Genomic DNA, 72,089 nt, shown 5'->3' with positions numbered 1-72,089 from the left:
AGCACAGTCTCAATTTTAGTGCTTGTGATTGGTCTGTTTATATTTTCTATTTCTTCCTGGTTCAGTCTCAGAAGGTTGTGCTTTTCTAAGAATTTGTCCATTTCTTCCAGGTTGTCCATTTTATTGGCATAGAGTTGCTTGTAATAATTCTCATAATCCTTTGTATATTTGTAGTGTCAGTTGTTACTTCTCCTTTTTCATTTCCGATTCTATTGATTTCAGTCTTCTCCCTTTTTTTCGTGACGAGTCTGGCTAATGGTTTATCAATTTTGCTTACCTTTGCAAAGAAACAGCTTCTAATTTTATTGAGTTTGCTATTGTTTCCTTCATTTCTTTTTCATTTATTTCCGATCTGATCCTTATAATTTCTTTCCTTCTGCTAACTTTGGGGTTGTTTTGTTCTTCTTTCTCTAATTGCTTTAGGTGTAATGTTAGGTTGTTTATTTGAGATGTTTCTTGTTTCTTGAGGTAGGGTTGTATTGCTATAAACTTCCCTCCTAGAACTGCTTTTGCTGCATCCCATAGGTTTTGGGTCATCATGTTTTCATTGTCATTTGTTTCTAAGTATTTTTCTATTTCCCCTTTGATTTCTTCAGTGATCTCTTTGTTATTTAGTAGTGTATCATTTAGCCTCCAAATATTTGTATTTTGTACAGATTTTTTCTTGTAATTGATATCTAGTGTCATAGTGTTGTGGTTGGAAAAGATACTTGATACGATTTCAATTTTCTTAAATTTAACAAGGCTTGATTTGTGACCCAAGATATGATCATTGGGGAATGTTCCATGAGCACTTGAGAAGAAAGTGTATTCTGTTGTTTTTGGATGGAATGTCCTATAAATATCAATTAAGTCCATCGTGTTTAAAGTATCATTTAAAGCTTGTGTTTCCATATTTATTTTCATTTTGGCTGATCTGTCCATTGGTGAAAGTGGGGTGTTAAGGTCCCCTACTATGACTGTGTTACTGTCGATTTCCCCTTTTATGGCTGTTAGCATTTGCCTTATATATTGAGGTGCTCCTATGTTGGGTGCATACATATTTACAATTGTTATATCTTCTTCTTGTATTGATCCCTTGATCATTATGTAGTGTCCTTCTTTGTCTCTTCTAATAGTCTTTATTTTAAAGTCGATTTTGTCTGATATGAGAATTGCTACTCCAGCTTTCTTTTGATTTCCATTTGCATGGAATATCTTTTTCCATTCCCTCACTTTCAGTCTGTATCTTTCCCTAGGTCTTAAGTGGGTTTCTTGTAGACAGCATATATATGGGTCTTGTTGCTGTATCCATTCAGCCAGTCTCTGTCTTTTGGTTGGAGCATTTAATCCATTTGCATTTAAGGTAGTTATCCATATGTACATTCTTTTTTTTTTTTTTGCGGTACGTGGGCCTCTCACTGTTGTGGCCTCTCCCATTATGGAGCACAGGCTCCGACGTGCAGGCTCAGTGGCCATGGCTCACGGGCCCAGCTGCTCCGCAGCATGTGGGATCTTCCCAGACCGGGGCACAAACCCGTGTCCCCTGCATCGGCAGGCAGACTCTCAACCACTGCGCCACCAGGGAAGCCCCATATGTTCGTTCTTATTACCATTTTCTAAATTGCTTTCAGTTCGTTATTGTTGGCCTTCTCCTCTTGTGATTCCTGCCTAGATAAGTTCCTTTAGCATTTGTTGTAACTCTGGTTTGGTGGTGCTGAATTCTCTTAGCTTTGGCTTGTCCGTAAAGATTTTGATTTCTCTGTCGAATCTGAATGAGATCCTTGCTGATTAGAGTAATCTTGGTTGTAGGTTTTTCCCTTTCATCACTTTAAATATGTCCCGCCACTCCTTTCTGGCTTGCAGAGTTTCTGCTGAAAGATCAGCTGTTAACCTTATGGTGATTCCCTTGTATGTTATTTGTTGTTTTTCCCTTGCTGCTTTTAATAATTTTTCTTTATATTTAATTTTTGATAGTTTGATTAATGTGTGTCTTGACGTGTTTCACAATGGATTTATTCTGAATGGGACTCTCTGCCCTTCCTGGATTTGATTGACTATTTCCTTTTCCATATTAGGGAAGTTTTCAACTATAATCTTTTCAAATATTTTCTCAGTCCCTTTCTTTTTCTATTCTTCTTCTGGGACACCTATAATTCGAATGTTGGTGCATTCAATGATGTCCCCAAGGTCTCTGAGACCGTTCTCAATTCTTTTCATTCTTTTATCTTTATTCTGCTCTGCAGTTGTTATTTCCACTTTTTTATCTTCCAGGTTACTTATCCGTTTTTCTGCCTCAGTTATTCTACTATTGTTTCTGTCTAGAGAATTTTTAATTTCATTTATTGTGTTGTTCATCATTGTTTGTTTACTCTTTAATTCTTCTAGGTCCTTGTGAAATGCTTCTTGTATTTTCTCCATTCTACTTCCAAGATTTTGGATCATCTTTACTATCATTACTCTGAATTGTTTTTCAGGTAGATTGCCTATTTCCTCTTCGTTTCATCTGGTGGGTTTTTACCTTGCTCCTTCATCTGCTGTGTGTTTCTCTGTCTTCTCGTTATGCTTAACTTACTGTGTTTAGGGTCTCAATTTTGCAGGCTGCAGGTTAGTAGTTCCCGTTGTTTTTGGTGTCTGTCCCCAGTGGCTAAGGTTGGTTCAGTGCATTGTGTAGGCTTCCTGGTGGAGGGGACTGGTGCCTGTGTTTTGGTGGATGACTCTGGATCTTTTCTTTCTGGTGGGCAGGACCGCATCTGGCGGTATGTTTTGGGGTGTCTGTGACCTTATTATGATTTTAAGCAGCCTCGCTGCTAATGGGTGGGTTTGTGTTCCTGTCTTGCTTGTTGTTTGGCATAGGGTGTCCAGCACTGTACCTTGCTGGTCGTTGAGTGGAGCTGGGTCTTAGCATTGAGATGCAGATCTCTGGGAGAGCATTTGCCATTTGATATTACGTGGAGCTGGGAGTCTCTGGTGGACCAATGTCCTGAACTCTGCTCTCTCACCTCAGAGGCACAGGCCTGACACCCAGCTGGAGCACCAAGACCCTGTCAGCCACATGGCTCAAAAGAAACAAATATCGTATATTAATGCATATATGTGGAACCTAGAAAAATGTTACAGATGAACCGGTTTGCAGGGCAGAAATTGAGACACAGATGTAGAGAACAAACGTATGGACACCAAAGGGGGAAAGCTGCGGGGGGGGGGTGTTGTGATGAATTGGGCAATTGGGAATGACATGTATACACTGATGTGTATAAAATTGATGACTAATAATAACCTGGTGTATAAAAAAATCCAATATACACACACACACAAAAAAAAAAGAAACAGAAGGGAGGAAAAAAATAAAAAAATAAATGAATAAATAAACTTATTCAAATAAAAAGAAATTATTAAAATTTTTTAAAAATTGAAAAGTAATTTAAAAAAGAAAGAAAGAAGAGAGCAACTAAACCAAAAAACAAATCCACCAATGATAACAAGCACTAAAAAACTATACTAAAAAAGAAAAAAGAAATCATGGACAGACAGAACCCTAGGACAAATGGTAAAAGCAAAGCTATACAGACAAAATCACACAAAGTGCATCGCCTCAATTTGGGGATCATTCGTTGTCTGTTCAGGTATTCCAGAGATGCAGGGTATATCAAGTTGATTGTGGAGATTTAATCTGCTGCTCCTGAGGCTCTGGGAGAAATTTCCCTTTCTCTTCCTTGTTCGCAGAGCTCCTGGGATTCAGTTTTGGATTTGGCCCTGCGTCTGCCTGTAGGTAGCCTGAGGGCGTCTGTTCTTTGCTCAGACAGGACGGGGTTGAAGTAGCAGCTGATTAGGGGGCTCTGGCTCACTCAGGCCGGGGGCAGGGAGGGGTACGGAATACGGGGCCAGCCTGCGGTGGCAGAGGCCAACATGATTTTGCAACAGCCTGAGGCGTGCCATGTGTTCTCCCAGGGAAATTGTCCCTGGATCATAGGACCCTGGCAGTGGCGGGCTGCACAGGCTCCCCAGAGGGGAGGTATGTATAGTGACCTGTTCTTGCACACAGGCCTCTTGGTGGCTGCAGAAGCAGGCTTAGCATTTCATGCCTGTCTCTGGTGTCTGTGCTGATAGCTGAGGCTCACACCCATCTCTGGAGCTCATTTAGGCAGTGCTCTGAATCCCTTCTCCTCACGCACCCCAAAACAATGGTCTCTTGCCTCTTAGGCAATTCCAGACTTTTTCCCGGACTCCCTCCCAGCTAGCTGTGGTGCACTAGCCCCTTTCAGGCTGTGTTCACGCAGCCAACCCCACTCCTCTCCCTGGGCTCTGACTTCCAAAGCCGGAGCCTCAGCTCCCAGCCCCCATCCAACCTGGCAGGTGAGCAGACAAGCCTCTCAGGCTGGTGAGTGCTGGTCAGCACCAATACTCTGTGTGGGGATCTCTCCACATTGCCCTTTGCACCTCTGTGGCTGTGCTCTCCTCCATGGCTCCAAAGCTTCCCCGCCACAACCGCCCATCTCCACCAGTGAAGGGGCTTCCTAGTGTGTGGAAACTTTTCCTTCTTCACAGCTCCCTCCCAGAGGTGCAGGTCCCATCCCTATTCTTTTGTCTCTGTTTTTTCTTTTGCCCTACCCAGGTACATGGGGAGTTTTTTGCCTTTTGGGAAGTCTGAGGTCTTCTGCCAGCATTCATTAGGGGTTCTGTAGGAATTGTTCCATATGTAGATGTATTTCTGATGTATTTGTGGGGAGGAAGGTGATCTCCACATCTTACTCCTCTGTCATTTTGAAGGTCTCTCTGTATCTATTATTTTTCGGCTTCTTTTCCCTTAGAGGTTATTAGAAAATATTGAGCATAGTTCCTGGTGCTATACAGTAGGACCTTGTTGTTCATCTCTTTTATATATGGTAATTTGTATCTGTTAATACCAAACTCCTAATTTTTCCCTCCTCCCATCCCCTTTAATAAACATAAGTTCATTTTCCATGTCTGTGGGTCTATTTCTATTTTGTATATATGTTCATTTGTATCACTTTTTTTAGATTCCACATATAAATGATATCATTGGATATTTGTCTATGTCTGGCTTACTTCACTTAGTATGATAATCTCTAAGTCCATCCGTGTTGCTGCAAATGGCATTTTTTTCATTCTTTTTTATGGCTGAGTAATATTCCATTGTATAAATATACCACACCTTCTTTATCCATTCATCTGTCGATGGACACATAGGTTGCTCCCATGCCCTGGCTATTGTAAATAGTGATGCAGTGAACATTGAGGTACATGTATCTTTTCAAATTATAGTGTTCTCTGGATATATGCCCAGGAGTGGAATAGCAGGATCATACAGTAGCTCTATTTTTTGTTTTTTAAGGAACGTCCACACTGTTCTCCACATCTACCACATCTTCTTTATCCATTCATCTGTTGATGGACATTTAGGTTGCTTCCATATCTTGGCAATTATGAATAAATAATGCTGCTATGAACATTGGGGTGCATGTATCTTTTCAAACTAGTGCTTTTGTTGCTTTCAGATATATATCCAGGAGTGGAATTGTTGGGTCATATGGTAGTTCTATTTTTAGTTTTTTGAGAAATCTCCATATTGTTTTCCACAATGGCTGTACCAATTTACATTCCCACTAACAGAGTACAAAGGTTCCCTTTCCTCCACATTTTTGTTCTTTTTGATGATAGCCATTCTGACAGGTGTGAGGTGATAGCTCACTGTGGTTTTGATTTGCATTTCCCTGGTACTTAGCGATGGTGAGCGTCTTTTCATGTGCTTGTTGGCCATCTTCAATTCCTCTTTGGAAAAATGTCTATTCAGGTCTTCTGCCCATTTTTAATCAGGTTGTTTGTTTTTGATGTTGAGTTGTATGAGCTGTTTATATGTGTTGGATATTAACCCCTTATAGGTCATATAATTTACAAATATTTTCTCCCATTCAGTAGATTGTCTTTTTGTTTTGTCAATAGTTTCCTTTGCTGTGGAAAAGCTTTTAAGTTTAATTAGGTCACATTTGTTTATTTGTGCTTTTTTTCCCTTTGCTTTAGGAGACAGATCAAAAAAAATATTGCTGATTTATGCCAAAGAGTGTTCCATATATGTCTTCTTCTAGGAGTTTTATGGTTTCAGGTCCTACATTTAGGTTTTTAATCCATTTTTAGTTTATTTTTGTATATAGTGTTAGAGAATGTTCTAATTTCCTTCTTTCACATGTAGCTCTCCAGTTTTCCCAGCACCACTTATTGAAGAGACCGTCTTTTCTCCAGTGTATGTTCTTGCCTCCTTTGTCATAGATTAGTTGACCACACGTATGTGGGTTTATTTCTTGGTTCTCTATTGAGTTCCATTGATCAATGTGTTTGTTTATGTGTCAGTAGCATACTGTTTTGATTACCATAGCTTTGTAGTACAGTCTGATGTCCAGAGGCATGATTCCTCCAGCTCTGTTCTTCTTTCTGAAGATTATTTTGGCTATTCGGGGTCTTTTGTGTTTCCATACAAATTTTAAAATTATTCATTCTAGTTCTGTGAAAAATGCTCTTGGTATTTGATAGGAATTGCATTGAATCTGTTGATTGCCTTGGGTAGTATGGCCATTTTAACAATATAATTCTTCCAACCTATGAACATGATATATCTTTTCATCTGTTTGTGTCATCTTCAGTTTCTTTCATCAGTGTCTTATAGTTTTCAGAGTACAGGTCTCTTACCTCTTTAGGTAGGTTTATTCCTAGGTATTTTATTCTTTTCAATATGATGGCAAAAGAGATTGTTTCCTCAGTTTCTCTGATAATTTGTTCTTAGTGTAGAGAAATGCAACAGATTTTTTAACCACATTAAATGTTAGTGAGGATGTGGAACAACTAGAACTCTCCTATGGTGCTGGTGGGAATGTAACTGGTGTAATCACTTTGGAAGTTTCACACAAAGGTAAAACACATCTACCATCTGTTCCAGCCATTTCATTCCTAGGTATTTACCTAAAAGAAATAAAAGCACTACAAATAACTCAATTTCATTTCTTTTTATGGCTGAGTAATATTCCATTGTGTATATCTGCCACACCTTCTTTATCCATTCACCAGTTGATGGACACTTAGGTTGCTTCCATGTCCTGGCCATTGTAAATAGTGCTGCAATCAATGTTGTGGTACATGTCTCTTTTTGAATTATAGTTTTCTCAGGGAATATGCCCAGTAGTGGGATTGCTGGGTCATATGTTAGTTCTGTTTTTAGTTTTTTAAGGAACCTCCATACTGCTCTCCATAGTGGCTGTATCAATTTACATTCCCACCAACAGTGCAAGAGGGTTCCCTTTTCTCCACACTCTCTCCAGCTTTTATTGTTTGTAGATTTTTTATTTATTTATTTATTTATTTTTAATTTTATTTATTTATTTTTGCTGTGTTGGGTCTTCATTTCTGTGCGAGGGCTTTCTCTAGTTGTGGCAAGTGGGGGCCACTCTTCATCGCGGTGCGTGGGCTTCTCACCATCACGGCCTCTCGTTGCGGAGCACAGGCTCCAGACGCGCAGGCTCAGCAGCTGTGGCTCACGGGCCTAGTTGCTCCGTGGCATGTGGGATCCTCCCAGACCAGGGCCTGAACCCATGTCCCCTGCATTAGCAGGCAGACTCTCAACCGCTGCGCCACCAGGGAAGCCCCGGTTTGTAGATTTTTTGATGATGGCCATTCTGACTGGTGTGAGGTGATATCTCATTGTAGTTTTGATTTGCATTTCTCTAATGATTAGTGATGTTAAGCACCATTTCATGTGTTTGTTGGCAATCTGTATATCTTCTTTGGAGAAATGTCTACTTAGGTCTTCTGCCCATTTTTGGATTAGGTTGTTTGTTTTTATGATATTGAGCTGCATGAGCTCCTTGTATATTTTGGAGATTAATCCTTTGTCAGTTGCTTCGTTTGTAAATATTTTCTCCCATTCTGCGGGTTGTCGTTTCGTTTTGTTTATGGTTTCCTTTGCTGTGCAAAAGCTTTTATGTTTCATTAGGTCCCATTTGTTTATTTCTGTTTTTATTTCCATTTCTCTAGGAGGTGGGTCAAAAAGAACCTAGAGTCTGTCATGCAGAGTGAAGTAAGTCTGAAAGGAAAAAACAAATACCATTAGCTAACACATATATATGGAATCTAAAAAAAAATGGTTCTGAAGAACCTAGGGGCAGGACAGGAATAAAGACACAGATGTAGAGAATGGACGTGAGGACATGGGGAGGGGGAAGGGTAAGCTGGGACAAAGTGAGAGTGGCATGGACATATATACACTACCAAACGTAAAATAAATAGCTAGTGGGAAGCAGCTTCATAGCACAGGGAGATCAGCTCAGTGCTTTGTGACCACCTAGAGGGGTGGGATGGGGAGGGTGGGAGGGAGAGGCAACAGGGAGGCAGTATGGTGATATATGTAAACATATAGCTGATCACTTTGTTATACAGCAGAAACTAACACAACAATGTAAAACAATTATACTCCTATAAAAAGTAAAAGGGGTAGGGTGGACTGACTAAACTGAGATATTCAATAGCTATTGTAAAATATATGTGTTATTTTCCTTGTAGCAAAGTTTTCATACTTAAACATATATATATATATATTATTTTACAGCTAAATTTGGACTTAAGACATATGATTAGTGATTTTAAAATGTACTGAACAGTTTGACAATGTTAATATTAGACTCGATTGATAAAGTCAAATGTGAAACCTGTACTCATTTATACATGAGAATATATCAGCACCTTTTTCATTAAAAAAAAAACTAAAAACATAATTCCATACAATGTTCATAGCAGCATTATCAATAGTAGCCAAAAAGTAAAGACAACCTAAATGTCCATTACTGGATGTGTGGATCAATGAAACATGTTATTATCTATACAATGGAATACTTTTTAGGAATAAAAAGAAACAAACTATTCATAGTAGAATATGGCTGAATCTCAAAATAATTCTGCTGAGTGAAACAAGTCAGAAAAAAGTACTTACTGTTTGATTCCATTTACGTAAAACTTCAAAAATATAAAATAATCTAGAATTGTGATGGTGGTTGTCTATAGACAGGGAGTGTAGGGGAGGTTGGGAAGTGATGAGGGTTAGGAGGGAGGGATTAAAATGTGGAATGAGGAAAGTTTGGGAGGGATAGATATATTTATTATCTTGATTTTGGGGCTTCATGGTGATATACATATGTCAAAACTTCTCAGAATTTATGTATTAATTACTAATCCTTGTTTCATTCTTTTCTCAACAAAGTATTTTTTCAAAATAAAATAAATTAAAATGACAAATGTAACATAGCTCTACCTCTGGATCATTCTCAGGATTATGAGAATGACCTGATTACTTTTTATCTTGTACCCAATGAACAGCAGATATATCAGGGTAACTGCTTCTGTGTGTGTTAATTCCTAATGTTTAACGATCTTTTAAGTTAGCCTTATGTTTCTCATGCTGGACTCTGGGTTGCCTAAGAACAATTCTTTGTTTCTCTGAATTTAGAGTGGAAACATAATCCTAAAAGTTAAACCATAAGGCAAATCTTTGATAAATTGGAATATGTTTAAGGATTTCTATTCAACATAAAACACCATGGATAAAACTAATACGGAGATGATAAAATTAGAGAAAAATTTTTCAATGCCTGAAACTGACAAAGAATACCTAAAGCATACAAGAACTCTGGAAAATCAGCAACAAAAAATCAGGAAATTGGAGAGACCTTCAAGATGGCAGAGGAGTAAAACGTGGAGATCACCTTCCTCCCCACAAATACATCAAAAATACATCTACATATCAAACAACTCCTACAGAACACCTACTGAACGCTGGCAGAAGACCTCAGACTTCCCAAAAGGCAAGAAAATCCTCACATACCTGGGTAGGGCAAAAAATAAGAGAAAAAACAGAGACAAAAGAATAGGGATGGGACCTGCACCTCTGGAAGGGAGCTGAAAAGGAGGAAAGGTTTCCACACACTAGGGAGCCCCTTCACTGGTGGGGATGGTGGGGGGCTGGAAGCTTTGGAGCCATGCAGGAGAGCACAGCCTCAGGGGTGCAGAGGGCAAAGCATAGAGATTCCCACACAAAAGATCGGTGCCAACCAGCCCTCACTAACTGAGACGCTTGTGTGCTCACCTGCTGGTGCATGTGGGGGCTGGGAACTGAGGCTCGGGCTTCAGAGGTCAGATCCCAGGGAGAAGACTGGGGTTGGCTGCATGAAGACAGCCTGAAGGGGGCTAGGGCATCACAGCTAGCCAGGAGGGAGTCTGAGAAGAAGTCTGGAACTGCCAAAGAGGCAAGAGACCATTGTTTTGGGGTGTGCAAGGAGAGGGATTCCTTCCCTGTGTGCCCACAGAAGGCAGAGCACCACCTAAGTGAGCTCCAGAGATGGGCATGAGCCATGGCTATCAGCTCAGACGCCAGAGACAGGCATGAACTCTTAATGCTGCTGCTGCTGCCACCAAGAATCCTGTGAGCAAGTGCAGGTCACTACCCACATCCCCTTGGGAACCTGTGCAGCACGCCACTGACATGGTCCTGTGATCCATGGACAACTTCCCTGGGAGAGCACATGGCATGACTTAGGCTGTTGCAGTGTTACACCAGGGGCCGCAGGCTTGCCCCGCATTCCAATTATGACTACTGTACCCTCCCTCTCCCAGGCCTGAGTGAGCAAGAGAGCCCTAATCAGCTGCTGCTTTAAGCCCTTTGTCTGGGTGGGGAACAGACCCCTGAGGGTGGTCTACACACAGAGGTGCAGCCAAAACCAAAGCTGAACCCCAGGATCTGTGCGAACAAAGAAGAGAAAGGGAAATTTCTCCATGCAGCCTCAGGAGCAGCAGGTTAAATCCCCACAATCAACTTGATAAACCCTGCATCTGTGGAATACCTGAATAGACCCCAAAATTGAGCCAGTGGACTTTGGGAGCAACTGTAGACTTGGGGTTTGCTTTCTGCATTTAATTTGTTTCTGGTTTTATGTTTATTTTAGTTTAGTATTTAGTGCTTATTACCATTGGTGGATTTGTTTATTGGTTTGGTTGCTTTCCTCTTTAAAAAATTATTTTTTATTTTAATATTTTATTATTTTCTAGTTTTTACTATTTTTAATTAATTTTTTTCCTTTTTTTCCTTTTGTGTGTATGTGTATGCTTCTTTGTGTGATTTTGTCTGTTTAGGTTTGCTTTTACCATTTGTCCTGGGGTTCTATCTGTTCTTTTTTTTCTTCTTCTTCTTCTTTTCTTCTGAGCCGTGTGGCTGGCAGGGTTTTGGTGTTCCAGCCGGGTGTTTGGCCTGAGCCTCTGAGGTGGGAGGGCTAAGGCTAGGATATTGGACCACCAAAAACCTCCCAGGCCCACATAATATCAACTGGCAAGAGCTCTCCCAGATATCTTGGGTTCAGCACTAAAACCCAGATCCATGCAATGGCCAGCAAGCTCCAGTGCTGGACACCCAGTACCAAACACCTAGCAAGACAGGAACACAACCCAGCCCATTAGCAAAGAGGCTGTCTAAAGTCATACTAAGTTCACAGACACCCCAAAACACACCACTGGGTGTGGCCCTGCCCACCGGAAGGACAAGATACAGCCCCACCAACCAGAACACAGGCACCTGTCCCCGCCACAAGGAAGCCTACACAACCCACTGAACCAATCTCACCCACTGGGGGTAGACAGAAAAAATAATGGGAACTAGGAACTGGCAGCCTGTGAAAAGGAGACCCAAACACAGTAAGTTCAACAAAATGAGAAGACAGAGAGATATGCAGCAGATGAAGGAGCAAGGTAAAAACACACCAGACCAAACAAATGAAGAGGAAATATGCAGTCTACATGAAAAACAATTCAGAGTAATGATAGTAAAGATGATCCAAAATCTTGGAAATACAATGGAGAAAATACAAGAAACGTTTAACAAGGACCTAGAAGAAGTAAAAAGCAAATAAACAATGATGAACGACACAATAAGTAAAATTAAAAATACTCTGGAAGGAATAAATATCAGAATAGCTGAGCAGAAGAACGGATAAGTGACCTGGAAGATAAACTAGTGGAAATAACTACTGCAGAGCAGAATAAAAAGAAAAAGAATGAAAAGAATAGAGGACAGTCTCAGAGACTACTGGGACAACATTAAATGCACGAACATTTAAATTATAGGGGTCCCAGAAGAAGAAGAGAAAAAGACAGGGACTGAGAAAATATTTGAAGAGATTATAGTTGAAAACTTCCCAAACATAGGAAAAGAAAGAGTCAATCAAGTCCAGGAAGTGCAGAGAGCCCCATACAGGACAAATCCAAGGAGAAACATTCCAAGACACATATTAATCAAACTATCAAAAATTAAAAACAAAGAAAAAATATTAAAAGCAGCAAGGGAAAAGCAATATATAATATAAAAGGGGACCCCCATAAGGTTAACAGCTGATCTTTCAGCAGAAACTCGGCAAGCCAGAAGGGAGTGGCAGGACATATTTAAAATGATGAAAGGGAAAAACCTACAACCAAGATTACTCTACCCAGCAAGGATCTCATTCAGATTTGACTGAGTAAGTAAAACCTTTACAGACAAGCAAAAGTTAAGAGAATTCAGCACCACCAAACCAGCTTTACAACAAATGCTAAAGGAACTTCTCTAGGTGGGAAATACAAGGGAAGGAAATAACCTACAATAACAAACCAAAAACAAATAAGAAAATGGTAATAGGAACATACATATCGATAATTACCTTAAAGGTAAATGGATTAAATGCTCCCACCAAAAGACACAAACTGGCTGAATGAATACAAAAACAACACCTGTATATATGCTGTCTATAAGAGACCCATTTCAGACCAGGGGAACACATACAGACTGAAAGTAAGGGGATGGGAAAAGATATTCCATGCAAATGGAAATCAAAAGAAAGCAGCAGTAGCAAGTCTCATATCAGAGAAAATAGACTTTAAAATAAAGACTATTAGAAGTGACAAAGAAGGACACTACATAATGATCAAGGGTTTGATCCAAGAAGAAGATAAAACAATTATAAATATTTATGCACCCAATATAGGAGCCCCACAATACATAAGGCAAATACTAACAGCCATAAAAGGGGGAATTGACAGTAACACATTCATAGTAGGGGACTTTAACACCCCACTTTCACCAATAGACAGATCATCCAAAATGAAAATAAATAAGAAAACACAAGCTTTAAATGATACATTAAATAAGATGGACTTAATTGATATTTATAGGACATTCCATCCAAAAACAACAAAATACACATTTTTCTCAAGTGCTCAGGGAACATTCTCCAGGATAGATCATATCTTGGGTCACAAATCAAGCCCTGGTAAACTTAAGAAAACTGAAATTGTATCAAGTATCTTTTCCGACCACAACACTATGAGACTAGATATCAATTACAGGAAAAGATCTGTAAAAAATACAAACACATGGAGGCTAAACAATACACTACTTAATAACGAAGTGATCACTGAAAAAATCAAAGAGGAAATCAAAAAATACCTAGAAACAAATGACAATGGAGACACGATGACCCATAACCTATGGGATGCAGCAAAAGCAATTTTAAGAGGGAAGTTTATAGCAATAAAATCCCACCTTAAGAAACAGGAAACATCTCAAATAAACAACCTGACCTTGCACCTAAAAAATTAGAGAAAGAAGAACAAAAAAACCCCAAAGTTAGCAGAAGGAAAGAAATCATAAAAAATTAGATCAGAAATAAATGAAAAAGAAATGAAGGAAACGATAGCAAAAATCAATAAAATTAAAAGCTGGTTCTTTGAGAAGATAAAAAATTGATAAACCATTAGGCAGACTCATCAAGAAAAAAAGGGAGAAGACTCAAATCAATAGAATTAGAAAAGAAAAAAAGAGAATTAACAACTGACACTGCAGAAATACAAAATATCATGAGAGATTACTACAAGCAACTCTATGCCAATAAAATGGACAACCTGGAAGAAATGGACAAATTCTTAGAAATGCACAACCTGCCAAGACTGAATCAGGAAGAAATAGAAAATATGAATAGACCAATCACAAGCACTGAAATTGAAACTGTGATTACAAATCTTCCATCAAACAAAAGCCCAGGACCAGATGGCTTCACAGGCGAATTCTATCAAGCATTTAGAGAAGAGCTAACACCTATCCTTCTCAAACTCTTCCAAAATATAGCAGAGGGAGGAACACTCCCAAACTCATTCTACAAGGCCACCATCACCTTGATACCAAAACCAGACAAGGATGTCACAAAGAAAGAAAACTACAGGCCAATATCACTGATGAACATGGATGCAAAAATCCTCAACAAAATACTAGCAAACAGAATCCAACAGCACATTAAAAGGATCATACACCATGACCAAGTGGGGTTTATTCCAGGAATGCAAGGATTCTTCAATATACGCAAATCAATCAACGTGATACACCATATTAACAAACTGAAGGAGAAAAATCATATGGTCATCTCAATAGATGCAGAGAAAGCTTTTGACAAAATTCAACACCCATTTATGATAAAAACCCTCCAGAAAGTAGGAATAGAGGGAACTTTCCTGAAAATAATAAAGGCCATATATGACAAACCCACAGCCAACATCGTCCTCAATGGTGAAAAACTGAGACCATTTCCTCTAATATCAGGAGCAAGACAAGGTTGCCCAATCTCACCACTATTATTCAACATAGTTTTGGAAGTTTTAGCCGTGGCAATTAGAAGAAAAAGAAATAAAGGGAATCCAAATCAGAAAACAAGAAGTAAAACTGTCATTGTTTGCAGATGACATGATAGTATACATAGAGAATCCTAAAGATGCTACTAGAAAACTGCTAGACCTAACCAGTGAATTTGGTAAAGTAGCTGGATACAAAATTAATGCACAGAAATCTCTTCCATTCCTATACACTAATGACAAAGTATCTGAAAGAGAAGTTAAGGAAACGCTCCCATTTACCACTGCAACAAAAAGAATAAAATACCTAGGAATAAACCTTCCTAAGGAGACAAAAGACCAGTATGCAGAAAACTATAAGACACTCATGAAAGAAATTAAAGATGATACAATCACATAGAGAGATATACCATGTTCTTGGATTGGAAGAATCAACATTGTGAAAATGACTCTACTACCCAAAGCAATCTACAGATTCAGTGCAATCCCTATGAAACTACCAATGACATTTTTCACAGAACTAGAACAAAAAAATTTGCAATTTGTAGGGAAACAAAAAAGACTCCTAATAGCCAATGCAATCTTGAGAAAGCAAAAGAGTGGAGGAATCAAGCTCCCTGACTCCAGACTATATTACAAAGCTACAGTAATCAAGACAGTATGGTACCGCCATAAAAACAGAAATATAGTTCAATGGAACAGGATAGAAAGCCCAGAGATAAACCCACGTACATATGGTCACCTTATCTTTGACAAAGGAGGCAAGAATATACAATGGAGAAGAGACAGCCTCTTCAATAAGTGGTGCTGGGAAAACTGGACAAGTACATGTAAAAGAATGAAATTAGAACACTCCCTAACACCATACACAAAAATAAAATCAAAATGGATTAAAGACCTAAATATAAGGACAGACACTATCAAACTCTTAGAGGAAAACATAGACAGAACACTCTATGACATAAATCACAGCCAGATCCTTTTTGACTCACCTCCTAGAGAAATGGAAATAAAAACAAAAATAAACAAATAGGACCTAAAAGCTTTTGCACAGCAAAGGAAACCATAAACAAGACGAAAAGACAACCCTCAGAATGGGAGAAAATATTTGCAAACGAAGCAACTGACAAAGGATTAATCTCCAGCATATACAAACAGCACAGGCAGCTCAGTATCAGAAAAACAAACAAACCCAATCCAAAAATGGGCAGAAGACCTAAACAGACATTTCTCCAAAGAAAATATACAGATTGCAAGCAAACACATGAAAGGATGCTCAACATCACTAATCATTAGAGAAATGCAAATCAAAACCACAACGATGTATCACCTCACACCAGTCAGAATGGCCATCATCAAAAAGCAATAAATGCTGGAGATGGTGTGAAGAAAAGGAAATCCTCTTGCACTGTTGGTGGGAATGTAAATTGATACAGAATAGTGTGGAGGTTCCTTAAAAAACTAAAAATAGACTACCATATGACCCAGCAATCCCACTTCTGGGCATATACCCTGAGAAAAGCATAATTCAAAAAGAGACATGTGGCTTCCCTGGTGGCGCAGTGGTTGGGAGTCCGCCTGCCGATGTGGGGGACGCAGGTTCGTGCCCCAGTCCAGGAGGATCCCACATGCCATGGAGCAGCTGGGCCCGTGGGCCATGGCTGCTGAGCCTGCGCATCCGGAGCCTGTGCTCCGTAGCGGGAGAGACCACAGCAGTGAGAGGCCCGCTTACCGCAAAAAAAAAAAAAAAGACATGTACCACAGTGTTCATTGCAGCACTATTTACAATAGCCAGGACATGGAAGCAACCTAAGTGTCCATTGACAGATGAATAGATAAAGAAGATGTGGCACATATATATAATGGAATATTACTCGGTCATAAAAAGAAATGGAGTTCTTTGTAGTGAGGTGGATGGACATATAGTCTGTCATACAGAGTGAAGTAAGTCAGAAAGAGAAAAACAAATACCATATGCTAACACATATATATGCAATCTAAAAAAAATGGTTCTGATGAACCTAGGGGCAGGACAGGAATAAAGACGCAGACATAGTAAGTGGACTTGAGGACACGGGGAGGGGGAATGGTAAGCTGGAACGAAGGGAGAGAGTGGCATGGACATATATACACTACCAAAAGTAAAATAGATAGCTAGTGGGAAGCAGCTGCATAGCACAAGGAGATCAGCTCAGTGCTTTGTGGCCTCCTAGAGGGGTGGGAGGGGGGGTGGGAGGGAGGCGCAAGAGGGAGGGGATATGGGGATATATGTATACATATAACTCTGATTCACTTTTTTATACAGCAGAAACTGACACAATATTTTTAAGCAATTGTACTCCAATAAAGATGTTTAGGGGGCTTCCGTGGTGGCGCAGTGGTTGAGAGTCCGCCTGCCGATGCAGGGGACACAGGTTTGTGCCCCGGTCTGGGAAGATCCCTCACGTCGCGGAGCGGCTGGGCCCATGAGCCATGGCCGCTGAGCCTGCGCGTCCGGAGCCTGTGCTCCACAACTGGAGAGGCCACAACAGTGAGAGGCCCGCGTATATATATATATATATATATATATATATATATATATATATATATATATATATACACACACACACATATACACGTTTTGCAAGAATACCTATAAATGAAAAGATACACACTAAACACATTAGAATAGTTGTATATGGAGAGTGGGGAAGTGAAACGGGAGTCTCATATGAGGATGAAAAGGAATATATAAACAAGGAGCAGGCATTGGCCAGACCAATGACAATGTACAAATAAAATACCAGAATATAAAATCATTCAGCCAGGAGGCAATAAAAGTAGCCAGTGTGCAGATTGCTACAAAGAGCTACAAAGGCCAGATTTCTGACTCTTCTAAAATCTGTAGGATAAGTAACAAAAAGGCAAATCGAGTGGCTCAGCCTAGAAGCTGAACTGCTAAAGAAAAATATCTAGAACTCATTCTCAGATGTCACTTTTAGACAAACTCTTTTTCCAAGGGTCCACTCCCTACAGTTGATCACACATTTTAAGATGGACTATATTTCGAAAGCTCACTTCTATGCAATTTAACACTAGCAGGCACTTTAAAAATACCATTTCTCTAGATTTATTTATTTATTCATCTAACAAATATTTATTTAGCACCTAGTATGCAAGGGTGAGACTGAGGATGTAGTCACTAGATTAGAGGCTGGGAGTATATTCTATAAGGGTACAGACTTTGCCAGTGGTATAGAAGTTTCACAGGACAAGGGTTTGAGTGGGGCCATAAGCTCCTGGACTAGGAATGTATTGCTTAGAAACCTATAATTCTCACTGACTCCTGTGTCAGTTCCCATGTTTTCTTCATCACAAGGGTAATCCCTGCATCTCCCCACAAAATGCAAACTATAGGATTTTTAGAAGATATCATTCCCAGTGTAGGATCTGATGTGGTTGAGGGGCCTCAAAGTGGGTTAGAGTTTTAATTATTCACAAATGAACACTTCCAGGTTAATTTGAAAAAGGAGTACACCTGGGTCACATGAGACCTCACTAGTGCTCTCTGCTATTAAATCTTTACTGAGTGTAGGGATCCTGCTGCCAGGATTTGGGTGTGGGAGACTTATAGGGCTTGCTGATGAGCAGAAGGAATATTAACCCAAGGCCTGCTGCATAACACTTTGGATTTTCATAGTGACATTTATACCTTGACAGCCCAATAAATATGTAAGAAGACAGTGGCATTAGTGTGTCCCCCAGAATTTATACTGCCTCATTATCTTAACCCATTATAAATTCACAGTTGGTCAATCTGCCCATATTTCTAAACTCCCACCTCTACAGTCACCACTTCCCTGTGTAAAAACATACTACAGGAGATTTCAGAATCAATAATTCTCTATCAGAGGCTTTGAGGAAGCAAAAGTACTACCCAGTTACCTGCTGTGTCTCTGAGGGATGATTTGGCTCCAACCCATGTCCTCAGCTCAGCTGCAGCTATAATTAAGGATAAGCCATAATCTGCCTTTAAAATGTCCTCCACGTTCCATGCCTTCCTTGCACAGCCATAACTATTTTAAAAAATCAAATCATCAAGGGCTCAAATCTGGTCTTTATCCTGTCCTCCTATTTCTGAGATCAAATGTATAAGTCCTTGAGCTCTTCTATCTGATTTTGAAGAGCTTGTTAGAAACCTTTTAAAATAATTTAGTGGTTTTAACACTTATTCTCGCTTGGGCACCTGCTGATATCCTGAAGTACAAACTTTGTACTCTCATCTCAGTTTTGATGTGAAGTATGGAGTTCTGAAGATGAGAAATGAAATGTGACTAAAGACGTGTAAACCTGTCCTGCTTACCAGCCTCCCAACAGCACAAAGCCCTTATCACTTCAGCAGATTTAACACTGGCTTATAACAAGGAGCCCAGAGTGGGTACAAATAGCCCATTTACCAGTTGCCCTGGTATGTGGATTTTTATTTAAATATTACCAATAAAATGCCCAGAGAAGCTAATTAGTAGAGTCATAGAAGATTGGGACTAGACCCAATATCATCCAAACAGAGATAGCACAAGAAAATAATTGCTTGGGCTAAAGTTGACAAGCTTGACTGGTATGCCCCCCCAAATCTTTAATGGTCATTTGTACTCTTAACCTTGGCAAGTACTTTCCTTTCCCAACATATGGCAAAAAGCCTGTAGAACTATAGCACTTTAAAAAAAATCCCTGTCACTTTTTTCTCATTACTGATGAGAAAGAAGTTGGCATATCTAAATATGCATGCCCACATAGGTACATAGGCTTATATGTATGCACATGCACGAATGCAGTTAGTCAACATTTATTGAATGCAGAACTCTATGTGGCAGGAAGTACCAAGGGAAGTTTTTTAAAAATGCCTAATATCTGCCCACATGATAGTTATAGTCTAATGGACAATTTGAGATGCACAGGAAGATGAGCAAAAATTGATTACTCTAGAGATAAAAACCTCTTTCTCTTCCATAACATTTACTTTTTTTTCTTCTGAGTACAAAAGTAATACATGTTTCTTGCAAAAACTTTGGGAAATAATCACCTATAATGCCAGTACCCAGAAATATATGTATATATTTAAATATATATCCTTCCAGACTTGCTTTTCCTATGATTATAAAATGTCTTTAAAGGCTACAAATGGTATGATTCCAACTATATTACATTCTAGAAAAGGAAAAACTGTGGAGATAATAACAGGATCGTGGTTCCCAGAGGTTGAGGGAGAAGGATGGAGGGATGAATAGAGCACAGAGAAGTCAGAGAACAGAGAACTTTAGGGAGTGAAAACGCTTTGTATGATACTATAACAATGGATACATGTCATTATACATTTGTCCAAAACCACAGACTGTACAACATGAAGAGTGAACCCTAATGTAAACTATGGACTTTGGGTGATTATGATGTGTCAATGTCGGTTCATCAATTGTAATAACAAAGGTACCACTCTGGTGAGAGATGTTGATAGTGGGAAAGGCTAGCCATGTGTGCAGGCAGGGGGTAAAGGGGAAAGCTCTATATCTTCCTCTAATTTTGCTGTGAAACTAAAACTTCTCCAAAAAGTAAACTCTTTTTTAAAAAGTTGTTTTACAGAAACAGAATCAGGGACATAGAGAACAGACTGGTGGTTGCAAAGGGGGAGAGGGTTGGGGGAGGGATGGAGTGGGAGTTTGGTGTTAGCAGATATAGGCTTTTATATATGGAATGGATAAGCAGCAAGGTCCTACTGTATGGCACAGAGAACTATGTTCAATATCCTGTGATAAACCATAATGGAAAATATTTTTTAAAAAGAATGTACAGGGCTTCCCTGGTGGCGCAGTGGTTGAGAATCTGCCTGCTAATGCAGGGGACACGGGTTCAAGTCCTGGTCTGGGAGGATCCCATATGCTGCAAAGCAACTAGGCCCGTGAGCCACAACTACTGAGCCCGCGCTGTGGTCTGGAGCCTGTGCTCCACAACAAGAGAGGCCGCTATAGTGAGAGGCCCGCACACTGTGATGAAGAGTGGCCCCCGCTTGCCACAACTAGAGAAAGCCCTCGCACAGAAACGAAGACCCAACACAGCAAAAATAAATTAATTAATAAACTCCTACCCCCAACATCTTCTTTTAAAAAAAAAGTATAGATATGTATAATTGAATCACTTTGCTGTACAGCAGTAATTAACACATTGTAAATCAACTATACTTCAATAAAAATATTGTTTTAAATGGCTTTAAAACAAAATTAGAATCATACTATGCATACAAATTATGAACTGTTTTTTATTACCTGACAATATGCACAAAGTTTTCCACATCAATAATATCTCATCATAAAGTATGCAATAATTTATTAACAAATATCATAATTCACAATGTGAATATACTTAACACTACTAAACTGTACACTTAAAAATGGTTAAGATGGTTAAAAATAACTTTCAAAACAAACCAAAAACTCCCTAATTATTGAAGAGAGGGTATTTTAATTTTTTGCTATTATAAATAATTCCATAATGAGCAATCTTTGAGTGTTATTTTTGTGCATGTGCATATCTCTGATACTTTCTATAGGTAAAATTCCTAGAATTGAGACTGCTAAGCTCCCAATTATGAGCAAGGGTATGAGCAAAAATAGAAATATCTTTACTGTTTTTCCTTATTTTAAAAATAATTTGTGCTTATAGATTTTTTCAGAAAATGTCAAAAAATGTAAAAGAAACCCAAAAGTTACTTTTAACCCCACTACCCAGAGATTAAACACGATTAATATTTTGGTAACTATCCAGACTTTTTTTCTTATATACAAATATGTATATATTATTATACATATCTTAAAAGGAGCATACTGTATTTGGTATGATTTTCATATCATAAATGTCTTTCCATACCAATAAATATAGGCAGGCATAATCATATTTCATTTCTGAAATACATTTCACTGAACAAGTGTACCGTAAGTTTTGTAAGCAATACCATATTTCTGAATATTTTGTTTCTAGTTTTGCATTATTAACAACATTTTCTGAGCACTTACGTGATTATTTCCTCAGGATAAATTTCTAAATGTAGAATTGCTAAGTAAAATATTTATAAGGTTTTTGGGATATAATGTCAAATTTTACTTCAGAAAGGATGGACCAATGTATACTTTCACTAATTACAGGAGTTTCATTTTTTTAGGAGTCTCATTTTTTATCTATAAAATGGTTTCATCCATACAGATGTTATTTTTGTACTTTTTTGTTCAAAGTTAATTAATTCTCTCAACATCACTGATTAAAAAGTAATCTATCATTCAGTTGATTTGGAATTCCATTTTTATCAGATATTTACTTGGAATATTTGCATATGGTTCAGGTTTTCTATTGCCCCCCTCCCAAAACGTGTATCTGGCACTACTTATTTGAAATTCTCTTAAAATAATAATAATAATAAACGTAATTTGCTCTTAATTTAATTCTTTAGGTACTCGTCTACAGAATTAACCTTGTCTGTAGTAACTGCCTACAGTGTGATTTAAGATGCCATCAAGCACTCCCACTTGAAAATATCTTCCCCACCAATCTGTTATGGCTCTCCCAAGAGACCTCTCTTTTGGTTATACCAAAGTTCCCAAACAGGTTGCACATTCAAATCATGGGGAGGTTTGTTTGTTTGTTTGTTTGTTTTTAAGTACAGATATCAGTCCTACTGGAATCAGACTCGCCAGGGCAGGCTCTGGCACCAGTGATTTGGAGGTTTGGCAATCATTGGATTCTAGCAAAAAGATAACAGTTATCTCAAGAAGGCAAGAGTTAAAAACCATATATAGGGGCTTCCCTGGTGGCTCAGTGGTTGAGAGTCCACCTGCCGATGCAGGGGATACGGGTTCATGCCCCGGTCCGGGAAGATCCCACATGCCGCGGAGCGGCTGGGCCCGTGAGCCATGGCTGCTGAGCCTGCGCGTCCGGAGCCTGTGCTCCACAACGGGAGAGGCCGCAACAGTGAGAGGCCCACATACCACACACACACACAAAAAAACATATATAGGGCTTCCCTGGTGGCGCAGTGGTTGAGAGTCCGCCTGCCGATGCAGGGGATATGGGTTCGTGCCCCGGTCTGGGAAGATCCCACATGCCGCGGAGCGGCTGGGCCCGTGAGCCATGGCCACTGAGCCTGCGCGTCCGGAGCCTGTGCTCCACAATGGGAGAGGCCACAACAGTGAGAGGCCCACATACCGCAAAACAAACAAACAAACAAAACCCCCCATATATATTATCTGGAGAGAATCTCTCCCAATCCTCCTCCTATGCTGGAAATTGGTTTATTCAATTTGAGCTAATTATCGCTTTGAAATAGGCCACCAATGAGGCTTGAGCCCTAAGAGGAAAAGTACAGAACTGGCTTAATTTGGGAGGGAAGGAAGCAACATAATGCAGTAATAATATCTGGACAGCATTGGGTTCCAGGCCGGGAATACCAATCCATAAACAAAGTTTCTCTTACTTATGTTTGTCAGCATGTTAAGTGTAATCAGCATGATCTTAGGGGATATTCAGGTGAACAGTCTCTATTTTACTAATTATGTATTGATTTTCCTCCATTTATGACAAGTGATACTGGTTTCCCATTTATAATAGTGATACAAAATATCCTTTTAAATAAACATATTTACGTTTTAAAGGTGAGTCAATTTAAAGGAAAAAAATCACTGATAGCAAGAAGATATAACAAACTTTTGAACATAATTAGAAATAACTGAAGTTGGCTAAACACTGACAATGAGATTCCTGGGGTAGATGCTTGGAAGTCTAGTTTGGGGAAGAATGCCAAAGGGACAACTAAAATGAGCTTTGTCTATCTGGCAGCTTTGCTCAGGGTTAGAGCTAATACCAACTACATTGGTGTCTCTTAGGTTCCTCACCTCATCTTGTGCTGTCTTTTACTACATTTATTCAACTGGCAGCATGAATCAGTCAAACTGTACAATTTCAACTTTACCCTAATGGAAAGTGACCTGTCCAGCTACACCGCTGCCTAAGTCTGATATTCCATTTAAGACTTTAGGCTTCTTGCTCAATCAAGTTCTGGACCAAAGAAGCAGGTGACCACTGCCCAGGCTTTCCAGAAGTCAGAGACTGCACCATTTCTGTAGGTATTTCCAAGTGCTTTTATCCTGCCAAAACAAAACCAAAACCAAAACAAGAAAACAAGGAATTAACCTAAGCCAAAGAAATAAGTGACTTTAGCTGATTTCTGTAATGGGGGTGGGGGGGAGGGGAGAGAACTTTTATTTGAAAAGACCATGCCCATTCAAGATCTTTAGTATTGTAAGATATATAGAAATTCTGAGGAACACAATTTCCAGCAAAGCCAGGTTTTCTATCTTTTCAATCATCTTTAAGAAAATTTTTTAAATGTATTATTCACTTGAGCCCTTGGTTTAGGAGCTTGGAGATCTGGGTTGTTAGAAGCAGCATACAATTATAGTATAGATCTCTCCATTATTTATTAGTTGTGTGATCTCATGCAAAGTTTGGTTTTGCTGCTTTAAGCTTCATTTTCCTCAACTATAAAATGTTCATAACATCTTTCAAGGTTTTTTTGGTAAAAGGTAAATGAGATAATGTGCATTATGTTCTTGGCACATATTAGGGACACAATGGAGGGTAACTATTAGTATTGTTTTAACTGAAGTCCATCTTCCAAACATTTCTTTGCAGATAACCTACATCTGAATCTTGTAGAGAGTTTATTTAAAACAAATATTCCTGAGTTCTACCCTAAGATGTCTGAATGAGATTCTTAGGATGAGGCCTAGGAATCTGTATTTTAACTAAATGCCCCTCCCATCTCTCCTTCTGGGTTTGAGATATAAAGGCTTTTTGAGGAAAAAAGTCTGCAATTGTTTTTTTATTTCTCAGTGAGTCTGTGGGGAGAAGAGGTCTTTTGGAAGTTGGCACTTTTCAAAGTGCTGAGAAGGACAGACCTTTCTATGAAGAGACTAAGAAAGCAGAGGTGTGTGTTAGTATTGAGTGCGCAGTCCCAGAGGGCTCGATGGGAAGTGTTGAGAGAGTGCAAAACAGTGCAGATCATGATGGAAGTGGATTTACAGCTGACCTCTATGGAAATGAGAGTTTAGATGGGTGCAGGACCAGATGAGCTTGAAGCTTTCATGACGACTGAAGAGGATGGAGGTAAGAAGCAGGGACAGAGTCATCCTCTCTCTAAACAGAAACTTGGTATAAAGTTGTTTGATGCCAGAAAAAGTGCATAGTCAACTGAATCTATTTTAAACATTTTATTATTCACAGTTTATAAAAATGACAAAGTATTTATTAAAATAGATTAATAATTGGAGATAAGATGGGTGTTTCTTCTCTAAATCCAAGTCTTCTGTCTTCTCCTTGGTATACTGCACTTAATTTGTTACAGGAAGATCACTTTCTGGTTGTTTTTGGCATGAGTTGAAAAACTGCCCTGTGCTTTCTAAACCAGAGCATCTGAAACCTTCATGTTTGGATACATAAGGTGCTTGATACTGCTTCCTTAAGCAGTCATTTTTATATCTCCCAAAAGCATAGAATGGAAAGAGAAATATTTCATTGCTGCTGTAATAGCTGGAAAAAAAGACATGACAGTGAATCTACTGAGTTCCCCTACTACTAATGTAATTAACCAGGCATCAGTACATATTTTATTTCTACTATGTTTGAATATTTGCAATATAATACTTCTTATTTCTAGAGTATATTTTACTGGAGGAGAACAACCCCAGTTAATTAACTTACAGGGCATTTGTGGGAGGAATGATATACATCACTATATACATTTTCAAAAAGATGAACTGAGTTCTAGAGCAACTAAGTCTTCAATAACAATGCTAGTATAAACATGGCATTGTGCTGCTAGGAATGAAAGCAATTGTAATCTTTTCTACTAATCTAAGGTGAATATACAAGATGTTCTTAAGGCTTTTAGGTTAAAAATGTCTTCCACAGATGGTAAGGAGTAAAAGGGATTTACTCTTATGCTTTGTGTGCTTCACTCCCTCATCTTTCATTTATTTTTTTAACATCTTTATTGGAGTATAATTGCTTTACAATGTTGTGTTAGTTTCTGCTGTATAACAGTTATATGCATATGTATATCCTCCTTATCCCACCCCCCTAGGTGGTTGCAGAGCACCGAGCTGATCTCCCCGTGCCATGCAGCTGCTTCCCACTAGCTATCTAGTTTACATTTGGTAGTGTATATATGTCAGTGCTACTCTCTCACTTCGTCCCAGCTTACCCTTCCCCCTCTCCGTGTCCTCAAGTCCATTCTCTATGTCTGTGTCTTTATTCCTGTCCTGCCCCTAGGCTCATCAGAACTATTTGTTTTTTAGGTTCCATACATATGTGTTAGCATACGGTATTTGTTTTTCTCTTTCTGACTTACTTCACTTTGTATGACAGACTCTAGGTCCATCCACCTCACTACGAATAACTCAATTTCATTTCTTTTTATGGCTGACCTCAAACATTTTATAAATATAAACTTGTGGCTGACTTCCTAAAAAGTGTTGCCTGGGTTCCTACAATGGAACCAACACATCAGCTTTAGCTTCCACATATCTTCACAAAATGACTGTAGATGAAATTACATCCTCAGGATGCCTCCCTTCTAGACTGTGAACTTCCTCAGTACAGAGACTATATCTTTTATATCGGTAACCCCAAGACCTAGCACAGTGCCATGTTACACAATAAATATTGTTGAATGAATGACAACTGAATGAATAAAGGAATGAATGGATTACTGATTACCTTTCAGGTGTCTCTTCTCATCCTGCTATCCCCTTCCTCAGGGCAAACTGAAGAAAACATTTAAAATCCATTCATATTTTGAATATTATTATGAACTCCTAAAGGAATGACCTTAAGCAAAAGGGAAGTGCTAAGAGGCAGATACTGGTTTTCTAGTTAATTGATTTTGATCAGTAATTCTTATGCAAAAAATTTTAATAAAGACATGAGAGGCAGCATCTAGACTAAATAAATATATATTTGGATGGTGTCACTTTCTAAAAACAAAACCAGTTTAATTTCTTAAAGATAAAGGAGTTTAAAATAGAAAATAAATCCACCATAAAGAAAATGCAGTCACAAACACAAAGCAGCCATAAAGATCTTTAAAAAAACAAACAAAAAAACCCTTCATCAGATCATTTTTAAATGATCCCTTTTTAAACCTCTTTAACAACTTCCCATCGCTTTCAGGATAAGATCCAAAATCTCTAATTTGAACTATAAGCTAACTCATTGATTCATTCCAGAAATATTGATGAGTGTCTATTAGTACGTTAGGCTTGGAAAATACAGTGGTGAAGCACTGGGGCAAAGCCTCAGTTCCCACAAAACTTTACACTGGGAGTGGGCCAGTGGGAAGACTGACAGACTATAAACATAGAAATACAATCAATAAACATCATAAACAAATAGACAAGATAAATTCCAATGTGATGAGTGCTATGAAGAAAATAAAACAGAATGATTTTATAGAGAAAATGAGCTACTCTTTCAATTTCCCAAGCTCCATTTTCTCATCCCAGGAAATCTGTGCAGGTTATTCCCTCAGGGCTCCTCCCTTATCTTCCTTCTTTCTCTAACCATCATTCTTCCTTCAGCTCAAGTCTCAGCAAAAACTGGCAACTCTATGGGTTAAATATTCCTTTTATATACCCATCCCAATGTACCAATATGTTGTCTCCTTTGTAATGTTCATTACATTTACGAGTATTTGGTCAATGTCTGTCTTGCCACAAGGGCAGGGTCTTCTTGTCTGTGGTCTACTGATCTATTCCCAGTCACCAGCTGGGAAATAAAGTAGATGATCAATCTACAGTAGATGATCATCATATAATAGGTGATCAATACATTTTGTTGAGTAAATGAACAGAAGGAAAATTGGAAAATTATTTTCCTGTTAAGGAATGGATAAAAATATGTGAACATCACACATATGTAAAAAGCACATGGGAGAGAAATGCAATTAGGCTGAAGAGAAACTCAATGAGAATTATTCAGTGGGTTGCTTCCCTGGGTTCTAGGGTGGCACTGAATGCCATCATGGGATAAATTGTTTTGAGAAGAAGTCATATCCTAGGTGTTGGAAGTAAGCAGCCCCTTGGTTATAAAAGAGCATGGAGGGGGCCGGGGGAAGATGGCGGAACAGTAAGACACGGAGATCACCTTCCTTCCCACAGATACACCAGAAATACATCTACGCGTGGAACAACTCCTAGAGAACACCTACTGAATGCTGGCAGAAGACCTCAGACCTCCCAAAAGGCAAGAAACTCCCCACGTACCTGGGTAGGGCAAAAGAAACAAGAATAAACAGAGACAAAAGGATAGGGACGGGACCTGCACCAGTGGGAGGGAGCCGTGAAGGAGGAAAGGTTTCCACACACTAGAAGCCCCTTCGTGGGCAGAGACTGTGGGTGGCGGAGAGGGGAAGCTTCGGTGCCGGGGAGGAGAACGCAGCAAAAGGGGTGCAGAGGGCAAAGCGGAGAGATTTCCACACAGAGGATCGTTGCCAACCAGCACTCACCAGCCCAAGAGGCTTGTCTGCATTAAGAGCGCTGCTTAAAGGAGTTCCAGAGACGGGCACGAGCCGCAGCTAACAGCGCGGACCCCAGAGACGGGCATGAGACACTAAGGCTGCTGCTGCCGCCACCAAGAAGCCTGTGTGCGAGCACAGGTCACTCTCCACACCTCCCTACCGGGGAGCCTGTGCAGCCCGCCACTGCCAGGGTCCCAGGATCCAGGAACAACTTCCCCGGGAGAACACACAGCGCGCCTCAGGCTGGTGCAACGTCACGCCGGCCTCTGCCGCCACAGACTGGCCCCGCACTCCGAACCCTGCCCTCGCCCCGGCCTGAGTGAGCCAGAGCTCCCGAATCAGCGGCTCCTTTAACCCCATACTGTCTGAGCGAAGAAGAGACGCCCTCCGGTGACCTATACGCAGAGGCGGGGCCAAATCCAAAGCTGAATCCCGGAAGCTGTGCGAACAAAGAAGAGAAAGGGAAATCTCTCCCAGCAGCCTCAGGAGCAGCGGACTAAATCTCCACAACCAAGTTGAGGTACTCTGCATCTGTGGAATACCTGAATAAACAACGAATCATCCCAAATTGAGGAGGTGGACTTTGAGAGCAAGATTTATTATTTTTTCCCCTTTTCCTCTTTTTGTGAGTGTGTGTGTGTATTCTTCTGTGTGAGATTTTGTCTCTATAGCTTTGCTTTCACCATTTGTCCTAAGGTTCTATCCGTCTGCTTTGTTTTCTTGCTTTTTGTTTTTTGTTTTACTTTAACAAATTTTTTTTCTTAATAATTATTTTTTTATTTTAATAACTTTATTTTATTTTACCTTACCTTAATTTTCTTTTATCCTCTTTCTTTCTTTCTACTTTTTCTCCCTTTTATTCTGAGCTGTGTGGATGAAAGGCTCTTGGTGCTGCAGCCAGGAGTCAGTGCTGTGCCTGTGAGGTGGGAGAGCCAACTTCAGGACACTGGTCCACAAGAGACCTCCCAGCTCCACATAATATCAAATGGCAAAAATCTCCCAGAGATCTCCATCTCAACACCAACACCCAGCTTCACTCAACGACCAGCAAGCTACAGTGCTGGACACCCTAAGCCAAACAACTAGCAAGACAGGAACACAACACCACCCATTAGCAGGGAGGCTGCCTAAAAGCATAATAAGTCCACAGACAGCCCAAAACACACCACCAGACGTGGACCTGCCCACCAGAAAGACAAGATCCAGCCTCATCCACCAGAACACAGGCACTAGTGCCCTACACCAGGAAGCCTACACAACTGACTGAACCAACTTTAGCGACTGGGGACACACACCAAAAACAACGGGAACTACGAACCTGCAGCCTGAAAAAACAGACCCCAAACAGTAAGATAAGCAAAACGAGAAGACAGAAAAACACACAGCACATGAAGGAGCAAGATAAAAACCCATCAGACCTAACAAATGAAGAGGAAATAGGCAGTCTACCTGAAAAAGAATTCAGAATAATGATAGTAATGATGATATAAAATCTTGGAAACAGAAGAGACAAAATGCAAGAAACATTTAACAAGGACCTAGAAGAACTAAAGATGACACAAGCAATGATGAACAACACAATAAATGAAATTAAAAATACTCTAGAAGGGATCAATAGCAGAATAACTGAGGCAGAAGAACGGATAAGAGACCTGGAAGATAAAATAGTGGAAATAAGTACTGCAGAGCAGAATAAAGAAAAAAGAATGAAAAGAACTGAGGATAGTCTCAGAGACCTCTGGGACAACACTGAACGCACCAACATTAGAATTATAGGGGTTCCAGAAGAAGAAGAGAAAAAGAAAGGGACTGAGAAAATATTTGAAGAGATTATAGTTGAAAACTTCCCTAAAGGAAGGAAAGGAAAGGAAATAGATATTCAAGTCCAGGAAGCACACGGAGTCCTATACAGGATAAACCCAAGGAGAAACACGCCAAGACACATATTAATAAAACTGTCAAAAATTAAGAAACATATTAAGAACAAATTAAGAAACATATTAAGAAACATAAGAAAGAAAACATATTAAAAGCAGCAAGGGAAAAACAACAAATAACATACAAGGGAAACCCCATAAGGTTAACAGCTGATCTTTCAGCAGAAACTATGCAAGCCAGAAGGGACTGGCAGGACATATTTAAAGTGATGAAAGAGAAAAAACTGCAACCAAGATTACTCTACCCAGCAAGGATCTCATTCAGATTTGATGGAGAAATTAAAACCTTACAGACAGGCAAAAGCTGAGAGAGTTCAGCACCACCAAACCAGCTTTACAACTAATGCTAAAGGATCTTCTCTAGGCAAGAAACACAAAAGTAGGAAAAGACCTACAATAACAAACCCAAAATAATTAAGAAAATGGGAATAGGAACATACATATCGATAATTACCTTAAATGTGAATGGGTTAAATGCTCCCACCAAAAGACACAGAGTGGCTGAATGGATCCAAAAACAAGACCCATATATATGCTGTCTACAAGAGACCCACTACAGACCTAGAGACACATACAGACTGAAAGTGAGGGGATGGAAAAAGATATTCCATGCAAATGAAACCAAAAGAAAGCTGGAGTAGCAATTCTTATATCAGAAAAGATAGACTTTAAAATAAAGACTATTAGAAGAGACAAAGAAGGACACTACGTAATGACCAAGGGATCAATCCAAGAAGAAGATATATCAACTGTAAATATTTATGCACCCAACAGAGAAGCACCTCAATACATAAGGCAAATACTAACAGTCATAAAAGGGGAAATCGACAGTAACACATTCATAGTAGGAGACTTTAACACCCCACTTTCACCAATGGACAGATCATCCAAAATAAAAATAAATAAGGAAACACAAGCTTTAAATGATACATTAAACAAGATGGACTTAATTGGTATTTATAGGACATTCCATCCCAAAACAGCAGAATACACATTTTTCTCAAGTGCTCATGGAATATTCTCCAGGATAGATCATATCTTGGGTCACAAATCAAACCTTGGTGAATTTAAGAAAACTGAATTTGTATCAAGTATCTTTTCCGACCACAATGCTATGAGACTAGATATCAATTACAGGAAAAGATCTGTAAAAAAATACAAACACATGGAGGCTAAACAATACACTACTTAATAATGAAGTGATCCCTGAAGAAATCAAAGAGGAAATCAAAAAAAAAAAACACCTAGAAACAAATAATAATGGAGACACGACAACCCAAAACCTATGGGATGCAGCAAAAGCAGTTCTAAGAGGGAAGTTTATAGCAATACAATCCTACCTTAAGAAACAGGAAACATCTCGAATTAACAACCTAACCTTGCACCTAAAGCAATTAGAGAAAGAAGAACAATAAAAAAAAACCCAAAATTAGCAGAAGGAAAGAAATCATAAAGAAAAGATCAGAAATAAATGAAAAAGAAGTGAAGGAAACGATATTGCAAAGATCAATAAAACTAAAAGCTGGTTCTTTGAGAAGATAAACAAAATTGATAAACCATTAGGCAGACTCATCAAGAAAAAAAGGGAGAAGACTCAAATCAACAGAATTAGAAATGAAAAAGGAGAAGTAACAACTAACACTGCAGAAATACAAAGGATCATGAGAGATTACTACAAACAACTCTATGCCAATAAAATGGACAACCTGGAAGAAATGGACAAATTCTTAGAAATGCACAACCTGGCGAGACTGAATCAGGAAGAAATAGAAAATATGAACAGACCAATCACAAGCACTGAAATTGAAACTGTGATTTAAAATCTTCCAACAAACAAAAGCCCAGGACCAGATGGCTTCACAGGCGAATTCTATCAAGCATTTAGAGAAGAGCTAACACCTATCCTTCTCAAACTCTTCCAAAATATAGCAGAGGGAGGAACACTCTCAAACTCATTCTACGAGGCCACCAAAACCCTGATACTAAAACGAGACAAGGATGTCACAAGGAAAGAAAACTACAGGCTAATATCACTGATGAACATAGATGCAAAAATCCTCAACAAAATACTAGCAAACAGAATCCAACAGCAGATTAAAAGGATCATACACCATGGTCAAGTGGGGTTTATTCCAGGAATGCAAGGATTCTTCAATATACACAAATCAATCAACGTTATACACCATATTAACAAATTGAAGGAGAAAAACCATATGGTCATCTCAATAGATGCAGAGAAAGCTTTCGACAAAATTCAACACCCATTTATGATAAAAACCCTGCAGAAAGTAGGCATAGAGGGAACATTCCTCAACATAATAAGGGCTACATATGACAAACCCACAGTCAACATCGCCCTCACTGGTGAAAAACTGAAAGCATTTCCACTAAGATCAGGAACAAGACAAGGTTGCCCACTCACACCACTCTTATTCAACATAGTTTTGGAAGTTTTAGCCACAGCAATCAGAGAAGAAAAAGAAATAAAAGGAATCCAAATCGGAAAAGAAGAAGTAAAGCTGTCACTGTTTGCAGATGACATGATACTATACATAGAGAATCCTAAAGGTGCTACCAGAAAACTACTAGAACTAATCAATGAATTTGGTAAAGTAGCAGGATACAAAATTAATGCACAGAAATCTCTGGCATTCCTATATACTAATGATGAAAAATCTGAAAGTGAAATCAAGAAAACACTCCCATTTACCACTGCAACAAAAAGAATAAAATATCTAGGAATAAACCTACCTAAGGAGACAAAAGACCTGTATGCAGAAAATTATAAGACACTGATGAAAGAAATTAATGATGATACAAATAGATGAAGAGATATATCATGTTCTTGGATTGGAAGAATCAACATTGTGAAAATGACTCTACTACCCAAAGCAATATACAGATTGAATGCAATCCCTATCAAACTACCACTGGCATTTTTCCAGAACTAGAACAAAAAATTTCACAATTTGTATGGAAACACAAAAGACCCCGAATAGCCAAAGCAATCTTGAGAATGAAAAACGGAGCTGGAGGAATCAGGCTCCGTGACTTCAGACTATACTACAAAGCTACAGTAATCAAGACAGTATGGTACTGGCACAAAAACAGAAATATAGATCAATGGAACAGGATAGAAAGCCCAGAAATAAACCCACGCACATATGGTCAACTTATCTTTGATAAAGGAGGCAGGAATGTACAGTGGAGAAAGGACGGCCTCTTCAATAAGTGGTGCTGGGAAAACTGGACAAGTACATGTAAAAGTATGAGATTAGATCACTCCCTAACACCATGCACAAAAAGAAGCTCAAAATGGATTAAAGACCTAAATGTAAGGCCAGAAACTATCAAAATCTTAGAGGAAAACATAGGCAGAACACTCCATGACATAAATCACAGCAAGATCCTTTTTGACCCACCTCCTAGAGAAATGGAAATAAAAACAAAAATAAACAAATGGGACCTAATGAAACTTCAAAGCTTTGGCACAGCAAAGGAAACCCTAAACAAGGCCAAAAGACAACCCTCAGAATGGGAGAAAATATTTGCAAATGAAGCAACTGACAAAGGATTAATCTCCAAAATTTCCAAGCAGCTCATGCAGCTCAATAACAAAAAAACAAAAAACCCAGTCCAAAAATGGGCAGAAGACCTAAATAGACATTTCTCCAAAGAAGATATACAGACTGCCAACAAACACATGAAAGAATGCTCAACATCATTAATCATTAGAGAAATGCAAATCAAAACTACAATGAGATATCATCTCACACCAGTCAGAATGGCCATCATCAAGAAATCTGGAAACAATAAATGCTGGAGAGGGTGTGGAGAAAAGGGAACACTCTTGCAGTGCTGGTGGGAATGTGAATTGGTACAGTCACTATGGAGAACAGTATGGAGGTTCCTTAAAAAACCAAAAATAGAACTACCATATGACCCATCAATCCCACTACTAGGCATATACCCTGAGAAAACCATAATTCAAAAAGAGACATGTACCAAAATGTTCATTGCAGCTCTATTTACAATAGCCAGGACATGGAAGCAACCTAAGTGTCTATCGAGAGATGAATGGATAAAGAAGATGTGGCACATATATACAACGGAATATTACTCAGCCAGAAAAAGAAATGAAATTGAGCTATTTGTAATGAGGTGGATAGACCTAGTGTCTGTCATACAGAGTGAAGTAAGTCAGAAAGAGGAAGACAAATACCATATGCTATCACATATATATGGAATTGAAGAAGAAAAGAAAATGTCATGAAGAACCTAGGGGTAAAACAGGAATAAAGACACAAACCTACTTGAGAATGGACTTGAGGATATGGGGAGGGGGAAGGGTAAGCTGTGAAAAAGTGAGAGAGAGGCATGGACATATATACACTACCAAACGTAAGGTAGATAGATAGTGGGAAGCAGCCGCATAGCACAGGGAGATCAGCTCGGTGCTTTGTGACCGCCTGGAGGGGTGGGATAGGGAGGGTGGGAGGGAGGGAGAGGCAAGAGGGAAGGGATATGGGAACAGATGTATAACTGATTCACTTTGTTATAAAGCAGAAACTAATAAAAAAAATGGCCCCTCCTCCCAATACCAAGAAATACATGCATATTCTAAATATTCAAGACAATACAGAAAGAGGTAAAGAATTAAAAATGAGTAATAATCCTTTCACATTTTATTTTCATGTATATTCATCTAGACTTTTTTTCTATGTATATTTACACATATCTTAATATAAAAATAGAATAATACATGCTATTTTATAAATTGTCTTTTTATTTAAAAACTTATTTCCAGATGTAGCTACTCATTTCTAATGGCTATGTAGGAGTCCATTATGTGGATGCACTGTATTTAACTAATTGTTGAATAGTTCTTTTTTCTGCTTTTTCAGTATTTCAATATTATACAACTCACTATGATTAACATCTTTGTACACTTATTACGTATATTTTTGAAAACTTGCCCATTTATTTTCCTTAAAATAAATTTCTGTTTGTGGACTTGTTGGTCAAACAATATGGATATTTAGGCTTTTGATACGTGTTGCCAAATTACCTAAAAAAGGTTATATCAGTTTGTACCAGTAGCATATAAGTGTGCCCATTTCATAGTATCTTTATTAACACTTAATATTAGAAAACTTTTAATCTTTGACATTCTGATAGGCAAAAAGGAGATATCACTGTTTTTATTTTTATTTCTGATTATGAGTGAGGTTGATTACTCTGATTAATATTATCATATGCTTATCAGCCAAATATTTTCTCCTTCTTTGAATTGTCTATTCATGCCCTTTGCACGTTTAATTGGGGTATTTATCTTTAAAAACATTTATAATAGCACTTTATAGACTACACATCTTCCTCAATTTACGATGGGGTTACGTCCCGAGAAATCCATCCTAAGTTGAAAATATCCTAATTGGAAAATTCATTTAATACACGTAACATACCAAACATCATAGTTTAGCCTAGCCTACCTTAAACATGCTCAGAAGACTTAAATTAGCCTACAGTTGAGCAAAATCATCTAACACAAAGCCTATTTTATAATAAAGTGATGAATATCTCATGTAATTTATTGAATACTGTACTGAAATACAGAATGTTTGTGTGGGTACAGAATTGCTATCAGTGTCTGGGTTGTTTACCCTCATGATGGGGCTGACTGGGAACTGCAGCTTGCTGCTGCTGCCCAGCATCACCAGAAAGTATTGTACTGCATAACGCTAGCCCAGAGAAAGATCAAAATTCAAATCTGAAGTACAGCTTCTACTGAATGAGTATCGCTTTTGCACCATAGTAAAGTAAAAAAATCGTAAGTCATACATGCTTATCATATGTTTATCATATGTAGCATTTTTGCCAATTTCTCATTTCTCTTTTAATTTTATTATAAACCAGTACTACCCCTTAGCTGTTATATGGAAATTATTTTTCTCAGTTTGTCATTTGTCTTTTAACTTTATTAACCTTGTGTTTTGACATTCAGAAGCTTTACTTTCATTTATGAAGTTGTATTTAACAGTAATTCCTTTTATGGACTTTGTGTCATGTTTAGAAAGTCCTTCCACCTCCCCAAGGCTATAGACATATTCACTTACATTTTCCACTTCTTTTATGATTTTATATTTTACATTAAGCCACGTTTGCCTCAAGAATATGTCAAGGAGTGGCTAGTGTTATTTCCATAATCTCAATATCAGGCTTAATAGCAATTGCATGCCACTGAAGAACTCATTTTATACATTCTAGGTAAAAGTTCTAGTATATGACATGTAATACAAGACAGAAGTTGAGTAGAGACACAATACCAAACTCATATTCCCACACTGTCAAAAATGACAATATCAAGCCTGTTGGAAAGTTGAACAGGGAAGTATGAGAGATACTGTTGTAACTGCTTGGAGTGAAATATATTTCTGGCTGATGAAATAGCCGTCATGCCGAGGCCGGCACTCTAACAAAAAATATTTGAGGGCCTACTATGAGCTCGCTGCGGATATAACAGTGAACAGAACAAAAAGGTTTACTGTTCTTAAGGGGGTGGGGTAAACAAATAAATAATGTATTTTCAGATGAAGTGCTCTAAAGAAAATTAAGCAGGTAAGGGGACGGGTAAGTTGTTATTTCAGATAGGGTGGTTAGGGAAGTGTTCTCTGGGGAGGTGACAATTGAGAAAAGGTAAAGTTGCAGAGGTGGGAACAAGTTTAGTTCGCTGGAATAATACTAAGAAAGCCAGTGTAGCTGGAGTGTTACCTGAAAACACAGAAAACAGAAAAATGGGGAAAAAAAAAACAGGGACACACCCTAAAACCGTGGTTGTTTTTCTTTAACTGTGAAAACGGGAGTTGGATGCTGGGTAGCTCATTCTCTACCTTCCTTCACGCATTACCATCTAAGAAAGGCCTTCCTTAACCGCCCTTAAATTCCAACCTTATCAGATTTTCCCACCGTTTTACAGTCACCGCCCTCTTCCAAGGATTTCAGAATTACCATCTCAGAGAGGCCACCTCTGACCACTCTTTTTAAAACTGCAATTCCCGTTTGCCCCCACCGGGCGTTCTCCCGCCCACCTCCCCCCGCTTTATTTTTCTCCCTAGCATTTATCATCAACTATATATATGTTATACATATATATACAAATATATATATAGTAATTATTGTCCCTCCCCCAAGTAGAATATAAAGACCCATGAGAACTGGGATTTTGGTCTGCTTTAATTTCCGCTGTATCCCCAACATCTATAATAGTGCTTGACACTACAGCTGGCGCTCGATAAATGTCGAATATAGGTAGGATGCTGTATTAACCGGTCCGGACTAACTGTGTGAATCGACGTCAGGTTAGACTAGTATCGCATTTCTCACTCTGAAAAAGGTTTCCAGCAGTCAGACGGTGACGTCCTCCAGCTTTCAAAACGGGAAAGGCGACGTTCCCACAATTCTCAGAACGCGAAATTTCTCGCCACAATTCAAAATGGCGGAGGAGGGTGGGGCCTGTCACATGGTGGGCGTCACAGCGGTTTTCCTTTTCCAGGCCGCGGCCCGCCTTGCCGCGTCGTCAGTCGGCAGCCTTCCCCTCCCACCGAGCCTTTTCGAGGAGTCGCCTGGGATTGGCTACTCGGCTGGGAGTCGGGCTGCGGGGCCCGGACGCGGCATCATCACTTCCTGTTGTGGGCAAGCGTTTCCTGTCGCTGCTTGGTAACAATGGGGAAGATAATGGCTGCCTGAGCAACGTCTCCGAGCAGGCGCTGGGCTAGAGGCGGGTCTCAACCAGCGACTCATCGGAGGCGGGCTTGAGAGCGGCGGTAGGGGAGGCGCGCAGGAGCCCCGGCGGCGGCGGCGGCGGCGGCCGGACCGACCGAGTCGGATCCCGACACTAAAACCGAGTAAGTGAAGCCTTGGGAGTCCTCTGAGAAATGGATGGAGAGCGAGAGGAAGACAGCGGAGCCGCGGTTACTGCGTTCTCTCAAAATGGCCTGAGTGGCGCATCGTGGCGGAGGCTCATCGCCGCCTCCGGACCCCAGGCGCAGGTTGCTGCGGGGGGCTCCGTGGCGTAGTCGCCGCTGCCATTTTAGTTGGGTGTATGGCCGACAGGCTCTTTGAAGAAGGGGAAGGATGTGGGAAGTACTTCCTCTTCGTGGCCGCTCGAGCCGCGGCCGGGGCCCTCCAGAACCTTAAAATTTGGGGGAGGCGATTTTCGATTGTTGGCTTCAGGCGTGAGAATCTTTGACCGTCTCAGGTTTTTCTCTCCTCGGTTCTCTGGATACTTCCCTCGCGTCCTCCTCCCCCCCTCCCTTTTACATGGCGGGCTTGGGTTTAGGAAATGGGGGAAAAATCAGGCTGCTCTAAGTTAGATGCTGAGAACTCGTGGGGCTTTATATATCCCAGGATTTGCAAAACCCCATTTTGCGCCCTTCTGCAGGGCACTATCAATTAGGCGCCCCCTGGGGCCACGATGACATCTTCCCTGAGGATCTGAGGCAAATGTGGTTTACTCCCTTGCTCGAATAACCCTGGCATATCCTTTGGCAGATATCACTGTAAGGATCCCCCCAAAAGGGAGGGAAAAGCCGTTGCGTGTTTGTTGTTTTTCCCTGGGTGAGGGTGGGAATTGGGCCAAATGATTTTGAAGTTAATTTCCGTTCAATCCGTGAGCAACCCAACCCCTCCCCCCTCAAAAAAATGCCTAAGGGTCTCGGCTTCTGCGGGCGGTACCTGCCACGTACGCCATAGCTTTAGTAACTAGTATTAACCGGTTGGGCTTCTGCTTCCTGAATACTCAGTCCCTTTTTCCCTTATGCTGATTAATTTCAAGATGGAGGAGACAGCCACGTTCCTTCCCTAGACAGTTTCACCATACTTATTCCACAGGTTAGTCCGGGATTCTGAGGACTAGCAGCCTTGTTATTTAGGTCATTCTTTAGTTTGGGGGCAAGAGGAAGCATTTATATCAGGTTGTCATCCACTGTTTGCAAGGCCCCAGAATAATTTTTTGCTGGAAATAAGGAGCCCGCATTTCCTGAATCAGAATTACCCGCAGTAGCTTTGGATGATTGAAGGGAGGAAGAAATAGACATACTATTACTAATCATTTTTTGATTCTTCTCCTTATTAAAGACAGAATACTTACATCACCCCATCAGGTACATTATGTCCGTCCTGGATGACTTGAGAGCAGGCAGGCACAATTATCGCTCCCCCAAAATTGGTTTTCTAAGTTGTAAAAATAAAGTACCCAGGAAGACCAATCTAAATATTTTTAGTAGGATTTTAGGATACTCTTACTGAAAAAATGTTTTTCTTTAGCCTAAGATGTCCTGATGATCTTTCATACTTTAGTTACTGCCTTAGGCTAGTGTAATGTGCCAAATAAGTTTTTGGAAGTAACTGAGAATCTGAAAATAATTACTGGTCTGATGAGAAAAGGCCTATTTTAAGTAACTTTATATTAAAAGGTAGATTGGCTCTCGGCCTTTAAAGGTTATCTTATATATAACATATAAGATTCCTGGTTCCCTCTGACCTTCTCAGTCTCCCCAAATATCCTAATACTAACGTTGAGTTACGTTGGGTTGTGGTGAGTGTGTGTGTGTGTGTGTATGTATGTGTGTGTGTGTATCTGTATCTAAAATATATAGGATATGTATTTTTTTAGGATGTGTCTGTTTCAAAGAAAATGTCTATCTTATAAAAGAGGAAGAATAATGGATTCTTTTTTTTTCTAGAGCAGAGAGTGAAGAAAACTAAAATCCAGTTTATTGTATTACAATACTATGTCATAACAGTCAGGTAATTTATTTTTTGTTGCGTCTCCTGATGATTTATGTGTAGAATGCATGTTTAAAAATACTTATTCTGTTTTGCAGGCCCTGTAATTGGATGGGCTTATTTGATGTATGTTAGTTGGTCTTGGGCATTCTTCATGATCAGAATGGGTGTTTTTCGCTGGGAATTCAAAAGGTAGTGTTCCTGAGTAGCTGGAACCTCATTAGTGCTGTATCTGTCAATTTTTTTCCTTTAAAATAACATTTGAAATTTACCAGTACCTGTATGGAACAGAAAAAACAATACAGAAATTTGCTGCCTTAAATTACTGTTGGAATGAGATGGGTATAAATAAATAGTGTTTAAATGTTTATTGAATAACAAAATGAATTATCAGTAGACTGTATTACAGGAATATAATCTCATTATTCTGTGTGACATTCGATTTTTTTCCTTCAAGGTCCAAAAAGTCATAAATGATATATAATACTCTAATTGGTATTAACTCCTTTCATCATCATTGTTAAGGTAGCCACATAATTTATTGCCCTAGCCAGGATGCCTTTAAGAGCAAAAGGGACATTATTAATAACGCATCCAGTTGCAAACCTGCATTGTCCCAGGCAAACTGCGATGGGTAGTTAGCCTAAATTCATAACTAATTTGTATTGAATACTTATGTGTTAGGTCCTGTGCTTCACATGCATCATTTTGTACTCCTTACGGCAAAGCTTCATGAGGATGTTACCTATTTTACAGAGGTAACTGAGACTCAAAGGAGAGATTAGGTAATTTGTCCTCAATTACATAGCTAATAAGTGGTAGAGCCCCCATTTTAACTCAGGTCTGTCTGATGCCAAAGTCACTAAAGTTTTATGTCTTTAGACTTAATAGCTATCTAATTAGATTGGAAATGCAAAGAAAATGAAAGGTTGTAATTTTTAAAATCTGTAGGTTATTTGCATCAAAAACTTTTGTTAAAGGAAATTTGCTTTATGAAGCAGGTGAGACTTATTTAGCAATTATACCCTCTTGGTCTGTCAAGGTTCCTGTTTCAGCTGTTACTGCTTGTGATAAAGTTTGATAAACTTAATTTAAAATCAGAAATGGCTTTAAGAAATAGCTTAATAATGAAGTCATATCTAGGAATGTTAGGCTGGTTGGATATATTCTTTCAGGTTAGTGAACATGTAGTGAGGCCTTAAATAATACAGTAGATCAAATGAGACATCTGCATTTATGGAATTATAATGTGTATATTACTTTTCCCAAAGCTCTAGCGGATTGGGAAATAGAGCAAACCACTCACCAACCTCCTGTTCCCTTGATTTACCGTAAAGTAGATAACAAATTAGAAAGTAAAAAGTCCTCTGTCAAACCCAGATCAATCAGGTGCTAGAATTTTGGGCCACTGACTAGGGCTGGGACATGTTTTTCTTTTGTAAGTCTAATTCCTTAACATTTCTGTATAACACAGACATTTCCAAAACCTTATGGCCCATTGATTTTAAAAAGTATCCAGCTTACATGATCCTTTGACATTTTGATACCCAGCGTAAGAAAGCAGTAACACTTCTGTGCCTATTTTTCCTTCGTTATTTTTTTTTTCCAACCTGGAATATGGAAGTTTCCCAGATAATCAAGCAGTTCATTTTATATGTAAAAATCTTGACACTCTTGAACAATTTGGGAATATATTCGTGAACTTGTGGTTTTGCTCTTGAAATATATACTTGGTATTTTTGCTGTAGATATTCTTGTATTTTAGTGCATCAACCCAAGGTTTTAATTTCATTAGTCATAATATCACCGACATACGTGGGAGACAAATATCTGTAGGCAGTGCACGGTATGTATGTAGATTTGTGGACCTCTTGCAATAATTTCACTACTACAGGTTGGGCTGCTATTACAGCGTTTGCATGGTGATGAACATGATACTTTCTGTGGGGGAGAGGAGATATTTGTGTTCAGTGTTGGTTCAATTTTTTCTGGAATGAAAAATGGTCTCTTTCCTCTTGTTCTTCACTTGAGTGTATGAAGAAAGGATTTAACTCTAATTACAATTTTCATTTTTTATTGACCAAAGTTCCTGTTAGTGTCAATTACATCTAAGGTGACCATATAATTTATCCAAACTGGGACACTTAGGCGTGAAAGAGGGCCATATTAATAATTACTACAGGACAACAGTTGTAGACTGCTACTCTTCTGGACAGACCGGGGATATATGGTCACCTTTGTCACCATTTCTGTGTAGGAGCACTGGTTCAGGGATCACAGTTGTCAACGTGTTTGGTTCTGTAACACAATATTGTTTTCCTCAAACAATATAGCAGTCATTTGTATTTGTGTAGATAATATTTTCTTTTTTGGTCAAATGATTTTAATTTTAAAAATTGACTTCACTCTTTTAAATAGTTCATTTTTGGTGGAAAACTTATTTCTTAAAACGTAGTACTTTACCAATTAACACCAAAATTGCCAGTAATCAGTGACTTTTACATTAATAACTTAAAATAAACACATGAATCTTTTGGGTTTCTGAGTCATTTTTTTGACTTGAGAATAATGAGAAGTCAGAATTGAGTTAGTGTGAATAAGACCAAATTCTAATTTAGTGGCGTAGCTTGATAATAAAAGAGCATGAACTGGGTTGAACTGGGTAATTGAAGATTAAATTCACTGTCTAAAGTACTTGAGTGAATTGAAATGTCATTATAATGGTTTCTTTTTTTAACTAACTTGATCCTGTGAATTGGCAGCATTTGGCTTGGTCTCCATCCTTTGATTTGTTGACATTCTTAATATTCTTCGGTTTAACTGTTTTAGAGGGTTGTTGTAAGTCAGAATTGTTTGTGAGCTGCAGACTTCCTGCCAAGAGATTAGACACATGCTGAATCCTTTTTTTCCTGCTGTCCTTTTCAAGTGGTAAAGGTAGAAGAATATAAACCAGGCTAAGCTAACATTGCATGCTGTTATTTTATAATCCCATTTTGCTCTAGTAGTATCAGCAGTGGTGGAGGCCTTAGTAGCATCCTCTGTTAGGCCAGTAATGGAAATGATCAACAAATTGTGTGGGTGGTGAGAAGTACCGTGCATTAAGTAAAGGCAGTGAAACATAAACCTTGCCCTGTTTTTTAAAGAGGAATGCTTTATATTTCTTTTAAAAAAAGATAGTCATAAAAGAGATAGAAGTGTATGAGTGAAATAGCAGTAAGAAACGCACAGCTTCTAAGCTTACATCCTAGTTATTCATGTTGTTTCTTAAGCTTTATTTTTCTGACTTAGTATTGTAATGTGATGCAGGTTATATCTTATTTATAGTCACAGATTCATAGAATTGAAAAGGTATCTTGTAGATAGCTTAATCCAGTACTCTAATATTGATGGAGATCCTGAGACACAAAAGGTTAAATAAATTGGCCAAATTTACATAGTTACTGTTACAGCCAAGACTAGAACCTAGTATGCTCTTTTTCCGTTTTCACAGAGGTGAATTCCACCCTGCTACTCATAGAATAAAAAAGCTATCTGGTAATCAACCTTTGATTTGTCTGCTACAAATGCTGTAAAAAAAAAATTTTTTTTTTTTTTTTTTTTTTTGCGGTACGCGGGCCTCACACTATTGTGGCCTCTCCCGTTGCGGAGCACAGGCTCTGGACGCGCAGGCTCAGCGGCCATGGCTCACGGGCCCAGCCGCTCCGCGGCATGTGGAATCCTCCCCGATCGGGGCACGAACCCGCGTCCCCCGCATCATCAGGCGGACTCCCAACCACTGCGCCACCAGGGAAGCCCTGCTGTAAATTTTTAATGAAACATTCTGTATAGGAAGAATTCCCAACACTTTTGTATATAACTACATATATGATGATATTTTATTTTCATGACCTCAAATTCAGCAGTTCTTTGTGATTTGACCTTATTTTTGCTTTTAACTATATTGAGTATTTTTCATTTTGGTGACGGTATTATTGAGCTGACATTTTCGTTATTCACAAGGCTTGCATGTCATTAATTCTCATCTACTCTATGAGGTTCTTAATGAAGAAGCTCTGTTGCAAACAGAAAAATGTTTGCCCTTCTCTTTTCAGTATGACACATTTTTATGTTGGTACCTATGATTTTTTTTTAATTGGCATGTTGTGCTTTAGAACACGATCGAGTTTTGGAGCTTGTATGAACACATCCAAAAGGTGATGATGCTCAAGGTATATAATACTTTAGTAGTTGGTTGGTATTAGGTTACCTTGATTCCTCCCTCCCACCATACCTTTTTGGGGTTTTTTTGTTGTTGCTGTTGTTGTTTTTGTTTTTCTTGTTTTTTTTTTTTTTTTTTTTTTTGCGGTACGCGTGCCTCTCACTGTTGTGGCCTCTCCCGATGCGGAGCGCAGGCTCAGCAGCCATGGCTCACGGGCCTAGCCGCTCCGCGGCATGTGGGATCTTCCCAGACCAGGGCACGAACCCGTGTCCCCTGCATCGGCAGGTGGACTCTCAACCACTGTGCCACCAGGGAAGCCCTACCTTTTTGTTTTTAAAATGAGGTTATTTCTTCCAGACTTAATAGATGTGACTTATTTTAAAACTGATATTCACACAAGCATTTGAATTTCAGAATTCAGTTTTTTAAGTCTGTTGTTTTGTTAACCATATATTTTAGTGCCTTAAATCTTCTTAATTGATGCAGTATGTCCATTGAATATAGTATGAGTGTGCTTATACTTAGCACCAGGTCTTCTGACCCATTAGTACTGAACAGTATGGTTTGAGTGACTTTTTGCCCTAACATTATAACAAAATTACATTTTTTAAAGATTGGCGTAGGTGGATTAGGAGAATTAAATGAAATACTTTTAGCAGTGGTTAGAAACATAGTAAGCTGCATAATTTGTATTAATATATGATAATGACTATAGGAAAATTGGAGATCACTAAAAATGCTTTAAAATTCTCAAGGTGAATAAAATCTGCTTTAAACTCCCTAGTTACAGAGTAAATCTCAGGTTTGGTTTTCTTGCTGGCTTTTCCTCCCCGGAATTAAATTTACCTGACACAGTCATACATTTATTGACCAAATGAGCAGTTTTTTAAATGACGGCAAATTTTCTAATTTGGCTGCTTGTGTTCCAGGAATGGATTTGGATATATTGGCACACAGTATTCTGAAAGAAATAAGGTTAATAAAATATGTTATTTATCTGAGGAGCAACTCTATTTAAAACAAAAATACTAAAAGTTGACTTATTTAAAAATAAGCCCTGCTGGGTCAGACTGCTTATAAAAGGTGTTCTGTCATTTTGGAAGTTTTCATACCGGAAATGAACATGGTCTAAAAAGCTCATAGTGAGGTTGAATACATTGGACATGCCTATTGGGACTGAAGGAATGTATTTATTTAAAGTTTATAGTCTTGGCATATATTGGGAGGCAGTTGTCCATTTAGTGAAAAGTTGACTGGATTTGGAATCAGGAGGCCTGGATTTAATTACTGGCTCTTTCCACTTAGTAAGCACATGGCCTTTGGTAAATCACTTCCTCTGTCTGTGCTTCTGTTTTTTATCTGTAAAATAGATTTGGTGATTCCTACTTCATAGGATTGTTGTAAGGCTTCAGTGAAATATAGGTGAAAGGGCTGTATGAATAGGGTGGTAGGTATTGCTTATAACTAGGAAGAGACCTAAGTGATTTAAGAACAATTACACATTTGTTCTCTTAATTGTTTTATTGGTAAGCTTTCCCAGAAATATTTAAGTTTAAAAATGGCTGATGCTAACCATGTACTCAATCCAAAATTTCTGACTTGTGCACATGAATATTATAACTGAATATAAGGTAACTAAATAAAAAGATTTAAAATCTTCTCTTTTATGATGATAGAAGGAGCCCGGGGGAGGGGGACGGTGGGTATTCTTTTTTTCTCTTACGTAAGTTAAACTGGAAATGTACCACCGTGTTTTTCACCACAGAGTAGAGACCCATTTTATTAACATAATTCTTCACTGATCTTTTCACACCAGAATGGAGAGAGATCTGTATTTCATCATTTGGACTACAGTCTCCTGACATCTTTGGCATACTTTAACCTTTAAAATGTTAGTTTTCACTTACCAAACAGTAGTGACATTACATCTGTCTTCGTCACAGGGTGCAGGAACTTCCTTGTGGTGCAGGCTCTTTGTTGTGGCACGCGGGTTCCAGAGCACGTGGGCTCTGTAGTTTGCGGCACGTGGGCTCTCTCGCTGAGGCACGTGAGCTCAGTAGTCGTGGCATGCGGGCTTAGTTGCCCTGCGGCATGTGGGATCTTAGTTCCCTGGCCAGGCATCGAGCCCGCTTTCCCTGCATTGGAAGGCGGATTCTTTACCACTGGACCACCAGGGAAGTCCCTCAACCGTTTCTTTTATGGTATTCCCTGGCTTCTCACCATCTTGGTCACTCTAGATACTTTCTTGTGTTTGTCAATGTCCTTTTGGAGGTATTTTAAATGTTTCAAATACTCCACATATAGTCTGAAGTGCAAGTTGCTTTGGCACTGTTACCTACTTTTATCTCAACACTATGGCCTGGGAAAACAACATGTGACTCTTAGGTTTCTTAGCAGCCAAGTCAAACGGTCTTTTTATTGAGCTTTTGTTAACTAAAAACGTCTTCATGTGAACTCACCAAGACAGGTTTTTTTTCCCCTATTCTGTAATCTTTTGGTTTTTTTAATTTATTTATTTTTGGCTGTGTTGGGTCTTCATTGCTGCACGCAGTCTTTCTGTAGTTGTGGCGAACAGGGCAGGGGGCTACTCTTCATTGTGGTGCGCAGGCTTCTCATTGCAGTGGCTTCTCTTGTTGTGGAGCACAGGCTCTAGGTGCAAGGGCTTCAGTAGTTGCGTCACGCGGGCTCAGTAGTTGTGGCACACGGGCTTAGTTGCTCTGCGGCATGTAGGATCTTCCCAGACCAGGGATTGAACCTGTGTCCCCTGCATTGGCAGGCGGATTCTTAACCACTGTGCCACCAGGGAAGCCCCCCCTATTCTGTACTCTTACTATGGATTACTTCAGCTTGCTAACCTTTAAAGTGTTTAAGGTAGCACATTTATCATCATTTTGTTGATTTCAGCTCATCTTCACAGCCCAAAGAATTCAGAATATTTTTTATCATATACATCTTCATTACTAACTCTCAGCTTTGAGTTGTCTGTAGATTTGTTTAGCATGTCTTTGACATGGTTCTTTTAAAAATGCTAAAGACAGGGCTGTTTGCAGGTTAACATTGTTCCATAATCTTTGAGAGTGTTATTTAACAACTGTGAATCTGTTAAATTGTATTGTCTTCAAGCTCCTTGCTACTGAGACTGATCAGCAGCATTAGCATCACTTGGAGGCTTATTTAAAATGCATGCTCTCAGGCCTCACCCCCAACCTACTGAATCAGAATCTGTATTTTTACAGGATTTCCATATGATTTGTTTGTATGCTGAAGTTTGAGAAGCACTGATCTAGTCCACATTTCTCCATAACGATAGGATGCAAAACCTTTTCAGACTGTACAGAAACCAAGCTAGACTAGTCGGCAGTATTGATGCCCCTATCAAAGAGTTTCTCAACCCTGACTGCACAATGGAATTACCTGTGGAATTTTTAAGATATCACTGTCTGGTTTGCCCCAGAGAAAGCTCCCCCAGGTGATTTTAATGTGAGAATCTTGTAAAGCAAGTTGTATGTGAAAGAAAACTTTGTAAAGCAAATGAGGTTAATTTGGCAGTGAATTCCACTTCTGGTGAACATATTTCTTCTACGTGTTTGCAATATATCTGATAGTCTATTGCAGAATTTCCCCCTAGGTTTCTCGTCAGATTTTGCTGTGCTGTAGCTTATAGATGTCACTTTCTTTGAAGTTTACATCATCTAGCATCTCTCCTGTTCTGTGATTTCTCGAAGATTATCACTGGAAGTATTGCAGTTTTGGCTCTTGATTCTATCTGAGAAATTTGGTTTTTTCCACTACTTCCAGTTGGAAGATGATTCTCCGTGTTGAATAAAATAGAAGTTGAGTGCCTCTACCTACCATCTTCTGTTAATATACCAACCCCCCACACACACACATGTTTAGTACAAGACTCCATTCTTCTTTCAGATTTTGTTTTTCAAAGCCATTTTAAAAAATCTTTCCCATACTTCTGAAAGTTTCTGTTCCTTGTGGGCTTTAACCTCCCTGGCACTATTCTTAAGACTTTGTGCCATTCTGGTAACAGTCCTTGGTATGTGAGGTTTTTGTTATCTTTGGTTCATGTCCTGCAAACGTCAGAACTTATCAGACGTTTTTCCCTTCTTTGAAAGCTTTACATTTTTAAAGCCTTTCAGCCCTACTGAGTTGTATTTTTTTTGAATTTTATTCATTTTTTTATACAGCAAGTTCTTATTAGTTATCCATTCTATACATATTACTGTATATATATCAATCCCAATCTCCCGGTTCATCACACCACCACCACCACCCACCACTTCCCCCCTTGGTGTCCATACGTTTGTTCTCTGCATCTGTGTCTCTATTTCTGCCCTGCAAACCGATTCATCTGTACCATTTTTCTAGGTTCCACATATATGCATTAATATATGATATTTGTTTTTCTCTTTCTGATTTCGCTCTGTGTGACAGTCTCTAGATCCATCAACGTCTCTACAAATGACCCAATTTTATTCCTTTTTAAGGCTGAGCAATGTTGCATTGTATATATGTACCACATCTTTATCCATTCGTCTGTTGACGGGCATTTAGGTTGCTTCCATGACCTGGCTATTGTAAATAGTGCTGCAGTGAACATTGGGGTGCATGTATCTTTTAGAATTATGGTTTTCTCTGGGTATATGCTCAATAGTGGGATTGTTGGGTCATATGGTAATGCTATTTTTAGTTTCTTAAGGCACCTCCATACTGTTCTCCATAGTGGCTGTATCAATTTACATTCCCACCAACAGTGCAAGAGGGTTCCATTTCCTCCACACCCTCCAACATTTGTTGTTTGTAGATTTTCTCATGATGCCCATTCTAACAGGTGTGAGGTGATACCTTATTGTAGTTTTGACTTGCATTTCTCTAATTAGTGATGTTGAGCAGCTTTTCATGTGCTTCTTGGCCATCTGTATGTCTTCTTTGGAGAAATGTCTATTTAGGTCTTCTGCCCATTTTTTGATTGGGTTGTTTGTTTTTTTAATATTGAGCTGCACAAGCTGTTTATATATTTCAGAGATTAATCCTTTGTCCACTGATTCATTTGCAAATATTTTCTCCCATTACCAGGGTTGTCTTTTCATCTTGTTTGTAGTTTTCTTTGATGTGCGAAAACTTTTAAGTTTCATTAGGTCCCATTTGTTTATTTTTGTTTTTATTTCCATTACTCTAGGAGGTGGATCAAAAAAGATCTTGCTATGATTTATGTCAGAGTGTTCTATCCTGTGTTTTCCTCTAAGAGTTTTATAGTGTTCAGTCTTACATTTAGGTCTCGAATCCATTTTGAGTTTATTTTTGTGTATGGTGTTAGGGAGTGTTCTAATTTCATTCTTTTACATGTAGCTGTCCAGTTTTCCCAGCACCACTTATTGAAGAGACTGTCTTTTCTCCATTGTATATCCTTGCCTCCTTTGTCATAGATTAGCTGGCCATAGGTGCGTGGGTTTATCTCTGGGCTTTCTATCCTGTTTCCATTGATCTGTATTTCTGTTTTTGTGCCAGTACCATATTGTCTTGATTACTGTCGCTTTGTAGTATAGTCTGAAGTCAGGGAGTCTGATTTCCCCCAGCTCTGTTTTTTTCCCTCATGACTGCTTTGGCTCTTTGGCGTCTTTTGTGTCTCCATACAAATTTTAAGATTTTTTGTTCTAGTTCTGTGGGAAATGCCATTGGTAGTTTGATAGGGTTTGCATTGAATCTGTAGATTGCTTTGGGTAGTATACTCATTTTCACAATATTGATTCTTCCAATCCAAGAACATGGTGTATTTCTCCATCTGTTTGTATCATCCTTAATTTCTTTCATCAGTGTCTTATAGTTTTCTGCATACAGGTCTTTTGTCTCCTTGGGTAGGTTTATTCCTAGATATTTTATTCTTTTTGTTGCAGTGGTAAATGGGAGCGTTTCCTTAATTTCTCTTTCAGATTTTTCATCATTAGTGTATAGGAATGAAAGAGGTTTCTGTGCATTAATTTTGTATCCTGCTACTTTACCAAATTCATTGATTAGCTCTAGCAGTTTTCTGGTGGCATCTTTAGGATTCTCTATGTATAGTATCACGTCATCTGCAAAGAGTGACAGCTTTACTTCTTCTTTTCCAATTTGGATTCCTTTTATTTCTTTTTCTTCGCTGATTGCCATTGCTAGGACTTCCAAAACGATGTTGGATAATAGTGGTGAGAGCGGACATCCTTGTCTTGTTCCTGATCTTAGAGGAAATGCTTTCAGTTTTTCACCATTGAGAATGATGTTTGCTGTTGGTTTGTTGTATATGGCCTTTATTATGTTGAGGTAGGTTCCCTCTATGCCCACTTTCTGGAGAGTTTTTATCATAAATGGGTGTTGAGTTTTGTGAAAAGCTTTTTCTGCATCTATTGAGATAATCATGTGGTTTTTATTCTTCAATTTGTTAATATGGTGTATCACATTGATTGATTTGCATATATTGAAGAATCCTTGCTTCCGTGGGATAAATCCCACTTGATCATGGTGTATGATCCTTTTAATGTGTCGCTGGATTCTGTTTGCTAGTATTTTGTTGAGGATTTTTGCATCTTTATTCGTCAGTGATATGGGTCTGTAATTTTCTTTTTTTGTAGTATCTGTGTCTGGTTTTGGTATCGGGCTGATGGTGGCCTCATAGAATGAGTTTGCGAGTGTTCCTTCCTCTGCAGTTTTTTGGAAGAGTTTGAGTCAGATGGGTGTTATCTCTCCTCTAAATGTTTGATAGAATTTACCTGTGAAGCCATCTGGTCCTGGACTTTTGTTTGTTGGAAGGTTTTTAATCACAGTTTCAATTTTGTTACTTGTGATTGGTCTGTTCATATTTTCTATTTCTTCCTGGTTCAGTATTGGAAGGTTATATCTTTCTAAGAATTTGTTCATTTCTTCTAGGTTGTCCATTTTATTGGCATAGAGTTGCTTGTGGCAGTCTCTTAGATTGCTTTGTATTTCTGCAGTGTCTGTTGTAACTTCTCCTTTTTCATTTCTAATTTTATTGATTTGAGTCCTCTCCGTCTTGATGAGTCTGGCTAATGGTTTATCAGTTTTGTTTATCTTCTCAAAGAACCAGCTTTCAGTTTTATTGACCTTTGCTGTTGTTTTCTTTGTTTCTGTTTCATTTATTTCTGCTGTGATCTTTATGATTTCTTTTGTTCTGCTAACTTTGGGTTTTGTTTGTTCTTCTTCCTCTGGTTTCTTTAGGTGTAAGGTTAGAGTGTTTATTTGAGATTTTTTTTTGTTTCTTGAGGTAGGCTTGTATTGCTATAAACTTCCCTCTTAGAATTGCTTTTGCTGCATCCTATAGGTTTTGGATCGTCATGTTTTCATTGTCATTTGTCTCTAGGTATTTTTTGAGTTCCTCTTTGGTAGCTTCAGTGAGCTCTTGGTTATTTAACGTATTGTTTAGCCTCCGTGTGTTTGTGATTTTTACATTTTTTTCCCTGTAATTGATTTCTAATCTTATAGTGTTGTGGTCAGAAAAGATGCTTGATATGATTTCAGTTTTCTTAAATTTACTGAGGCTTGATTTGTGACCTTAGATATGGTCTATCCTGGGGAATATTCCATGCTCACTTGAGAAGAAAGTGTTGTAATCTTCTGTTTTTGGGTGGAATGTCCTATAAATATCAATTTAATCTCTCTTGTCTGTTGTGTCATTTAGACCTTGTGTTTCCTTATTAATTTTCTGTTTGGATGATCTCTATTGGTGTGAGGTGTTAAAATCCCATACTAATATTGTGTTACTGTCAATTTCCTCTTTTATAACTGTTAGCAGTTGCCTTATGTATTGAGATGCTCCTATGTTGGGTGCATATATATTTATAATTGTTATATCTTCTTCTTGGAATGATTCCTTGATCATTATGTAGTGTCCTTCCTTATCTCTTGTAACATTCTTCATTTTAAAGTCTATTTTATCTGATGTGAGTATTGCTACTCCAGCTTTCTTTCGATTTCCAGTTGCATGGGATATCTTTTTCCCTCCCCTCACTTTCAGTCTGCATATGTCCCAGGTCTGAAGTGGGTCTCTTGTAGACAGCATATATATGGGTCTTGTTTTTGTATCCATTCAGCCAGCCTGTGTCTTTTGGTTGGAGCATTTAGTCCATTCACATTTAAGGTAATTATCGATATGTTATCCCTCCCTTCCCTCCCTCCTCTTTTTTCACTGACTTGAGTCTTTCCTTGACCTCCCAGGCTAAGCTTATAGCTTCTTCCTCTGTTTAGGAGGTTGGACTAGACCTCTAATGATCCTTCCTACCTAGGGATGCTATCCTCTTTAGTGTCTTTTGTGCATGTGTGCTGAAAACAGCTTCATTGACTCAGGCATCCTTAATCACAGTGCTCCTGGGATCTGGCTCCATTGTCTGTAAAGCTTTTGATTTCTCCATTGAATCTGAATGAGATTCTTGCTGGGTAGAGTAATCTTGGTTGTAGGTTCTTCCCTTTCATCACATTAAATATATCATGGCATTCCCTTGTGGCTTGTAGAGTTTCTGCTGAGAAAGCAGCTGTTAACCTTATGGAAGTTCCCTTGTATATTTTTTGTCATTTTTCCTTTGTTGCTTTTAGTAATTTTTGTCTTTAATTTTTGTCAGTTTGATTACTGTATGTCTCGGCATGTTTCTCCTTGTGTTTATCCTGCCTGGGACTCTCCGCGGTTCCTGGACTTGGGTGGCTATTTCCTGTCCCATGTTAAGGAAGTCTTCGATTGTAATCTCTTTAAGTATTTTGTCGGGTCCTTTCTCTCTCTCTTCTCCTTCTCGGACCCCTATAATGTGAATGTTGTTGCATTTAATGTTGTCCCAGAGGTCTGTTAGGCTGTCTTCATTTCTGTTCATTCTTTTTTCTTTATTCTGTTCCACACCAGTGAATTCCACCATTCTGTCTTCCAGGTCACTTATCCATTCTTTTGCCTCAGTTATTCTGCTATTGATTTCTTCTAGTGTATTTTTCATTTCAGTTATTGTATTGTTCATCTCTGTTTGTTTGTTCTTTAATTCTTCTAGGTGTTTGTTCTTTAATTCTTCTAGGTCTTTTTTAAGCATTTCTTGCATCTTCTCAGTCTTTGCCTCCATTCTTTTTCCGAGGTCCTGGATCATTTTCACTATCATTATTCTGAATTCTTTTTCTGGAAGGTTATCTATGTCCACTTCTTTTAATTGTTTTTCTGGGGTTTTATCTTGTTCCTTCATCTGGTACATAGCCCTCTGCCTTTTCATCCTATCTTTCTGTGAATGTGGTTTTCATTCCACAGGCTGCAGGATTGTAGTTCTCCTGAGTTGTATTTTTTATAAATTATTTTCAGGATTATTTATTGATCCTTCACAAGTGGACTTCGTCATGTTGTTAGTGTTCAGAATATTAACTGCTTAATATTAGCCAAATGTGGTTTTCTTTGGTTTGAGAAATTATGGATGAACGTTTTCCTTTGTGCTTTTCTGTAGTTTTAAAAATTAGCTGTGCACTGTTACCAATACTAAATGTTACTTAGGTACATATGGGAAATTTTGGCTTCCTTTTGTTTGTTTCTTTGACTGCCTGGCCCATATAACTTTTATGAGTGTTTTATTTAAGCTCTTGACTTCTAGTCTTCTTAAAGTTTCTGGTTATTATGAAAACAGTATCTTTCAGAAATTTATATAGCTTACTCTTACAAAAGTAAGGAATCTTAGTTATGAGGTTAGGAAACTCCAAAAATATTGTGTCTCCCTCCCCTTCCTTGACATATTTATCTTATTTGTTTAAACAGTGATAGAGTAGTTCTAAAAATAATGATCTAAGAGAGACAATGGGGAGAGCTAGGTGTGCCCATCTACAGCCTAAAATTTGTTTAGACTCATCAGACAGGTAGAGAGGCTTCTTTATTTTTATATCTGAAAGGCGGTTTGTTTTTATTTTTCTCTAGTACTGACTTGTAAGCATCCAGGTACTTCATGTGTTGTGTGTGGGATTAAATCCTAGTACCAGTATAGATTACCTCTTTTCTACAAATCAGATTTTCATATGTTTATGGAATTAACTTTTATTTTGTCAGTGTGAACTTCAATAAGGTCAATCTGAGGTTGGAAGGAAAAGAATCAGAGAATGAAAATTTTTGTTTGGATTCTTCTCTTAGTTTAGATTGTTTACTACCATTGTTTTTTCATTAGAGTGGTTAATGAGTGTGTGTAGGTCTGCCAATATAGTAATTATCTAAGGCTGTACAAGTAGTGAATGACAATTAAGAGGTTTTGGCTAAACAGACACATGAAAGGATGCTCAATATCACTAATCATTAGAGAAATGCAAAGCAAAACTACAATGAGGTATCACCTCACACCAGCCAGAATGGCCATCATCAAAAAATCTAGAAACAATAAATGCTGGAGAGGGTGTGGAGAAAAGGGAACCCTCTTGCACTGTTGGTGGGAACGTAAATTGATACAGCCACTATGGAGAACAGTATGGAGGTTCCTTAGAAAACTAAAAATAGAGCTACCATAAGACCCAGCAATCCCACTACTGTGCATATACCCTGAGAAAACCATAATTCAAAAAGAGTCATGTACCATAATGTTCACTGCAGCTCTATTTACAGTAGCCAGGACATGGAAGCAACCTAAGTGTCCATCAAGAGATGAATGGATAAGGAAGATGTGGCACATATATACAATGGAATATTACTCAGCCAGAAAAAGAAATGAAATTGAGTTATATGTAGTGAGGTGGATGGACCTAGAGTCTGTCATACAGAGTGAAGTAAGTCAGAAAGAGAAGAACAAATACCGTATGCTAACACATATATATATGGAATCTAAAAAACCCCAAAATTGTTCTGAAGAGCTTAGGGGCAGGACAGGAATAGAGGCGCAGATGTAGAGAATGGACTTGAGGACACGGGGGGGGAAGGGTAAGCTGGGACTAAGTGAGAGAGTGGCATGGATATATATACACTACCAAATGTAAAATAGCTAGCTACTGGGAAGCAGCCACATAGCACAGGCAGGTCAGCTCTGTGCTTTGTGTCTGCCTAGAGGTGTGGGATAGGGAGGGTGGGAGGGAGATGCAAGAGGGAGGGGATATGGGGATATATGTATATGTATAGATGATTCACGTTGTTATACAGCAGAAACTAACACACCATTGTAAAGCAATTATACTCCAATAAAGTTGTTAAAAAAAAAAAAAGGAAGTTTTGGCTAGTTTCATGTACTATCCCAGAGCAGGGCTTGGCAGACTTTCTGTAGAAGTCCAGATAGTAAATTTTTTCACTTTTCTAATCAAAATTGAGCATATTACAGTTATTTATTTAAAAACAGAGGAACCAAATTTCCACAGTTTTTCTTGATAAAACTCACAATGTAATAATAATGGAGTACAACGCTTTTTAATATAGGTCTACTAATGAGAAGAATGGTGTTCTTTTGCTGGCAGAGGGGTAGCATTTTGCTTAATTGGGGCTAAACATACTCCTTATCAAAATCATTTGCAGATGTTCATTTAGTGTTTTCTGACTTGAAGTGAGGTTTTACATATTTCATTTTTGAAAATGTCTATTCACACATATAGGTAGGTCTTGCTCTCTAATCTGTACACAAGCATATAATTTTAATGAAGTATATTCACCCCTTAGGAGGTATTTATAGAATTTTTCGTTAGATTCTTCTCTTGATATTTACGTTTTTAGCAAGCATGTCATTAGACTGCAGAGTCATCACTTTCAATTGAAAGGTAGGCGGATGCTCCTCAGTTACACAGTTAAGTGGATTTTGAAATAAGGAAATTTCGGTTGTACTTTCATTGGGGTCCAAAAAACACTTCTGGAATTGTAGTTTGTGCTTAGAAAATATATCTGCTACAATTTCTATAGGAATGGAGTTCTCATTTCTTTGATAGCACAAGAAGTGCATAAAGCAGTTTGACATTGTGATTCCACTGTTAGTTATTGTTGAAATGACTTTACTGTAGTATAAGATTTACGTATTATAAGCACTGTAATTTTAGGTTGAGTTCATTCAGAAACATTATGAAGTCTTCAGAAAAAGCTAATTTCCCAAGCCATTCCTTGTTTGGTAATAGTAATTGAGAGTAGTTCCTTTCATTCAGAAACAAATCTAATCTTGGACTTGGGTACAACAAATCACAGTAAAACTTTACCGGTGCTAAGCCATCAAAATGAGCACCTGGTAGAGCAAGTCAGGATATTCAGCTTCTATTTCTGACAAAAATTCGTGGAACTCACTATGTTTAAGTCCACTGTAGTGAAGTTCACCGTTGACATTACTGGTTCAATAATGATAGATACAAATATTTTCTACAAACTACCTATACTATATAATGAATAAGCATAGACTTTAAACACCTTACATTTTCATAGGCATTGTAAATTTGTCCAAGTAGGTCTACACTTTCTTTTTAACCACTGTTTCAGTTGTAATACATCTTAGCAGATTCCACTTCATGTTGTGCTGAATTAGTGTTTCTCAGCTTCTTTGAAAATATTATCACCTGTAGTTATTTGTTCCATGCAAACTCTTCATAGAGGCCACTTCTGTAGTTACTTCAAACTCCTCAAATAATCAATGCTTGACTCCTTGAATAAACAGCTGAATAGTATCAGTTATATTTGTCAGCTCATCAAGAACCAAGGAAAACCACTCAAAATCATTTGCTCCCTTGTTTTTCACTTGTTTGTTGACATATCCCGATATCCTCAACTTTCTGAGCAACTGTTCTCATCAGAAGGCTAATAATCTTAAGTTTATTTTCTGTGGACACATTTCTTTAGCTTCTGCAGTCAAACAGTTTTAACTAACACATCATCGACAAATGGCTTTGCTCGCTTAGCCAACAAATGAGTCACTTGGAAACTTACTCTGGTTGAAGCCTCATTTTTTATTTTTGTGAGGAAGTATTTTGTGATGAGATACTTTATTTTAATTTATTTAATTTTTCAGACTATAGCTTTCCTGTGAATTGGGAATATTGTGATGAATGCTTAGTCTGATAATATTAATGCGTATTTTATTATTTTAGCACAGTTTTAGTGCTGTTGCATTATAAATATAACCTTTGCCATCTAATAATCCATACTCCACTGCACCTTTAGGCATTTGAAGTTTATTTTCTCTTCATTTAATATGATGAGTGTGCATTGGTAATTTAAAAAATGTCACATTGGGCTTTCCTGGTGGCGCAGTGGTTGAGAGTCTGCCTGCCGATGCAGGGGACACGGGTTCATGCCCCGGTCCAGGAAGATCCCACATGCCGCGGAGCGGCTAGGCCCGTGAGCCATGGCCACTGAGCCTGCGCATCCGGAGCCTGTGCTCCACGATGGGAGAGGCCACAACAGTGAGAGGCCCGCGTACCACAAAAAAAAAAAAAAAGAAACAGCAAAAAAAATGTCACAGTGTGGTGATAAGCATGGCACTTGAAATGCTGTCAAGTTATAATTGCATCACTGCAACTTACAGTGCACAGATGGCCAGTGCAAAGCAGTGAGAGTGCCACATACAGTCTTGGTCACAACTACTCAGCTCTGCCATTATAGCATGAAGCAGCCATAGAAAATATGTAAGTGAATGTGTATGGCTGTATTCCAATAAAACTTGAACACTGAAATTTGGATTTCATATAATTTTCACACATCACAGAATATTCTCTTAAAAAAACAAAGGTGTAAAAATCATTCTTAGATCTCAAGGAGAAAAAAATAGGCACCAGGGCTAAATTTGGCCCATGGGCCATAGTTTGCCAACCCCTGGCCTAGTCTTTTCGTAGTATAACAGTGCTTTTCAGGAGTTTTTCTGTTATGAAATTTCATTCATATGAGGTCTTAAAATCCACGTCTGGACCTGCATTCTGGATTTTCACATAACTAAAACTGTTCTATAGAATACATACTGACTTCTGTTTTCAAGATTGATCTCCTTTCTCCTTTTAGATAATTTTCCACTTGTTCATCAAGATGGAAAGCTCAGATTCTAACGATAAAGGAAGCGGTGATCAGTCTGCAGCACAGCGCAGAAGTCAGATGGACCGATTGGATCGGGAAGAAGCTTTCTATCAATTTGTAAATAACCTCAGTGAAGAAGATTATAGGCTTATGAGGGATAACAATTTGCTAGGCACCCCAGGTATGCAATGTGTAGTTTAAGGATTTATATATGTAAATTGCTTGTCTTAAAAAAAAAAAGGAAACCTGTATTTTAAAAAAATGTTTCTTTAGCCATTATGAAGTATGATTTTAATATAAGGGATGTAGAGTGACATTAACTGCTGTACTTATTACATGATTTTGTTCACGCATATTTGGAATTATCCTATGTCAGGTTTTTTAGTTAGGAATTATATTATGAATTTATAATGAGCTAAATTCAAGAGAGTGGACCTGAGCAATCTTTTTGTTATTTACCTTTATATAACTTACTAGACATTAGTAGTCTTGAGGAGCTAATGGGAACTTCAGTTCTTAGGACAGACTTCCTCTGTCATAATCAACCAGAGCTAGCCTTGGGTAAAATAGTCAATTATTCAGAACTTTGTGCTTGGTTATTCTCCTTTGCCTGATGAGGTCCCATTTGATTCTAGTTAAAATTCATTATCTCCCTTCCTCCTTGTTTCTTGTTAATTCTATTAACCTTTGAGTGATTCCTTAAATTTTAAAAGGTAAGGTGTTAGTTAGTATGGCTCTTATAAGAGGGAGTGCATTTTGAGGCAACAGTACCAGACTTGAGTCAGAATGCAAAAGTTGGCATTCTCGCCCTGCCATATATTAACATGTCAGTCTCTCACTCAGTCTAAGTTTCATTGTTTTAAAATGCAGATAATATCTACCTCCCAGAGTTGCAGTTTTAAACAATGAGATACTGTACGCAAAAGCATTTTGTAAACTGGAAAGAAATGTGAATAAATATAAGTTGTAATGTCATGCTCTCAAATAGGTGAATTTTACCCAGGTTTCCTGCTCACTCTGGTTGTCATCTCAGATGGATAAGTCATTGTTTTTTATTCATAATTTGGCAAACATTTTAAACTATTTTAGGTGAAAGTACTGAGGAAGAGTTGCTGAGAAGACTACAACAAATTAAAGAGGGCCCACCACCACAAAATTCAGATGAAAATAGAGGTAAATTTTGCTTGGGGGTGGGGAGAAGGGTGGAGGATGGAATGGATAAGGAGCTTCCTAACGATAAATGTCAGCCAAAGATAATCTAGCAATGGCACAAATTAATTTGGTGCTAAGTAACTGCTCATAAAAACAACTGGCATTTTCTTGGTATTTGGTGAGAATGTTAACTTTTTTTTTTCTGCTTCACCTTTGGGTTTTTTGTGTTAATTAGAACATAGTGAGGAATGGCCTGTTTTAAATGTGATTTTTTTTCTTGATTTTCCACCTCCATTGAAATTTCCCCCTACCTACTGTATTATTCCTTCCTTATAAACATGAGTTCCTCACCAGCAGAAAGACATGTTGCATTCTCTAATCTGATGGTTCTCAATGGGGTATAATTTTGCCCCCTAGGGGACATTGGCAATGTCTGGAGACATTTTTGGTTGTCATGACTGGGGGTTTGCTATTGCTATCTAGTGGGTGGAGGTCAGGGATGCTGCTAAACATCCTAAAATGCACAGCACAGCCCCCACAACAAAGAATTATCTGACTCAAAATATAAATAGTCCCACTGTTGAGAAATCTTGCTCTTACCTCGGGTCTGGTGTTTCTCCCTCAATGTGAAATAGGGAATTTGACTAACATAAGAAGCCATGATAACAGTTAGGTTCTTGAATGTGCCATTATATGTACTGTGCTAGGTTCAGACTATTTACTTGGTCTGATCTCCAATTTCATGTTAATTTAAAATCTTGGTAACATGAAGAAGTATTCAAATACTTTTAAACCTGTAAATCTTGTTTATATTTTTGCAGTGACTAAAGCAGTCTTGTATTTTTAAATGTCCCATATTATCAAAGGCAGTTAAGTCAAGAGCCTAAAGAAATGAAGACAAATGAAAATTTGACCAAAAAAATGTAATTTGAGCTAAAATATTAGCTCTGTACCTTAACTGGCATTTACCTTGTTTGATTACATTAGTGTTGGCAGTGGACTGAAAAAATGTTGTCATCTGACAGCCCACAGTGGTATGTTAGGCTCTGTATATGATGAAGTGCTAAAAATAGACTTCTTCCTAATTCCCTTTTTTTAAAAAAAATTCCCTAAATTTCTCTATGATTAGCTTGCTCTTTTAAAATGGAATTGAAACTTTCCTGCTTTTACTGCAAATCAATGCAGTATGGTTTACAAAAATCTGTAAATTTGAAATCTGTTCAGAATCTTTGTTCTTTTTTTCTAATATGAAGTTTCTGAGTACTCTTATATAATTTCCTAATTTTAATAGTTCCTTTTTCTCCCTCTCTCCCCTCCCTTTTTTAAAAACAGGTGGAGACTCTTCAGATGATGTGTCTAATGGTGACTCTATAATAGACTGGCTTAACTCGGTCAGACAAACTGGAAATACAACAAGAAGTGGGCAAAGAGGAAACCAATCTTGGAGAGCAGTGAGCCGGACTAATCCAAACAGCGGTGATTTCAGATTCAGTTTAGAGATCAATGTTAACCGTAATAATGGGAGCCAAAATCCAGAAAATGAAAATGAGCTATCTGCAAGACGTTCTAGTGGAGAAAGTATGGACAACAACAGCCAAAGGCAAGTGGAAAATCCACGATCTGAATCAACATCTGCAAGGCCACCCAGATCAGAACGAAATTCAACTGAATCATTAACAGGAGAAGCCCCACCTACCAGAGGTCAGAGAAGGGCAAGAAGTAGGAGCCCAGACCATCGGAGAACCCGAGCAAGAGCTGAAAGAAGTAGATCACCTCTGCATCCAATGAGTGAAATTCCACGAAGATCTCATCATAGTATCTCATCTCAGACTTTTGAGCATCCTTTGGTAAATGAGACTGAGGGAAGTTCTAGAACCCGGCACCACGTGACATTGAGACAGCAAATAAGTGGACCTGACTTGCTAAGTAGAGGTCTCTTTGCAGCTTCTGGAACCAGAAATGCCTCACAAGGAGCAGGGTCTTCAGATACAACTGGCAATGGTGAATCTACAGGATCAGGCCAGAGACCTCCAACCATAGTCCTTGATCTTCAAGTAAGAAGAGTTCGTCCTGGAGAATATCGGCAGAGAGATAGCATAGCTAGCAGAACTCGGTCGAGGTCTCAGACGCCAAACAACACTGTCACTTATGAAAGTGAACGAGGAGGTTTTAGGCGTACGTTTTCACGTTCTGAGCGAGCAGGTGTGAGAACCTATGTCAGTACCATCAGAATTCCGATTCGTAGAATCTTAAATACTGGTTTAAGTGAGACTACATCTGTTGCAATTCAGACCATGTTAAGGCAGATAATGACAGGTTTTGGTGAGTTAAGCTACTTTATGTACAGTGATAGTGATTCAGAGCCTAGTGGCTCAGTCTCGAGTCGAAATATGGAAAGGTCAGAGTCACGGAATGGAAGAGGGGGTTCTGGTGGTAGTAGCAGTTCTGGTTCGAGTTCCAGTTCAAGTTCTAGTTCTAGTTCCAGTTCTAGTTCCAGTTCCAGTCCTAGTTCCAGTTCCAGTGGTGAAAGTTCAGAGACTAGCTCAGAGGTATTTGAAGGCAGTAATGAAGGAAGCTCATCATCAGGCTCATCAGGTGCCAGGCGAGAGGGTAGACACAGGGCCCCAGTAACATTTGATGAAAGTGGCTCTTTGCCCTTCCTTAGTCTGGCTCAGTTTTTCCTCTTAAATGAGGATGATGATGACCAACCTAGAGGACTCACCAAAGAACAGATTGACAACTTGGCAATGAGAAGTTTTGGTGAAAACGATGCATTAAAAACCTGTAGTGTTTGCATTACAGAATACACAGAAGGCAACAAACTTCGTAAACTACCTTGTTCCCATGAGTACCATGTCCACTGCATCGATCGCTGGTTATCTGAGAATTCTACTTGTCCTATATGTCGCAGAGCAGTCTTAGCTTCTGGTAACAGAGAAAGCGTTGTGTGATTAAGGTCTGAACTCTCAGCTATGTAGCTGGTATAGTGATGGGCAAACAGGAATCACTTGCTTTATGTCCACTTTTTGAGTGGTGCTTAAATGTAAAGTAGCAACCTGAATTGAGTCATTGCTTTCTGAATGAATCATTGTCCTTTCTCTAATTTCTGTTCCAGAATAAAAGGAAATATTTAAAAAGCAATGTTTTAGGACATAAAAATCTGATTTACTGATTTCAGTATCAGTAATTGTTATTACTGATGATTTATCATATATAGTTGTCAGTTTCTCCTTTGTTATCTTAAAAGATCTGCCTTAGCAATGGCTCTTATCTGTTTCATGTTGATCTTTAAAGTTTCCTATGCCATAGGAAAGAGGGACGAAGGAAATTCCCAGTTTAGACTAGGCTACAGTACATGTTTCCTAAGTGATTGCTTAAAGCTATACTGTTCCCAGTTATTAGTTGGCACAAATTCACCTACATTCTGAATATCATTTGTTCACCTTTCAGACAAGGTGATATTGGACATGTCAGTGTAAATAACACTAAGGTTAGGATCTTCTAAGTGTATAACTGTCTCCTAAGCCCATCACTGTGGCACACTGTAGAGTGAGCTTATAGTTTAATTGAGATATTTATCTTGTGGAAATATTAAAACAAAAAGCCTATGCTTGTGTAAGTGAAAAAAAATCACATTCATTTGTTTAAAAATGTAAAGCTATTTTGTAGAGGCTCAGTACTTTTCCAATGCACTGTTGTATTAATGCATTAAAAATTGTAAAGTACCATGCTTAGAAATGAAAAAGAAACTGCTTTTTGTGAGCCAACATAGTAAAAAACACACCAAACAAAGTACAAAGCTGCTTTTGTAAGTGTGTAGATGTAAGAGCAGAACATATCTATGATATTTAATGTATGTGAACAGCTACTGTGACATGCAAAGGAAAGGACAAGAGTGCAGAATTGAACTGCATTAAAGATCAGTGGAAACTGTTTATTTTAACTTGGATTTAGGCAGGAAATGAAAGACACGAGGAGTAAAGAAAACTGCTTGGAAGAACTTAAACTTTTCATGAAGACAAGTAGTCATACAGATGTGAGTGAACTGGTTTCATATGGTGAGGTCCTGGACACAATATTCTACTTGAGCAGATGATGCAAATTTGGCAGAGCTTTGGTTTAAGGAAAGCAAACCACTACCCCTTAGCACAAGTTACACTGATGTTTTTTACAAGTCTGCTCCTCAAAAAAAAAAAAACCCAAAAAGCAAAAGATGGAGGAAAGAGACTATAAACCACTTTTAGCATAGGAATTGAAGTTGGTGCAGATGTGTGTACTAATAGGAAAGTCTCAAATTTGCATTGTTTTCAAGATTTGTCATTCAAGGTACCAGTGCCCACTTGTTTAATGTTTTGTTACTATCTCTCTAATACAGACTTAACATCTCACATTTAAAGACAAGGTGAAGAATTAAGGGCTTTTTATTCTTTGTGGAAAGTGAGTCGTGTTGGGTTATTTGAAATTGAAATTTTAAATGTGCTGCCCATATTTGAAGATGAGAATGCTGACTCACATATCTATGGGATATGCACTTTATGTTGTTTCCTTAGTAAGCTTTGTGAAGAACCCCAGTACTGTTGCCAACTTTCTCTTGAGGCTCGTTGGGGTTAGGATTAGTCTGACTGTGGAGGACTGTCTTTGTTTTTCTGGGAAAAGCTAATGGGCCCAAAGAGGGATTGAACACATCCTTGGCCTTTAACAAAGTGAGCTAATTACCCAGGCCTAGTCAGATACTCTACAAAATAAACAAGTCTGCTTTAGAAATTATCTGGCCACCTTAATTGTTATCAACTCAGCTGTAAAGATTATTTCAAAGCTCATTCTTTCATATTTTCCTCTGGCTTTCAATCCTACCTAAGTATCAAGGAAATTAACTTGTAAATATGGTAGTTGTTTACTAAGGATATGTACTGCTCTTGCAAGGAAATAATGTCCAAACAAAGCTTCACTTATTTTTTTTGATATAAGCAGATTTCACTGTTTATGGCGCTTATGTAATACATTTTATCTTTTTAAAAAAATGTCCGTGTAAAAGTCAGGATTCCTTTATATTTGTGAGCCATGTCTCCTTTCCTAAGGGTGTATTCTTTGGTTTTCAGATCTGCAGGGTAGTCCTGATTGGCTAAAAACAAACCCAGTTTCCTCTTGGTATAAAATGTCCCATTCTTATATAGGGGTGTCCATTTTAAATAGTTTAAGAACAACTGCATCACATTCTAAGCATAAAAGAAAGTTATTAACAGGTACCTTCCTAACCTCCCAAGATGTATTTTACTCATTTGTGAAGTATTAAAGAGGTAACTCATGCAGAATGCTGGTTATGAATGTAGATATTGAAGCTATTCATAAACACTGGAAATAGAATTTTAAGTTTTTAGCCTTCAGTAGGATGCACATATCGGACATGTGCATGTGGAAACCTTTTTCAGTAGCACTCATTAATTTCCATTGGATTGTGTAGAATGGATGCAAATACTTTAGTGGAATTTGCTACTTGATTTTTTTTTGCAAGGTCCATGACCAATATGTACTTACTAGTATGGACATTGAAGACAAGGTCATTTGTAGGTGTCAGATGTACATTGGAGAACAAAAAATCTTTTTTCCCACCAGCATCCAAACACCTGTTCTCTTGAGGAAGCATTTTCTTGCAAAAGACTTTACATTTCATTTTGTATCTTTGCACTTTTTCTTTATTACAGAAAGGTTCTGTCTTGAGGACCTAGTTTGAACTTCATGCAGTAATAGGAACAAGAAAAACAATGTTGGAATTACATTGTTCAAGGCATAGGGAAAAGTACTAAAAACGGAATTTCCTTGAATATTTCAGATTATTTTTTAAAATTCACTTACTAGTCTGAAACGTTTGAGGTGTTATGTTTAACTCCAAGCAGTTGACATGATTGAGATTTGTTAATACTAAAAACAAAATTGAACAAGTTAGCTTTAAAGTTTGCAGACTTTATCTGTAGCAACACTAGAAGATGAGCCATATTCTTAATTTGGAATATTTGCTCTAAAAAGAACACATTACTTATACCTCAGTGGTGTTGATGGAGGTGGGGATTGAGAAAAGTGTTCACGTTAGTGTTGGAGTATAGGTAATCAGTTGTACAGTTAACAACGATGAAAAACGTTTAGCACCAGGATTTTATATATATATGTGTGTGTGTGTATATATATATATATATAAAATCTCTAAAAACATGATTGTTGGAGTTCATCCAAACTTTATGATTAGGAAACTATTAGCTATAAGTGTTACCTCAAGTAATTTTTTTCCCCTGGGAAAACATGTTCATTCCGTGCCAAGTATTCTCTCCTAGCATCCGTGTCTCAAATTATATTTATGAAGGGTTATCACTTAGTATACTTTGTATTTAACCACCTGCTTCCCAGATGTCCACGACATAAAACGGGTCAAGCATCAGCCATAACTTTTGGCAGTTCGCAAAATACCCATGTGATAGGGAGGTGAATGGCCATTTTTACAGCTTGCTAGAATACAGTGGCACCTTGTGGTTGTTGTTGATACTTTTAAAGATGGAGGATATTTTTATTCCTCCCTTTACTCCACCCCATTTCTTTGTTCTTTTGTGAACGAAAAATACTTGTAATCTGCCTTATTTGAGTTTTTAAGTTTTACCTTACTGGCTTCCCTGTCAAATGTATTACCAATATTAAATACATAGAAGCCACGTTTGCAGGGCACTTTTATTGTCTTATAAGACTATGCTGATTGCTACTTTCTAAAGTATTCTGTACCTTAGTAATGCAAGAGACTGATAAGGCACATGTTAAAGTGTCAGGCGTTTTTTCCCCCTTAGTATAATTCTTCAGTATGTGTAATATTCAGTAACAGTGTTGTAATTCATTGAGTTAACGAGTAAATTGTGCGCTTTTGAAAAAACAGTTGAAAATGTTAAGTCAATTTATGCTTCATTTGGAAAATTAAAGTGCAAGATCCAAGTAACTAGTATTTCAGTTATTTTTAAATCAGATTTTTAATAAGCAACTAAGAAATAGCTGTGAGTTACATACCTGCCCTTTACAATTTTTAGCATTCTGAAATGAGTTCTTAACTGGAACATTTCTAAAATACTAATATTCCCAACAAGTAAGCAATCTCACTTGATTTAAGTAACTCCATTTTGTATCTAAAATACAGTATAGAATTGAGCTGTTACTGAGCTGTTGGACTCTCAAGGAATAACAAGTGTGTATCAGTTTTACGATTATTTTCATGTCTACATAGGTATTTTAATTCAAATTTGAAGAAAATAGGCACACCCTTCAACACTCAGAGATACTTATTTTTGATTAGGATTTGTTTACTAAAGACCCCCAAGCTGCTTTATAGTTACTTAGATTGAGTGATATCTTAAAGACATGCAGTGAAAGTGAACCCCGTCATACCACTGTGCCTAGTTATTTCAGGGTTCCTCTATCAGTTCCTCATCTTGCAGATTTATCCTAATACCAAGGTATGGCTGAACCAGCTGTCCAGCCTTAACTCTTTTGAATGCCCCTTTGCTAACGTTCTTTTAACTGAGTGATTTGTGTTTTAACTGTCCAATGTTTGGATTTTACCTCTTGATGGCTCCATTTGTCCCTGGTGCTGCTTTTAAAGATGTAGGGCCATGTGATCAGGTATCAAGTTGAGTAGGTACGCAATTGGCCTGGTTATGTATATGTGCCTGTTTTATCTTCTCCCAGGAAGAGCTGCTTTGGTATAGATGTTTACTTAGATTCAGATAAAGAACTGGGCAGCAATTTTGGAAAGCTTTCTGAAGCCTATAAGAACCTGAGGGGATTTGGAGGGGGAACAGTAACAAAGGCTGCCTTTATGTCTTTGAACATGAAGCACATAAATGTATGTTCTGTAAAGACTAAAGTGATTGTTATACCAGGGCTTCCTGACCTCTGGGAGAGACTTTCAAAAAAGCAGAAAGGAGCACAAAGTGAAGTGAATTTGGTTGGTTTGCTTTATCTGGTTTCTCATTTTCTTTCAATTTAAACCTGACTATAACACCCTTCTCCAATATCTATCCAGCAGACTCCTGGTTGGGAAGCCCTGTGTTAAATTTTGAGAATGTACCCAGTTTCCTTTTTTTTTTTTTTTTTTTTTTTTTTTTGTACAGTGCTTTACACCTGCTAAAAGTTAACTTGTTTAATGCAAAACAAGACCTTGAAAGGTCAGTCATACTAAAGCTGGTTTGATTATTAATAGTTATCTTTTAGGAAGAAGCTTTTTCCCTATGTAAGATGTCATACTGCAGATTTAAAATATAGACTATCAATAAAATGCATGAAGTGATCATTTGTGCTTGATCATCTCTCCTTGGGTCTTTCTTTTAAAAGGGGAATCTGATAAAGGTTCTGTTGTTTCACACCAATGTCAGATGTGGTTTTTAGAATCAAGTAGAATTACAGTGCAACCTTGATTTTGATTCCCCTCACTGAGTGTGGGCAGGTACTGGTTTATGGAATATAACTTCCGTATCATGTAATTTAATGGCTTAATCTTTCAGTGGTAAAATAAAAGATTAAACTCTATTTCTGTATAAGAATCCGGGAAAGATTTATGTAAATGACATTTTTAAGTAGGTGCATCTTTGCTGTTTCTTGTATTCTCACCATTGCCCTGACCACTCCCTTGCTTGATCTCTGTAAATACAAAAACTTGTCTAGGTGTGCATGTGTGCTCACACAGCTTTTGTCTTCCATCCCTACTTCCAATCTCTTAAACATGTCGCCTAAACCACTAAGTCTTTGTTTCTAAGTAGGTCATCACATTCTGATACCTGGATGTGACTTCCCCTTGGTACTGGGATTAATTTAGCTGATGGTGAATTTTATTACCATTTCATTTCCTCTAGTGCCTACAGAGCCCTATCATTGGCATAGGAACACAGTTCCTTGGGATTTTTGGTGTGGTCAGCTCTTCTTTTCCCCATGACCTTCCCAGGGTTTTACTTTTAGTGTCGTTCATGATTCTATTCTTTGAAACTCAAGAACACCAACACCACTGAATAGTTCACATTCTAGACAACAAAGTAAGCCAATACACAGGCATCATGTTGAGGGAAATTTAGTGAAAAGGACCATTACCTAGAACAGAGGATTTGGTAAATCAGTGGATTATAGCTATACTCTTAATGGTCATTTAAAAAACAGAAAATGAAAGCTAGGGTCCAGTTTCTTTGAATTCAGGCAATATTTAAATTTAAGACCTTGCAAATGGTTTGCTAATGGCTATATTAAAAACAGCTAATTTTTTTCTGGTTGCTGTCAGGTGTTTTATTAAGTACTATAAGTTAATCCTCAGTTATTCTGAGGTTTATTATTACCACCCTGTTTTATAAATGATGTGACTGAGATACTGGCATTTGGTAATTTGCCCAAGGTCACATAATGAGTAGCAGAGTGTTTCCAAGTCTGATCTCTGATTCCAGAGCTTATTTTCATTGTGCTCTTAATCCTGCTGCCATGATATGGGCCCTAATTTGTTTTTTTAAATATTTATCTCAAGTCCTAGGGTAATTACTTATGAGGTATGATTTCTTAGGATAAACATTGGTTCTGGGTAGTTTGCCAAGGAAAGCTCAAAGGGCAAGTCTGAGAAGGATGAAAGATCATATATTGTAAATTCTGTAAATCACTTTGGGCATTACTAAATACACCTTAGCACTGTGTGTATCAAGATGTACCACTTCCAAAAATGTGGAAGGAGGCTGGAATGTGTTGTAGAAATCTTTAATGTTAATGGTCATCTCAGCCTCATTAAATGTGCTCTTGGCCCCAGTTATGACTTGATTTGAAATATGAAATGACTAGAAAAAAATTGTAGCTTTTTTTCTTAGTATGCCAGCCAGTTTTATTGGCATCCAAGTTAATGCCCTTGAAAGTTGCCTTGGGCAACCATAGGCATTCCAAGAATGTCATGCTTGCTCAGAAGATACTTGGAACTTGTGAGCAACTGAGAGAAGCAGCCCTCTTCAGTTCATGTTGTCATCCTTGAGATGAGTCTTGACTGTTTCAAAGAACTATCTTGTTCTCAGTGGATGGAGATTGCCACCCTTAAGCATATTCAGAAAAATACTGTGTGTTCTGAAAGCAATCACAAACAAGGCAGTTCAAGTAATAGATTTAGGATAAGTAAATGGCTGCCTAGGTGAGTGCTTTGATTATCACTCCTCATTCAACATTTAAACACAGGGAGAAATAGAATCCCTACTCACAAGGAGCAGGCGTTACAGTGGGGAGACAAGTAAAGTATTACAAAAACCTTAAAAGATACACATAGCATAATTATCCATCCCCATGCAAATGATATTTGAGGGAAGCAGTGAGGAGTAACGGAGTGAACAAGGGCTCATCTGAATTTAGAGTTTGTTTCCTCAGCTAATAGGAGGTAAATATGTATTGTGCTTGCACTATGTACTAGGCATTGTGGTGGTCCGAGGTTTCTCTTCCCCTTGTTTTTGGCAGGATGGGGACCCGAAGCCTCTGAAAATATTGCTGAATTTCTCAGTGGACAGTGTTGCTGACTGCGATGTACCTACTTTTAAAAAAATTCACAATTTCCCCATCTGTACCAGATGTTCTAGAATAGTGCTGTCCAGTGGGAATATAATGCAAGTCATGTGTAATTTAAAAATCTCTAGCAGCTACATTACAAAAGGAATAAAGATAAGAGTTGCAATTAATTTTAATATGTTTAACCCAATAAAGTAAAAATCTTTTAACGTGATCAATATAAAAATTATTAGAGATATTTACATTGTTCTTTTTTCATATTGAGTCTTCAAAATCTGCTATTTTACACATATTACTATGTCTCATTTTGGACACCAAATGCTCAGTAGCAACAAGTGGCTAGTGGCTACCATATTGAACAGTACAGTTCTAGAACAATATGGGAGAGAGTGATTAAAGTGGGTGGGATGCAAATGGTGATATGTTTTAAAAGTTCACCTGTAGATATGCACACCCTGTCTGCTCACACTACCCTAGAACTAAATAGGCATCACACTTTTACTTGCGTGTCAAAGCTGTGGCTTAGAGTGTCTATCCAAGCTTACAAAACTACCATCTTTCTCCTCCCCTTTTGAGGTTAAAAGAATACACTCCCTACCAAAACTTGAAGTCTAACCATTAACAATAGCAAAAGACCTTACTTAGCTGGTTGAGGGCTCTTATGATTAAAAGTTAGGGAAGCCCATCACAACTCCAGCATTATGTAGCAGCTAATAAATAGCAGTTGTTACATTCACTTATTGCAGGAACAAGCACCCAAAGTTTAATGTGGATTCTCTTAGTTATGTTAAAATAATACAAATAATTTCCAAGCAGTCGCTCTATAATCTGAAATTGCTGCGTTTGAATACTCCTGGCATAGGTTAGAAACTGCTAACCTGGATTTACAATCTGTTTCTACTTTGTAGTGATAATATATATGTTTAAATGAGTTTCTTGGAATGGAAGGGGGAAGTTAACATGAGAATAGAGGCTACCAGATCAAACTTCAGCCTCAGTGAAAGTATTTCCCTACACCAAGTCTCTCTGATGCCATTGCTGAAAGTTTGTTTTGTTTTGTTTGGCAACATGAAGTGAAATATTAACTCCTGTGAAGAAAGAGCTTTTGGAGTTGAGGTTTTAGAAAAAGCTGATTCATTTGGCTTGGCTTTACTTACATTTTCTGTGTGAATATAATGTAATATTTTCTGTGGCCTTTTTATTTAAGAATCTGAAAACCCACTTAGTAGTACAGGATGAATGTTGGTTTCTAGCATGGGTGACAAACCTATCTCTAGCACGTGAATCAGACTGCTTACTTGGAAGAAGCCAGAGGAGCACATCACCCAGCTTCTTTCAGAATCTTGGGTGTAGCCCCTCTAGATGAAAGTTGAAAATTACAGAAGAGTCATTCTGTTTTGTCTTGGCCCTGCCCTTTCTGGGAGAAGGAAAAGAATGGAACAGTGTCTGAGGCTCTGTTAACACGAAGGTACAGGATTGTTCCTAAGGAGAGACCAACTTAGCAACTAAGCCCAAATTCTGCCCTATTGCTCAAATTAAAAAGAACACTTCCCTAATAATACTATCTTCTCTGGCATCCAAGGTAATCCCTTTTCTCCACATGTGGGGACCAGTAACATCTACATTTTTAAATAGGAAGATCATTCAGCCTAATCTACTAAATAGAAATATATTCCAAACTTCATTTTAGTGATGTTATCTAACAGCCCTTGTACAGATATGTGCACTGACTGGGCCCTTTCTCCGTTATTTACTTTTTTAAGTCTGAAGTCAAAATCACTTGGGAAAAAAAAAAAAAGCTGGAGAAGCCATTCTTTTTTTAACATCTTTATTGGAGTATAATTACTTTACAATGGTGTGTTAGTTTCTGCTGTATAACAAAGTGAATCAGTTATACATATACATATGTTCCCATATCTCTTCCCTCTTGCATCTCCCTCCCTCCCACCCTCCCTATCCCACCCCTCTAGGTGGACACAAAGCACCGAGCTGATCTCTCTGTGCTATGCAGCTGCTTCCCACTAGCTATTTTACATTTGGTAGTGTATATATGTCCATGCCACTCTCTCACTTCGTCCCAGCTTACCCTTCCCCCTCCCCGTGTCCTCAAGTCCATTCTCTACGTCTGTGTCTTTATTCCTGTCCTGCCTCTAGGTTCTTCACAACCATTTTTTTTTAAGATTCCATATATATGTGTTAGCATACGGTATTTGTTTTTCTTTTTCTGACTTACTTCACTCTGTATGACAG

The 72,089-nt window shown here is 38.4% G+C and overlaps 1 protein-coding gene across 2 annotated transcripts; it reads left to right on the top strand.

Moving 5' to 3' along the window:
* The first annotated feature begins 37,870 nt into the window (after window positions 1-37,870).
* Window positions 37,871-68,057, top strand: RLIM (ring finger protein, LIM domain interacting). Of its 2 annotated transcripts, XM_082610433.1 has the most exons (5): window positions 37,871-38,114; window positions 39,954-40,017; window positions 58,137-58,329; window positions 59,238-59,321; window positions 60,633-68,057. In XM_082610433.1, exons 3-5 carry the CDS (start codon window positions 58,161-58,163, stop codon window positions 62,249-62,251), a joined length of 1,872 nt encoding a protein of 623 aa, XP_082466559.1. In that variant the 5' UTR covers window positions 37,871-38,114; window positions 39,954-40,017; window positions 58,137-58,160; the 3' UTR covers window positions 62,252-68,057. The 2 variants fall into 2 exon arrangements, with proteins under 2 accessions (XP_082466559.1, XP_082466558.1); XM_082610432.1 differs by lacking the exon at window positions 39,954-40,017.
* The last annotated feature ends 4,032 nt before the right edge of the window (window positions 68,058-72,089 follow it).

This window comes from Mesoplodon mirus (assembly GCF_964341445.2).
Source record: "Mesoplodon mirus genome assembly, chromosome: X".
In the NCBI taxonomy this organism is placed as follows: domain Eukaryota; kingdom Metazoa; phylum Chordata; class Mammalia; order Artiodactyla; family Ziphiidae; genus Mesoplodon; species Mesoplodon mirus.
The sequence above is the reverse complement of the archived record's forward strand: the minus strand, read 5'-3'. Positions and strand labels throughout refer to the sequence as shown.

What these genes read in the sequence shown, in the direction of transcription:
- RLIM (XM_082610432.1), top strand. Translation starts at nt 58,161, where the DNA reads ATGGAAAGCTCAGATTCTAACGATAAAGGAAGCGGTGATCAGTCTGCA. An exon ending in CAATTTGCTAGGCACCCCAG is followed by an intron (nt 58,330 to 59,237) that starts GTATGCAATGTG and finishes AAACTATTTTAG; the next exon opens with GTGAAAGTACTGAGGAAGAG. An exon ending in AAATTCAGATGAAAATAGAG is followed by an intron (nt 59,322 to 60,632) that starts GTAAATTTTGCT and finishes TTTTAAAAACAG; the next exon opens with GTGGAGACTCTTCAGATGAT.